At 40.8% G+C, this 71073-nt stretch overlaps 6 protein-coding genes across 11 annotated transcripts; 2 read left to right on the plus strand and 4 right to left on the minus strand.

The window, feature by feature from the left end:
- Positions 1–960: 960 nt before the first annotated feature.
- Positions 961–12863, plus strand: LOC141763251 (chloride intracellular channel protein 4). Of its 6 annotated transcripts, none has more exons than XM_074627812.1 (7): positions 961–3693; positions 3781–4305; positions 10569–10678; positions 10776–10901; positions 10983–11089; positions 11376–11557; positions 11778–12863. In XM_074627812.1, the coding sequence occupies exons 1-7, from the start codon at positions 1540–1542 to the stop codon at positions 11937–11939; spliced, it is 3366 nt and encodes a 1121-aa protein (XP_074483913.1). In that variant the 5' UTR covers positions 961–1539; the 3' UTR covers positions 11940–12863. The 6 variants fall into 6 exon arrangements, with proteins under 6 accessions (XP_074483913.1, XP_074483912.1, XP_074483914.1 ...); XM_074627811.1 differs by having other exon boundaries at positions 961–3654; positions 3694–4305; XM_074627813.1 differs by having other exon boundaries at positions 961–3543; positions 3631–4305.
- Positions 12864–16799: 3936 nt separating this feature from the next.
- Positions 16800–26147, minus strand: urp2 (urotensin II-related peptide). The gene is made up of 5 exons (XM_074627839.1): positions 24083–26147; positions 21063–21380; positions 19806–19840; positions 19244–19403; positions 16800–17257 (listed from the first exon to the last, which is right to left on the minus strand). Exons 1-5 carry the CDS (start codon positions 24180–24182, stop codon positions 17226–17228), a joined length of 645 nt encoding a protein of 214 aa, XP_074483940.1. The 5' UTR covers positions 24183–26147; the 3' UTR covers positions 16800–17225.
- A 2492-nt stretch (positions 26148–28639) lies between these two features.
- Positions 28640–40021, minus strand: LOC141763254 (protein NLRC3-like). Its single transcript, XM_074627821.1, has 5 exons — positions 38082–40021; positions 36054–36230; positions 33536–33709; positions 32705–32876; positions 28640–29823 (listed from the first exon to the last, which is right to left on the minus strand). The coding sequence occupies exons 1-5, from the start codon at positions 39953–39955 to the stop codon at positions 29710–29712; spliced, it is 2511 nt and encodes an 836-aa protein (XP_074483922.1). The 5' UTR covers positions 39956–40021; the 3' UTR covers positions 28640–29709.
- An 8173-nt stretch (positions 40022–48194) lies between these two features.
- On the plus strand, positions 48195–51604 carry LOC141763257 (ankyrin repeat domain-containing protein SOWAHC-like). The gene has a single exon (XM_074627823.1). It carries the CDS (start codon positions 48394–48396, stop codon positions 49708–49710), a length of 1317 nt encoding a protein of 438 aa, XP_074483924.1. The 5' UTR covers positions 48195–48393; the 3' UTR covers positions 49711–51604.
- A 1646-nt stretch (positions 51605–53250) lies between these two features.
- Positions 53251–66190, minus strand: dhrsx (dehydrogenase/reductase (SDR family) X-linked). The gene is made up of 7 exons (XM_074627828.1): positions 66056–66190; positions 58424–58531; positions 57846–57914; positions 55693–55794; positions 55388–55595; positions 54895–55102; positions 53251–54740 (listed from the first exon to the last, which is right to left on the minus strand). The coding sequence occupies exons 1-7, from the start codon at positions 66153–66155 to the stop codon at positions 54558–54560; spliced, it is 978 nt and encodes a 325-aa protein (XP_074483929.1). The 5' UTR covers positions 66156–66190; the 3' UTR covers positions 53251–54557.
- LOC141763255 (E3 SUMO-protein ligase ZBED1-like) lies at positions 58717–66193 on the minus strand. Its single transcript, XM_074627822.1, has 2 exons — positions 66056–66193; positions 58717–61554 (listed from the first exon to the last, which is right to left on the minus strand). Exon 2 carries the CDS (start codon positions 61517–61519, stop codon positions 59471–59473), a length of 2049 nt encoding a protein of 682 aa, XP_074483923.1. The 5' UTR covers positions 61520–61554; positions 66056–66193; the 3' UTR covers positions 58717–59470.
- Between the last annotated feature and the right edge of the window lie 4880 nt (positions 66194–71073).

Consider the following 71073-nt stretch of genomic DNA (forward strand, 5'->3'; position numbering starts at 1 on the left):
TCTTCTTCTTCTTCTTCTTCTTCTTGTGTTTAATGGCAGAAGTTTGCATTACTGCCCTCTTCTGAAGTTCACTAACTCCTACAGCAGAGCCTCCCAAACTGTGGAGGCCTGATGCTCCTAAACATTCACCTCCCCATCTCCTTTTATCACGGAGAGGTAGAGTACATACAGTACATAATAAACACTGACAAAGTGGATGGTGATTTATTCAATGTGGTTCCAGGAGGACATTCAGTGCTAGACTCATTCCACCACAGAGCGCCACAACGAGTCCTTCCTGCCTGTGGCCATCAAACTTTACAACTATGAGCAGCTAACGTTACTACCCCGTCATTTATTAAGCTATTATCCTCATGTGCACCACGGATTAAACTGTGCAACAATCCAACTGTGCAATACTCTGTCATTAATACTGCATTTATACTGTACATCGCAATAAATATTCTAATTGAAATTCTTATTTATACTCTTCTTGCATTTATATTTAACACACTTAATAGATAATCAGCTTTTTGTGTTAATTGAATTACACAGTGGCTATATATATCGTGTGATGTGTTCGATTTGTACATAATTCTTATATTTCTAATTTCTTATTCTCATTTTTATTATTTATTTATATTCCCTAAGTTGAACCATTTTCAACCGTGAAATGCTGATTTTGCTACATTTGGCAAGAAATGTCAACATGACATGTTCCATCACAGTTCACAGTCATGTTGAGTTTATAGCTTATAAAACGTGTGCAGTTTCTCTTTAATGCCTTGCAGAATGTTTACCTACCAGGGATCATTGTTCTGTTTAAGTAAATTCAACTCAAGTGGTGCTGGTCCCTGGGTGGCAGAGGGGTTTAAGCTCCAGGTCATGTGGAGATCAGCCTCCATTTAATCCTCTGGAGAGAGAGAGAGAGTCAGAGAGAGAGAGAGAGAGAGAGAGAGAGAGAGAGAGAGAGAGAGAGATTGTATTTATTGATGTCTAACTGGGCTTAAGGTGCAGTGCTAATTCGAGTACCATAGCCACAAGCAAAGAGTAAAAAGAGTGTGTACTTGCAAACCCTAAACCTGTGGAGGTAAAATATCAAAATCAGGATTTTCTTTCCTTTGCCTGGGAATTTGGAACTTCCTGGGAATCCTACAGGTCTTTTACGACCTTTAGCCAATCTCTGAACTACTCTGGAAACCTGGACTCATGCAGAAATCCTCCTTTGCATTGGAACTTGGAAGCTATCCCGGGATTTGAGTCCTCTTTTCGACCTTGGTAACAGTTTATTCCTACTCCTAGCCTCTTGTTTTGGATCATCAGAAACACTTGGTGAGATCCATTTTAAATATTTTCTGGAATACTGGGTTTACTTTACGATCTTTGGGACCTCGGCATCCTCGGCGACACACTGAGATTCACTCTGGGACCTCGTCGGAAACTGGACCTGTTCTGCATTCTGTTTCTGGAATACTGGGCTCAAACCACAAACTGATCCTGGACACTTGGGCACCAGTTCCTCCTCAGTAAGTGTCCCATCATTTCCTCAAACTTTCCCCAATGGCTCAGTCAGGCTCCTGCCCAAACCTAGACCTGTCTAATGGCGCCATTGTCCACAGCCCGATAGGTATTTGTTCAGATCTGGATACCCGGAGAGGAAGAGAGGATGAGGAGGGAGATGAGGAAGATGATGAGGTGGAACTAGCCGAGGAAGTAGGGGAGGAGGTTTTGATGATGGCCGAAGGCGAAGTAGAGAGCAGAGAGCAGAGTGAAAGGGAGGAAGTGAGGATTATCCAAGTGGCCCTGTTACCAAATGAAGTAATACGAAAGGGGGATGGGGGAGGTGAAAGACTGGAGGAAGACAGGGAGGCAGGAGCTGAAGTGGGGGATGAAGAGCACAAAATGATAAGTGAACGGACAAGAGAGAAAGAAGGGATTGAAAATCCACGTCTCTTTTCACTCTTAGTAGAGGTCGAGAAAGGTCAAGAGCAGATATCAGACGGCAATGAAGGAAAGGAAGAAGACGAGAAGGATGAAAATAAACAAGAAGCTGTGACAGAGGTAAGGGAGGATGACGGAGACACTGGGTTAGAAGGACAGCAGGTGTGGTCCACTACTGATGATGCAGAGCATGTTCAGGACTCAGAGTCAGGAGAGCAGCTGTTGACAGATGACACAGACAAAACAGAAGTTGGTACTCGACCCACTAACGGTGAGCTAACAGAAACAACGATAGATGTGACCCCTGTTACCATGGGGATAAAAGAACAAGTCAACAACCAAGATCCGTGCCAAACGTCAACTGTTAGCGACAGTATCACACCCTTTGATACAACTGGCACAAAGGAAGCGGTGGCCAATCGGACCGACCGATTAACCGGTGAGAAGAAAGACACTGATGAGAAGGACGACTTCGAATCTGAGAGCGTTAATAATAACATGACACGGCAACAAAAGGACTGCATAGAAGCAAAGGTTGAGGATGAGGAGGCCAATGAGTTCACTTCTGATGATGTTCTAGACACAAATCAGACGGTAGAGACGCCAGACTTTGTACCCTCTGAGAAGCAGTCACAGACAGAGGGAGGGGTTGAGGAAACAAGGATGGAAGGGATCAACAAGAGGGAGCAGGTCGGGGTTAATACTCAAACAGTGATGGATGGGAAAGGACAGAGCACGGAAGGGGACGGGAGGACGGGCGATAACGCCATTAGAGAGTCAATGGGGGAGGAAGAGCACAGAGGAAGAGTTGATCTAACGCAAGAAGAGAAGATTGAAAACCAGGCGATGGTAGATCTCCAAGAACCACTGCAGGACCAGGTAGAGGATGCACCTTTAGACGAGGTGGAGGATGCATCTTTAGATCAGGTAGAGGATGCACCATTAGACCAGGTAGAGGATGCACCATTAGACCAGGTAGAGGATGCACCTTTAGACCAGGTAGAGGATGCACCTTTAGACCAGGTAGAGGATGCACCTTTAGACCAGGTAGAGGATGCACCTTTAGACCAGGTAGAGGATGCACCTTTAGACCAGGTGGAGGAAGCCCTTGAACTGGAGGAGGGGGGTGAAGTTGAACCTGATAACTCTGGAGGGGGGGTCACATCAGATGAGAACGTGTCCACAACAGAAGAGCAGGAACGTCCTTCGCAGCTCCTCAAAGAAGGAGGGACAGATTGGGGAGAAAGACTGAGAGAACAGCTAAGAGAGCAGGCCCTGGTAGAAGACGAGAAGGGAGGAGGAGGAGCAGAAGAAGAAGAAGAAGAAGAAGAAGAAATGGAGGGAGGGGTGGAGATGATGGAAGAGCCTGTGACTGTTTTAGATGATGAGATTGAAGAGATAGAGGACAGTCCGAGGAGTGGACATGAAGAACAAAAGCCGGCCACCATCACAGCCTCTTCGGAAGACACCACGGTCCAGGCGAAGGATGGAGAGACAAAGGATGGAGAGAATCAAGAACTGCAAGGAGAGACGCTTGAACCTGGTAAGGAGAAGGACGAGAGACAGAAAGATGGAAAAGGAGAGTTAGAGAAGGACAAGAAACAGAAGGATGAGAAAGGAGAGGTAGAGTTGGATGAGAAACAGAAGGATGGAAAAGGAGAGGTAGAGAATGATGAAAAAGGAGAGGTAGAAAATGATGAAAGAGGAGAGGTAGAGAAGGATGAAAAAGGAGAAGTAGAGAAGGATAAGAAACAGAAGGATGAGAAAGGAGAGGTAGAGAAGGATGAGAAACAGGATGATGAAAAAGGAGAGTTAGAGAAGGATGAAAGAGGAGAGGTAGAGAAGGATGAGAAAGGAGAGGTAGAGATGGATGAAAGAGGAGAAGTAGAGAAGGATATAAATGGAAGAGTTAAAGGACTGAAGCAGGCGATGGAGAATGGGATCTTGTGCCCCGAGTCACAGCCTGTCAGGAAAGAGGAATGGGGGACAGCGACCAGAGTTCTGTCTTCCAGGAGAAAAGACAATGACTGGATTAAACCTGTCCAGCCAGAGGAGGAGAGAGCAGCAGAGATGAAACCCTGGAGGAACGAACTGAGGCCTGTGAAGAAAGAGGTGTGGTTGAAGAAGGAAACATCAGCAGAGGAGAAGGAGGACTGGATAAAGGAGCTGAAGTCAGTCATCAAACATGAATCTCTTCCTAAGAAGAGGGATGAGCAGGTGAAGAAGAAGAGAGTGGTGCTGATGGAGGACGGACACTCGTACATCCCCCAGCGGGAGGAGGTGATGGAAGAGAAGAGAGAGGAGGTGAAGTTGATCTCCCATCGGAGGATGGGGAACAGCACAACGCCCCAAGACCAGGACTACAAGATCTCACTCTATGCCAAGGTAAGGAAGACATACTGTACACGTATCATATGTCCACCCTGAGTCCATAACTCTTTGCTGACATGGTTCCGTGGTCAAGGTCAATGGTTGTAATGGTTCTAGAACCGTAAAATGACCTTATAGTCATACATGGGAACTCTACTCTGCAATTACTGTAAGAATTATACATTGCATATTAGTGTTTTTGTGACTGCTTTATGTTTTTCCGACACAAATATAAAAATTGTGCTTTTTAGTATGTTTTGTTTTCATATGATTTGCCGAAGTATTACAGTCAGTAACATATTTTAACATAAATCAACTTTATCCTTTCAAGTTATAGCCATAAACATCCATCCAGCAGACACATACATACCTACAGCATGTTGATTATAGCGCCATTATTACACGGCTGTGTTGAATACTCGACTCGGATTGGTCAATCACAGCGTTCTGCGGTCTGTAATTTCTGTATAACAGACCGTTGCTAAGTATAACAGACCGTTACTATGTATAGCAGACCGTTGCTACGTATAACAGGCCGTTGCTATGTATAACAGACCGTTGCTATGTATAACAGAGCGTTGCTATGTATAACAGGCCGTTGCTATGTATAACAGAGTGTTGCTATGTATAACAGACTGTTGCTATGTATAACAGACCGTTGCTATGTATAACAAACCGTCACTATGTATAACAGACTGTTGCTACGTATAGCAGACCGTTGCTAAGTATAACAGACCGTTGCTATGTATAAGGCCATTGCTACGTATAACAGACCGTTGCTATGTATAACAGACCGTTGTTATGTATAGCAGACCGTTGCTACGTATAGCAGACCGTTGTTATGTATAGCAGACCGTTGCTACATGTAGCAGACCGTTGCTATGTATAACAGACCGTTGCTACGTATAACAGACCGTTGCTATGTATAACAGACCGGGGCTATGTATAACAGACCGTTGCTACGTATAAGGCCGTTGCTACGTATAACAGACTGTTGCTATGTATAACAGACCGTTTCTATGTATAACAGACCGTTGCTATGTATAGCAGACCGTTGCTATGTATAGCAGACCGTTGCTACGTATAGCAGACCATTGCTACGTATAACAGACCGTTGCTACGTATAGCAGACCGTTGCTATGTATAACAGACCGTTGCTATGGGCGCAGCTCTGATGTCGGACTCTGGAGGACCGTCTTTGTGTCAAAATATTGATTTCTTCAGTAAGCAGCAGTGTAATAAGCAGGATAATGTACAGCTAGCGGGTCATTGTTGTGAAAGAATACCCGACTGTGCGTCGGGGTGCGGCATCGCCCTTACTTATTGTTGTGTTCTGGGGTTTTCTGGGTGAGAAAGAAATAAACCAGCACTCATGTTAGCTGGCCGACACGACTGAAAACATTGAAGACGTACCACTGATAAGGTGAGGAATACTATCATGTCTATGTACGTATAGGTAAGTACTGGTATGGGCTCAAATATACATTTAACTGCTATATATATCCAGGACTTGTCACAGATCTGTACTGTTTCAGAGGTGCTGTTGATGTCAGGTTGGTGGTGCCATTATGGAGATTGTGGATCATTTCTCATCACTCATGGGACTTTAAAGGAACTCCTAATTCATGCAGACAATAGATCCAACACTTAAATAGATGTTTTAGAGTGAGAGAGAGAGAGACACCCCATCTTGATCTGCTTACCTTATCTCATTAAGACAGTGATATCCTAAGCCACAGGGCATGGCAGCCTACGTCGCTCCATGCATGCGATTCTTAAGGGTGTGGACAAAATAATAGGAACACACATATTATATAATACAGCTTGTTAGGAATGTGAGCTTTGTGAAGCTTCTAATGTTAAACTTGAATCAACCCTGATGTGTGTGTGTGTGTGTGTGTGTGTGTGTGTGTGTCATCTCAAGCTGCACACACGCACACACACAGAGGTGAGATTTGCTCTCTGAGGTTCAGCAGCACATTCCTGACTGAGGTGAAAATAAAAGAGGCCAGCAGAGAGGTTTAACAGAAAAATGCACTAATATCTGAGAGCCGCTTCACACACACACACACACACACACACACACACACACACACACACACACACACATCCAGCTTGCTCTCCGTGGGAGCTCACATCCAAACAACGGCGTCCTTTGTCACAGACTCTGTTGGCAGCTCAGACGGAGGTAGATGGAAACATCATGGGGAGGTTCTCTGGACTCAGTAGGGACACAGTTTAGACCTGGCTTTAGAGACATGTCTACGGAGGTAGTTATTTCAAGATGACATGATAACAATACAGCAGACTGACTATGTACATGGTGTCATGTTTAGGAGCTGGTTGTAGGGCAACCAGAGCGTGAATAGCGGCGCTCTGCAGCCTGCGGGGTTAATCTCTACATTCTCACTCTGTAAGCTGATTAGCCTGCTGTTTGGTGCTGAGAGCTTGTTGGAAGCGACACCTACTAACCTCAGACTAAATACTGCAATGTTTAACAGGAGCAATGATACACAGGGCTGACATTCGTACGAATCACTGCTGACCTTTTGACCTGAGTTGTCCCGTCAGCCTCAGATTTGTTCATCTGATCTGGAAGGAAACTAGTGATTTCAATCGTCTTTCTTTCTTCCACTTGTTCCATAAATGTTTTTTGGCGAAGCGTATATGATGTAAGTTTATTCAGGAAAGACAACACGAGTGAAAGAGAATGCCGAAACATTTGACTGATGTTGACCCCGTCAGTCAGAGAGAGATGGAGCCCTAGAGCCAAGAGGACACTGACATGGACAATTAGACCAAGGTTAAACATAACACCTATAATATCAATCAATCAATCAATCAATCAATCAATCAATCAATCAATCAAGCGTTATTTATATAGCACCTTTCAAACAAGTCAAATGTAATTCAAAGTGATGTGTTAAAAATGGATTTAGAGACTAATGCACCGAAACAACTAAGATAAAAGTTCACTGAATAAGAAAGCAATAAGAGATGGGTATTTAAGATAATAAAAGATAACTCAAATAAATAAAAATAATAATAAAGATAAATAAATAAAAATTATGAAACTATTAAAAAAAAAGCAGATTGTATTAAAAATAATTAAACTTTGATAAAATAAAATTGAATAAAAGAGATAAGGATCAGCAATAAAATGCTGAGTAAAATAAACACTATAATGATGATAAATAAAATAAGTATAAACAATAAAACCATAAAATTATAAAACACAACATAAAAGCCAGACTAAATAGATGTTTTTTTAGTTTATGTTAAAAATATTTTCAGCTCCTCTCAGTTCCTCTGAACTAAAAGAGAAGAACCGAAAATCTGAGGGGCATTTCTGTAAGGTACTGTAGTCTGGTGCACGGCCATGAAGTGCCTTATTATAAACTAATACCAGAATCTTAAAATCAATACGAAAGACTTTAAAATAGGAGTAATGTGGTTGGTATATATAATATGTGCTGCACTCAGCAGCAGAATGTTGAATTAATTGTAGCTGATTTATTGAATTCTTTGGTGAGGAGTGGAGGTAAAGAGCTTCATTGGAACATTAGTGTGAAAATGAATCCAACTGAAGGTCTGCAAGTGTCAGCTTCATGTAAAGAATCCATATTAGATGTATTTATACATCATGTGATTGGATGTACTCATGGTGGAAATAAAAGTGAGAAAACAAAGAGACGTGTGAGATGCTGTGTGTGACAAACATCCCTCCGTCTGGGCTGCGACACACACACACACACACACACACACACACTGGAGACATTGTGAGCAGAGATTCCACGGCAACCCACTCTTACACTGCTCGCTGCCTCCCAACTTCACACAGCCACTGACCTCATGTCAGATTCTTATGTGTATTATGTAAATGAAAGGGACAGAGGGGCGTAAGGCTTGTAAGGCTGACGTCGCTGTAATGACGTTCGGGGGTTTCGTACAAACAGGACTTCCATCGCTGTTTGTTAAACCAAAATAAACGTTGACGAAAACGCTTGTTACGTAACTTTACGTGAGAAAGTCCTGCTAAGGCCAGTTGTTATTATTACTTCCGCCAAGGCAGAAGGCCTAGGAAGTAGGTTATGTTTTCACCGGCGTTGTTTTTTTGGTTTGTCCGTTTGGAGGATTACTCCAAAAGTCCACGATGAATTTGAATGAAATTTGGGAAGCGACGTACATGAAACCTGCCTTAGCGTAGGTCTGCACTCTCCGATTTTCAAGTTTATATATATTTTTGTTTCCTAAACCTAACCAATGATTTCCCAATAGTTTCAGAAAGGTCAACATAACCGTGGTTTGCAGAAACGTAGCGTGCCAACAGTTGAACCGAACCGCAACCACAACCCTTACCATAACCTCAACCGCTTCTTGTACCAACGACTTTTATTCTCCTACTGGGACCGTGTCAACATATTTTACCCCTACAATGTGATTAATACACACACACATACTTAATATTTGTTCTGACAAAGAGGGATTGTGTGGAGGAGACAGTGGCATACCAGAGAAAGCAGAAAAAAACAAGTCCAAGGATCGGCAGACAGACGTGGTGCTGGGTTGTGGAGATAACATGATGAACTATACATGGATTATACTATCTAGTTTTGTGTTTCTGGGTTAAGGAGACGGCTGCTTTTAGAGGAGTGTGAGCGTTCACACAACCTTTCTATTGTTCATCATGTCCTGGTGTGACACAGCAGTTAAAAAACTGGGCTTCCCTGCCATTGAGCTGTTTGTAAAGGTAAGTGAGATTATATTCACAAAGCACTGTCAGTGCCTTTCAATTGATTGGTCATACAGTACTTATGCATGGCAGCAACAGTATGGTTGGGAAATGGTTAAGGACTTAATGAACTCTCATGGTTGTGGTTACAGAAAGGTCGCGGTCCTTTTAGAGATGCATTTATCATTGTCGACTTACATTCATCAGGTGGACTAAAGCCGGCAGGTGTCTAACGCAGTGGTTCTCAAACTATGGTCCCACTGGTGCTCTCTCTAGTGGTACGCGGCGGAATCTCGGACTATCGATTCCTCTGTATTGATGCTTTCCCACAGTTACGCTGCACAATGACGCATACGCTGTATCATGTTTCAGTTTGTTTGGGACCGGAGACAACACAACAGCGTGGCGCTACTAAACCTGAGGGGATGCACCCTATTTTTCCCTGATAATGCGACACTGTGAACAACAAATCTGTGTTGAAATCAGCAGGATGAGAGTTAGTAACGTTAGCTGTTAGCAGCCGGTGGGCAGCACAGTCCTGCTTGGTTAAATACCGGAGATACAAACGTTAACGGAGGTGCCATTGAGTTATTATTATGAAACGTTCAAAGTCGGCTCAGGAAAAATGAACATTGGTTGAAGGTTAATTACAACGTTATCATGATGTGTTCAAATGTAATCTCGTAAAATGTAGTTTTTGGTGAGAAACTTCTGTTGTTAGAAGGAGATGTTAATCAATCAATACATCAATATAAAATAGATAATAGAAAGAATTATGACCTGTTTAACTCGTAATAATATTACTTTATTGTCTCGTAATATTACGACTTTTTTCTCTTGTTAAGTTATGACTATTCTCGTAATATTACAACTTTTTTTCCCGTAAAGTTATGACTTTATTCTCGTAATATTCTGACCTTATTCTGGAATTCCCAGATGTTTTTTCCCTCAGTGTGACCCTAATACGCCGTAGTACATTTGCTCTTTGGCCCTCACTGCATTAGACTATAAGCTGTGTTACCTTCATCACAATGCTCAAATGTTTTGCGGCTCCAGACAGATTTTAATTTATTTTTTTGCCTGAAATGGCTCTTTTGATAGTAAAGGTTGCTGACCCCTGCTTTAGCTGCTAAATAACTCCACTCTTTTGTCTGTGTGCTGTTTGGTGCTGAGCAGGTTATTAGTGCACCGCGGGTTTATCAGAGCTTTAATACAGCTGCCTGCTGCTGTAACTAAATGATGAAAGGCCAACTATGCAGAGTACGGCGGGGTACTTTTGACCTCTTATAGACGTGACACCAGTGCTGAAGACAAATACTCATTAAAGATCTTTTTTTGACAAAATAACATTCATGAATGCTCCACTTAGGAGTTTGCTCAGTTGTCATGGAGATGATTCAGTTGTCATCATGTGACCTAAGTGTGGAGCGCTGATAACAGGTATCCGGTATCAGACGTGAATGTCCCTTGTACACTGACCTTCAATGACCTTTGACCTGATCGTGCTGTGAGAGGTTTTGATGTCTGATGTCTCTCTTGTGTTTAGGCGGGAAGTGACGGGGAGAGCATCGGTAACTGTCCGTTCTCTCAGAGACTCTTTATGATCCTGTGGCTTAAAGGAGTCATCTTCAACGTCACCACTGTCGACCTCAAACGGTAAAACACACACACACACATAAATACACGTATCTTCATCCTTATTACAGTCTTTTTGAGTGTCTACACTATATGTTGTGTGTTTTGTGTTTGTCAGGAAGCCGGCTGACCTGCAGGACCTCGCTCCAGGAACCAACCCTCCTTTCATGACCTTCAATGGCGAGGTCAAGGTCGACGTCAACAAGATCGAGGAGTTCCTGGAGGAGAAACTGGTCCCGCCACGGTACAGAAACGCACATATTTTACACACATTGACTGAAGAAAGTCAGTTCAGTGGACTTCTCTAATGTGTCTTTGACATCAGCTACCCCAGACTGGCTCCCAGACATCCTGAAGCCAACACGGCGGGCATCGATGTGTTCGCCAAGTTCTCAGCTTACATCAAAAACCCGAGGAAGGACACCAACGACGGTAAGAGAGAGAGATGTGTGAGGGCTGGCTTCAAATCATTTCACTCTGGAAACGTGTTTTCCTTTCAACCAAAGTGGCGCATCGACCGACTGCTACTGGCAGCGTGGCTAAACCCACCGCACACAGTTAGGGTGTCTTCACAACCTAAACCCACCGCACACAGTTAGTGCGTCTTCACACCTAAACCCACCGAACACAGTTAGGGTGTCTTCACACTAGGAATGCACGTTCATATTTGTCCTTCATATCATCTGATCCATTCTGCTGTCTGTATCTCTATCGGCAGTCTTAGAGAAAGCCTTGCTCAAGTCTCTCCGGCGTCTCGATGACTTCCTGAGGACCCCGCTGCCTGAGGAGATCGATGCCGACGCCTCAGAAGACCTGCCCGAGTCCTCCAGGAGCTTTCTAGACGGGTCGGAGCTCACCCTGGCTGACTGCAACCTGCTGCCTAAACTACACATCCTTAAGGTCCACTCAGCCTGCTGCTCACACTGGATAGGGCAGGGGTCAGCAACCTGCGTCTCTTGAGCCCCTCTCCAGTGGCTTGTTTTGCCTCTTTTGATAGTAAAGGTTGCTGACCCCTGGGGTAGGGAAAAGAAGGATGGTTTTACCTGCGATAATGCTTAGATCACCACAACCAGTTCTCCCAACACCCTTCAACTCACTCACATTTCTTTCTGTTTTGCAGGTCGTAGCCAAGAAATACAGAGGCTTTGAGATTCCCGCGGAGATGACGGGGGTGTGGAGGTATTTAAACTGCGCCTATCAGAGGGAGGAGTTCACCAGCACATGCCCCGCGGAGAGGGAGATCCACTTCGCCTATCTGGACGTGGTGAAACAAATCAAATAGGAGGAAGAGGAAGGGGGGTGAATAAAGGAGATAATCTGTAGACGTGAACATATAGAATAAGAACTCCAGGTTATAGACTAGGCCTATTCATACTAAACCATCTATTAACTAAACATCTATAACCTGTTTATGTGTGTGTCTACAGAATGTGTGTGTGTGCTCTCACAGGTTGGGTTGCACCGTCATCCACTCTATCTTTATGCTTATCATTTTATAAATAATGACAACCCAGTAATTAGTGGTCACTTTTCAGATGATGGCAGGTCCAAGTTCACTACAAAGATGGCATGCTAGCTCTAGTTTCATATTGAGCGTAGGCTGCAGACATTTCTTCTCCTCTAGGTCCTGTTTCAGTCACTGGGATACGTTATGATATCTCGAATGCAAATCTACATTATTGTGGTCCCTGCATTAGCCCACTGAACACCTTTTTCTACAGCCTTATCTCAGCATTTCATTCACTTTAGAAGTCCCCCAATTGCATGCTATATAGTATATAATTCGAACTATATTTTGAATAGTTAGTGAACGGATCAGACCCGTTGATGTTCGTCTTTCACAGTCTGAAACAAGCAGACAGGTTGGAAACAAACCTGCAGGTGTTATTTGGAAGAGAAAGTGAAAGCAAGATCAGTAAAAATATTAACATTCGTCACGGTTTACCGATCCGAGCTTTAACTTTAACTTTAACTGTAATAAAGTGGAATGATCCCTGAAGTTTGGCCATTACAAAGTGAGAGAAACAGTGCAGGTGGAAGGTGTAAAATACATCATCTGGTTCCATGTCCTGTCTTAATGTTGATGATGAATCAGCGATCAGATCAAGATGAAGGGTTAATAGTGGGGCAGCTAAACTGAAATGTTCGTAACAACTGTGCATTTTTGCGATAAAAGCAACAAATTTGGCACGGGTGTAGATTTATATGTTATGAAAAGATATAGATATCTGGGCGCCGCCAATTTGGCATAAACCTACATCTGTGCCAAATTTGTTGCTTTTATCGCAAAATGCACAGTTGTTATGCTTAACCGCCCTGCTATAAAGGCCTAAGAGCCTTTTCTGCTTGTACATTGTGCTGAATGTGTTCTCTCTATATACTGATGCAATAAGACTATTTACTCCTATAGTGATTCTCTTTGACTTGTATATCTAATGCTACTGACTGGCTGAGTGTGGGCAGGCATCGGCGCTGGCTGGTTTAACTGGTGATGATGACTTTTTGATTTCAGAGTCTCCTCGCTCCTGTTGTCAGCATCAACAGTCCAACAGAGGCCAAACGTTGCATTCACGTCATACAAGAATCACCTTTATCAGTTAAAAACAGTGCCTCCTGCCAATGTAATGTAAACAAAATTATTTGAGTGTGACATAACAATGTTGTTAGGACAAAAATGCTCACTTTATTTCATTAAAATCATTTGTTTGATTGTTGGACAGAAGTGGTTTAGTACGTCTTGCAGCCATTCAGTGTTTGGCAGAGATGTGTGATGTGTTCCGGCCTTATATCCTCTCTGGGGACAATCTTTATTAAACTGATTTTATCACTACGTGGACCGTCTTCGATGTCTTTGTGTTTCTCTGATTATCACTTCATTGGTATTCTAGTCAGTGTGTTAATGCTGGGTTAAAGGGACTGTTTGTAACTTCTTATGCGTATAAATCATTGCGGGTCGGTGTCCCATGCGCGCTCGCGTGTGGTAAACAGTGTTGTAATATTATGAGAATAAAGTCTTAATATTACGAGAATAAAGTCATAACTTTACGAGAAAAAAAGTCTCAATATTACGAGAATAAAATCATAAGTTTACGAGAAAAAAAGTCAGAATATAACGACAATAAGGTCATAATTTTGCGAGAAAAAAAAGTTGTAATATTACGAGAATTAAGTCATAACTTTACGAGAAAAAAAGAAAATAACATGTAAAATTACTACTTTATTCTCATAGTATTATGACTTTATTCTCATTGAAATCTCAAATCTATTTTTTTTCCTCAATGTGGCTCTAATACTAATACTTTATCAATTATCTGTAACCATACACTATTTCAGTGGCACACCACAGACTCCGTACATTGGAAGCTATTTATTTGACGTCTTTGTGCTCTCTGTCCCAAAAGGTCGGAGAAAGGGCTTTTGCATATTCTGCACCCTCAGCCTGGAATTTGCTCCAAAATGACCTTAAAATCAAGGAGCTGGTATCATTAAACATTTCTAAATCTCAAATGAAGGTTTTAGAAGCAGACTCTATGGCATGCCAATGTTTTACATTCCCTTGTTGTACAGCTGACTCCCAGAAAAGTTCCTTTTTGTCCCCCCATTTGTCTTTAGATAGTTCTCTTTTAATGCAAATTTGAGTGCTTTTAGTGTTTGTGAACTGTATTTTTGTCTCTATTTGTCTCTGTCTGCAACTACTTGCTGCTGACCGTCTTGGCCAGGTCTCCCTTGGAAAAGAGGTTCTTAATCTCAATGGGACTAACCTGGTTAAATAAAGGTTAAATAATACTAATTTCAAAAAATGCTAAAGCCATTTGAAGACTCTTCGTTTCAAAGAATTCTAAATACGTGCAGGACTCGGTGTATTTAACACACACGAAAACCCTGGAGCATGTGCAGACGCACACACCCATCACCGGGGCGACCGTGATGGTGACCTCTGTGGAAACCTCTGAATGTAATGACTTTGTTGAGTTTGCACACCCAGACAGCAAACAAGCTCAGTTACCATGGAAACATCCGGAGGAGGAATGTCCTTCTGTTCTGAACTACTGTAATAACAACTGGGTAAAGTCACACTTCAAATAGTATAATTAGAGAGTTTTAGTATATTTAGTTCTATTCCTGGTTCATGTGTAGTCTGAAACTACTACAGCGACTGATGATGTGACCTGGAGGTCATTGTTCCAACACAACGTGCAGATCTTTATCTATCTGGTGTCAAATTATGTGAAAATAACACAAATTAGACACAATTTTCAATCCTTGAAAATGTTTGTTAAAATCACTCCTAGTATGGAGCTGAAGACGTGTTGCCAGAGTTGAAGAATTATCTCTCTACGGTGGCTCAGAAGTGCAAAACACAACATTTGACAAAAGCAATGAACAAAACATAAAACCGTCAGAAAAATGTAAAAACACATTTTTTCATTTCTATAGTTTTACAAAAAACAAATTAATAGTGAAACTTAAATTTGGTTTTGTCAGAAACAACAAACCACAACCAACATTTTACAAAACAAATGAACGCTCCCGCTCTCATACAACGAACAAGAAATAATGCTCATTGCATGATTCTTTATGACACCAGGCTGAACAGATCTCTTCAGGTGCAATAATAACCAGAGACCATCTTTACGCTAGTGATGGCGAGCTGAAGCTTCATGAAGCATTGAAGCTTTCCAGCAAAATGGTTCGGAGAAGGGTTAATTTCTCAAGGCTTCCTGTGCACACGAAACCACCTGGTGGCCAAAGAGTGTAAAACGGGCAGATATGATCTTAACTATCTGTGATATACTGTATTTTGCGCCAGTAAAGGCTGTTGGGAATGACTATAAACAATGAAAACAAATCTATTACCATGTAATCCATTTATATCTATAAAATATATATATATTTTCTAGTAAGTATATTATGAGTATATAACATACATGTATAATAAACTGTAATTGTTTTGTGAGTAATGCATCTTATGTGTGTAAACCAATCCTTTGGTCAATAATTGTAATTGTATTGTAGTGTAATATAATAATGGCAGGAGGGGTAATATTAGTGTTCACTTATGGAAAGTGGCATTGGTTCAACCAGTGAAGATCTGAACCACTTCCTGAACCGGTCACGCGGTATGGCTGGGCAGCGAGGCTTCGGACGCCATCGATGACGTCATTGGTCTGAAAACAACACCAAGCCTCGATACGCGCATTGGATTACTCAACACACCTTCCGAAGCCTCGGCACTGCACGTAACATCACTACTTTACGCCAAACGGTTGACCCGACAGAAATAAGAATGTAAACACCATGTGTGTGTTCCAAGTCGCATTAAGACTCCCCGGCTCACACAAAGCAAATGTAGAATATCATCGTGGACATGATTCAGCAGAGTGTGAGTCTGTCTGCATAATGAACGACTACAGAGAGAGTGAGATAAAAATAAAATAATCTTTATTGTCACTGTGTTTTTTTGTTTTTTTCCATTCTAGAAATGAATTTTATTTTAAAGTCGGCGCACACATACAACAACGAGGTGTGTCTGTCTTCTAAGGACAACGAAGGGGTTAACAGGGATGTTTGTTCATGCGCCCAGGCCACGAGCACACATCGTCTTCTGTGATCGGTCAGTCTTGTTAATTAATGAGTGAATGAAAAGGTCCGAGTCCAGGCTGGCGCCGGTGTGGGGGGGTTGGGGGTGGTATGGGGCTTCCTGATGTCACGGCAACAGTCTCCTGGCATGCAGAGGTCCGAGAAGAACCAGAGGAGAGGAGGGGAGACTGGATGGAGGGATGGAGGGATGGAGGGATAGATAGATGAAGGAATAAGAGCTTCTGAAGGCCTGCACTGATGCTGATGTTTTAGGTTGGACCTGCTAATAACAAATGATTTGAACTATTAAGATCTTTAAGTTTAACAGGTTAAATGTTCAGGCTACAGCCGACAGCTGGACTTATCATTCACTGTACGGTTTTAGAGATGTTGTTGTCTAATTCATACTGTACGGTCCGATCATCATCATAATATTCTTTGCTTGCTCGGTCTGGCTGTAACTTCATATATTTCCTGGAAAAAAACAACAACATTTGATTGTCACATGGATTAACCTCTACCAGGGGTCAGCAACCTGCAGCTCTTCAGCCCCTTCAGTATTAGGGCCACATTGAGGAAAAAATAAATAAATCTGAGATTATGAGAATAAAGTCATAATATTACGAGAATAAAGTCATAGGTTTATGAGTAAAAAAGTCGTTATATTATGAGAATTACGTCATAATATTATAAAGTAGTAATTTTACGAGTTAATTTCTTCTTTTCTCGTAAAGTTATGACTTTATTCTCGTAACATTACGACCTTTTTTCTTGTAAAGTAATGACTTTATTCTCATTGTACAAGATGTGCACAACAGAGCTTGGATCATATCATGATAATGACCAGAATCATTATGGGAGATTGTATATGAGGGGGTTGATGGATGGATGGATGGGAGAAGGTGATGGGTGGGGCGAGGAGGAAGAAAAGGTGGGAGAGTATGGAGGGAAACCAGCTGTGGAAAGGTCAACACTGGCTGAGAGACGATCAGTTCTGGGAGCAGTACTTCCAGAAACACACTGTTGGAGACAAAGAAGAAGAAGAAGAAGATTCCGTTACAAACAAGCGGTGACCTCCGGTGCTGAGCAGTGAAGCCAAGGGTTATATAACTCACCTGTTTAAGGCTTAAAGTTATGCATAATTAAGGGCGTGGCCACTTTGAGGGACAGGTGAGTGCCGTCAAAGCCTCTAGCTGTCCGCTAGGTGTCACCTCAGCTAATTCCAGTCTCGGATCTTAGCCTCTCTGCCGTGTTTGTGATGTTGGCGCCTTTTAGAGACAAATAATACGGCTCGCTGTGCGGTTAATTGTACGACGGGCATCCTGCTGGCGTTGGGCGATGGGCTCCCGCTGGAGGACCTTCGTTTCCAACGGGATATTGGGAACTGTAACGTCCATGAAACTTGTCTAAATCCTGGAATACGGATATTCAACCGTGACTCTTTTTCTATCTACCGATCTGACAGAACAGAGGACTCGTGTGCTTTATGGTGAATAACGTTCATGCACAAATTGAAGGATGTGACGGGATCACATTTCTCTGGAGTTGTACTATTATCTTGTACGATTTCATGTGACAAACTAGAAAATGCATTTCCTGCTGAAAATGCGTGGGAAATGCTGACAGCTGTAATTAATTGCAAAGCATTGCTGAAATTGCAGAAATGTGAAATGACTCGCCTTAAAATGGTAAAGCGCAAATGCATTGCACTGCACTGCTGAAAAACCTAGAAGTTGAAGCTGAACTGCATTAGCTAAAGAAGCTAAGAGCTGAAATACATTGCTAGAAAAGCTGGAAGCTAAACTGTAATACTGTCAAAAGTAGTAAATTAGAATTTTCCTGAATAGTTGGAAAGAAGAAAGGCTTTGTATGTACATCAGACAGATGAACTGCATTGCTAAACACAAAGAGAGAGCGAGAGATGGAGAGAGAGAGAGAGAGAGTAGTATTTGGGTGAAATAAACCTTTAAAACTATAAGTACTTTGACAGAAATAGTATTTTGACCGAATTAACCTTTAAAAACTATAAGTCGTTACACAGAAAGTGGTATTATGGTGGAAAGTAGCAGTAGTAGTAGTGGTAGATGTAGAGGCAGTAGGAACAGCAGCAGTAGTAGTAGTAGTAGTAGTTGTAGTAGTAATAGTAGTAGAGGCAGTAGGAACAGCAGCAGGAGCAGTAGTAATAGTAGCAGTAGTGGTAGCAGTAACATCACTAGTGGTAGTAGTAGCAGCAGTAACAGTGGTAGTATTAGTAGCAATAGCAGCAGCAACAGTAGTAGTATTAGTAGCAGCAGCAGCAACAGTAGTAGTATTAGTAACAGCAGCAGCAACAGTAGTAGTATTAGTAGCAACAGCAGCAACAGTAGTAGTATTAGTAGCAACAGCAGCAACAGTAGTAGTATTAGTAGCAACAGCAGCAACAGTAGTAGTATTAGTAGCAACAGCAGTAACAGTAGTAGTATTAGTAGCAACAGCAGCAACAGTAGTAGTATTAGTAGCAGCAGCAGTAACAGTAGTAGTATTAGTAGCAACAGCAGCAACAGTAGTAGTATTAGTAGCAGCAGCAGTAACAGTAGTAGTATTAGTAGCAGAAGGAGCAGCAGCTGTAGTAGTAGTAGTAGAAGCAGTAGGAACAGAAGCAGTAGTAGTATTAGTAGCAGCAGCAGCAACAGTAGTAGTATTAGTAGCAACAGCAGCAACAGTAGTAGTATTAGTAGCAGCAGCAGTAACAGTAGTAGTATTAGTAGCAGCAGCAGCAACAGTAGTAGTATTAGTAGTAGAGAATCAGCATTCCCACAATAAAGCTCCATTAATTGATTGATTTGAAGAAGACTCGTTTTTTTGGTGAATGAAGTCCTAATGCTAGTATTATTTTATGTATATGTTAGCACCGGTACCAACCGGCTACATCAGCTCACCACAGAGCGTTCTGATGAAGGCTCCGTCTATTCTGATGTGAAATTAAAGAAACTACAGTTAGGCGAAGATCCGGCCGTCGACTTTCACCTCTTTTGTTGGTCTTCTTGGTCTGCGGTGGGAGGGACTTCTTGAAGTTTCGACCGGTCAGACTGGGGACGTTAACGTCTGCACTCGCTCTGGACACGGTGCTGTCGACTGCTGTCGGGGCCGCGGTGGTGGACTTCACCCCTCCGTCAGCAGCAGGAGGCTTTAACCACAGCAGCAGAAGACAGGATGGAGAATGGAGACGGGATGAGGATTGACAACAAGAACCCTGAACTGCCTGCAACCTTCTAAACCCACAAAACATCCTGAGTCGATGTCCATTCTCCGACCCCTTGGACTCTTTTTGTTTTGTATTTATATGGTTGATTACATATTTTAGTCACCTTTTCCCCTCTCATGTCTTTCTTTGGAGGGGAAATGTGGTTGTTGCAGCAGCACAAGGACAGAAATACGTACAGATGCAGAGAAAGTAAAAAATAACTAATAAGAGGTACGTCAAATCTAAAATAAGAATAGAAGTAAAAATAAAAAGTATACAAGAATAAAAAGTTGCAGTGGGGCAAACGAGCTAGAGTAAAAGTATAAATATTTTACAGGAACTCACCACTTTATTTTTTCTTCCTGAATTTCTGCCATTTGCTGAAATGAAAAACAAAACAGTGTACTTCAGTGAAAATGTCCCTGATGAAGTGCAGGACAGTCTCAGTTTACGTGGAGACAAAAAGACAACCATGATCATGCCTTGATAAACCTGCCCAGTGCATGCACGGATACCTATCCCAGCATGATAGGCTGGTAGACCCCTGCTGTAGGGGTCTGCAACCTGCGGCTCCGGAGCCACAAGCGGCTCTTTAGCTCTCTCCAGTGGAGAAAATGTATCATTGTTGTAGGTCTATGGTACGACGGTACGACGGAGTATTAGGGCCACATTGAGGGAAAAAAAAATAATCTGAGATTTAGAGAATAAAGTCATAATATTATAAAGTAGTAATTTTCCGTGTTATTTTCTTTTTTTCTCATAAAGTTCTGACTTTATTCTCGTAATATTACGACTTCTTTTCTCGTAAAGTTATGACTTTATTCTCGTAATATTACGACTTTTTTTCTTGTAATATTATTACTTTATTCTCGTAATATTAACACTTTTTTTCTCGTAAAGTTATGACTTTATTCTCGTAATATTACGACTTTTTTTCCTCGTAAACTTATGACTTTATTCTGTAAATCTCAGATGTTTTTCCCCTCAATGTGGCCCTAATACTCCGTAGCACATTTGCTCTTTGGCCCTCACTGCATTAGACTTATATACTATATACTTAGACTATAAGCTAAGTTACCTTCATCACAATGCTCAAATGTTTTGCGGCTCCAGACATTTTTTTTTTTGCCTAAAAGGGCTCTTTTGATAGTAAAGGTTGCTGACCCCTGGGATAATAGAAATGTGGGAGTGGAGACGTGACATATTGTCTGCATCTTCTCAGTCAGCTAAAGTGCACATAGCAACTGTGGCCCTGTTCAGACCTGGCGTTAACATGAGTGATCGGATCCCAAATGGACAGCTCTAAGTACAAGTGTGAACCCACTCAAGACGCAATGGGATCCGATCGCTCAGACCACATTCAGAGGTGGTCTGGGCCACATATGGCCACATTCTTTTAGCAGTGTGTACGTCAATGTGTCCTGGGCACATTAAGGACCGCCTACTCTACTGGTGTCCCGCTGGGATCCGCGGGGTCTCTGCCGTACGCTTCAAAATACAACGGTGCCTCACTGGAGTCACTTTTGGACGTGTCAGGAACTCTTTCCTAGAGCTTCTAAATACCATTAGTAAGTCAACTTTACATGTACACAGTATCACTACCTCGTGGCATGATGGTGATCCGTGAGCTCAGTGTGCTGTTAAACGTCCTGTGCAGCTCCTCCAGCACCGAGATCATCTTCAGCATCTGGGCTCGTTTATCCGGACCGGCGGTCTCAGGGTCGGTCCTCAGCCGCCCCGCCCTGATGGCCGCGGTGATTGTCCTCGTGGTGGTTTTGTCAGTGATTCTTGTAGTTCCGTGCGCTCCGGCCGCTCTGGTACTCAGAAGCCAGTGTTTCAGGTACCGGCTTGGATTTAGTGCTGAAGACTTCTCCGGTACAGCTGATGCATGAGTGAGGCTGGGCAGCGGTTTCACAAAGCCTAGGGACAAGACAATTATAGGGGGGGGAGTTAATGGTGTTTGATGCCAGCACACAAGACTCTTTTCCTTTTATGATAAGTCATATCAGTTGTCCTGGAAAAGCTAAGCTACAGTATGATGGGTGTGCTGAACGATAGCCTATACCTTTCTTCACACCCTTATAGTTTTGATCATTTTAGTTGGGTCCTCTGCCTGTCCGAATCTATTTGAACCTTTTATTTTAAAAAGTGTTGCAACTGTCGCAATATGACATCATACTGCCGGTATGAATAGTTTTGATGCGATAAACAAATAAACTGCCCACCCCCCCGCTGTGTCTTAACTCAGATTAAAGTAGGTTTAGTATGAGAAAGCCGAGTTCAGGTCTTTAATTTGCTTTGATTCTCAGTCTCAGTCTTTTCTTTGTGTAGTATACGCACTTGCAAACACACACACACACACAGAATTGGTGGGATTCCACTGCTTCGCTGGTTGCTATGAGAGTTGCTACGGGACCTTCGATGTGACATAAAAGTTGTATGAATTGTGTTTATGTGTGTGCATAATGACGTCTGAGGTTTAGCAACAATGCAGCTCACACACACACACACACACACACACACTCACATCGTGTGGATGGTGTAGCTTTGTGAGCAGTACGGCCTTTATAGAGTACGGGGAGAGGGACGCAATTACGGACCAGGGGAATCTAAAAGTTAATCCCGCAAGCGATTGAAAGGGAAACAGCAAATGAGAACGGGCCTAAAAGGAAAGCTCCCTACACTAAAAGTAAAACAGCGCTGCCGAGCAGCTGACAAGAACATAAATGAAACAAAGGAAGCAGCGAAGGCCACACAGACCTAACCCACTCTAAGAGACTCCAGAGAAGAGAAGAAGCTAAATGGTGAGAGAATCCCACAGATAGGTTCACGTGGTACTTCTGAGGATTCACACACCCCCTATACAGATAGAGCAAAAACAGGACAGTACTCTCACTAGCTCTGACAAAGAGACAATGCATCTGAGCACTGAAACCAGGGGTAGATATAGGCTTCAACCAGCTGATCCTCATCAGGGACAATTAGGCTCCACAGCTGCCTCAGAGTAGAGATCATGAACCCAACCTGCCTGCTGAGTGGCCCTCACGAGCTCTATATGAAAAGTGTCTTTAGATAATTTCTGTTATGATCTGATTCTATATAAAAATAAAATTGAAATTGAATGAAAGGAATGTCAGGTCCAACAACCGGTTGGTGAAATAGTGACAAAATGTAATTTGATTCATGTAAAGACACAGATTTTCCTTTTTTTTACGACGATCAGCACGACTTTCAACGACGTATTTTTTTCCTATGAATGTCCAGCAACACGTGATGCAAACCCGTTTAGAAATAAAACTACTTAGCTTTAGGAAAAGATGGATGTTTGTGGCGTAACTTAGAGGTTATGTGACAAATAAATCAACTTTGACTCGTGGTTTCACACGGGACACAAACAGCGGTCTCCTGGGTGAAAATCTGGTATTTTTTAGACCCGCCCATCCACGACCTCCTCCCGACACGGCGTTCGCCGCTTGTGGATTACATACAAATTGATTCCGTGCTGACTGTCACAAAAACAAATTGTGTCTTTGTACACGAATCAATACATTTAATTTGGTGACTATTTCACGAGCTGCTGTGTGACTGGGCCGGTGAAGAGATTTCCTACGATACTATACTTGATAAGCTACTTCAAAAAGCTTGAACCAACATGAGCTTTCACACTTCCAAAAACCTTCCACGGGCTTGATAATAATGGGTTATGCTGGTCCGGTTCTGACCTTAAATATTAGTAAGATCAGGGGTCAGCAACCTTTACTATCAAAAGAGCAATTTTAGGCAAAAGAATAAAAAATAATCTGTCTGGAGCCGCAAAACATTTGAGCATTGTGATGAAGGTAACACAGCTTATAGTCTAAGTATATAGTATATAAGTCTAATACAGTGAGGGCCAAAGAGACAATGTACTATGGAGTATTAGGGCCACATTGAGGGAAAAAACATCTGAGATTTACAGAATAAAGTCTGAATATTACGAAAAAAGTCATAACTTTACGAGAAAAAAAGTTGTAATATAACGAGAATAAAGTCATAACATAACGAGAAAAAAAAGTCGGAATATTACGAGAATAAAGTCACAATTTAGCGAGAAAAAAAGTTGTAATATTACAAGAATAAAGTCATGACTTTGCGAGAAAAAGGAAAATAACACGTACTACTACTTTATAATATTATGACTTTATTCTCATAATACAGTATTACGACTTTATTCTCGAAATCTCAGATTGGTGATCATAAAAATGAAAATGTAAACAGAAAAGTTATTAATTTCCATTTTTAAAAATCCACAGGGAGCCGCAGGTTGCTGACCCCTGGTTTAGGTGATCACCCGATGATGTATTCTCAGGAAATGATCACCCTGTCTGGTCTGCCCAGCTCAGTATCCTAGAGGTCTGGTCATATTGGACGCCAACGTTCAGTGCCAATGCAGGACGTGGCGTCCGTTATGTAGTGAGGGTGGCAGATGGGCAACCATGATCTGTCCCTTACCTTAACGGGTTGCCGATCCTTAACCAAGGCTTAACTGTAGTGTGTTTGCCGTAACACGGACTTCCCCCAACTTTAACCATACCATAGCTCCCACGTGCAGCTACTTCCTGTCATCTCAACAGCTTCCTTACCTCTCTCAGCAGGTGCTGCCTCCAGTCCCGTCCCAAGAAGCATCATCATCATGACTACCTTCATCACGCTGATCAACACCGGCGCTGCACTGTTCAGCATGGCTGGCGTTACTGAGCACTTAAAGAGTAGCGAGTTATTTATGTAGCGCGGATCTATTATCGCAACTTTCTCTGGAAGTTCGGAAGGTTTTCTGACATACGGGTTCTCAAACTTTGTTGCTTCTTCTCGCGCTCAACTCATTCTCCCGAACCGTCCCACTTCCTGTTGTTCCTGTCGATGTGAATGCTGCCGAGGGCGTAGATATTCGCCGACGCGCTCGCTCTAGATATTCTGATGAGCTTTCTAAGCTACGTTTTTCAACCAGGCGATGGTATTCGTCTACTTCTCAACAACTTTACAGTTAAATATCTTCCTTTTTGTTTTTGGATCTGTATAACAAAGTCAGTTCATGTTCCACGGATGCGCCTCTTGAAGAAGGCTTGTCAAGCGTATATGTTCCTTTTTCCACTGCCGCCTTTATAAACCTGAGTTTGCCCCTGAATGACTGACCGACGCCACAGCGTCAACCAATGACTGGCCCGGAAGGCGCTCTAGCCCCCGCCTCTTCCGCCGTGATGGATCGGTGACATTTGGGCAGTTTGGCGGCGAGCTTTGTGTGTTCGGAGTCAAAGCTATCTTTTTTTGTGAATGTGTTGTGTGTGTGTGTTTAGGCTTGTGTTTAACGTGTGTGTGTGTGTGTGGCCCTGGCTGTATAAGCAGTGATAAGGTGGTTCTTAATATGTTTGCTCAGGGGCCACAGAGAGAAAAAGGCCCTCTGACGCATGAGGGCCTGGAGCCACACTGACTGCACACACACATACACACACACACACACACAGTCCTGGGGTCAGTTTGAACTTGGAAGAAAGGGCGTAAGATTGTAAAAAGAAGCGTGGGATGCACATCAAAGGGCACAGAAAGGCTGAAAAGTCGTGTCCAAATGACAGAAGACAAAGAGAGGGTTTTCTAATCCCTCAGACAGGAAGTGGACAGAGTGACGGAGGGACGCCACCTCGCCAATAACCACCACAAATACCCAAAACCCCCCCACCCGACACATGATGGAGGATGAAAGAAAGATGAATGAAGTTGGGAGGTAGGTACAGAGTGACAATGATATGAGGTGTGTGTGTGTGTCAGTTGCTGGGCGAAGAGAATTCAGCTTCAGAACATCCACTCCGCTCTCTGTCTGTGATAAAGAAGCACTTTCTTCTTTCTCATACATCTTCTCCGAGTCCGTCTCTCTCTCCTTTATACGTCCCGTATTCATCATTCCTCCCTCTATTCATCCTCTGCTTCTACGTACGAGGCAGCAGCGACGTATCCCTTCCAGAAAACAAACGATAACATCAGAATCTGCTGTAATGATTCATTTTTTAAACAACATTTTATTGCTGATTATATTATCTCTTTTGTTCTATTGTATTTGATTAAAATTGTATTATTTTAATACAATCTGCTTATTTTGTGTAGTTTCGTAATTTGTATTTATTTATTTGTATTGTTATTTCCTTTTATTTTATTATCTTAAATACCCATCTCTTATTGCTTTATTATTCAGTAAACTTTTATTTTTGTTCTTTTGGTGCATTAGTCTCTAAATCCATTTTTAACTCTCTATATTTTTTGTCAATCGTCTGTCCAGCACTTTGAATTTCATTTGACTTGTTTGAAAGGTGCAATATAACTTATCAAAAGTAAATGATTCAAGAAGAACAGGTCTGTCCATGCAGAGATGGTATCTAATTTGTATTTGATAGGGACGATGCAATTTAACATAGTTCCAATACAGGGCATGTAACTGATGTGCTGCACAGAGTTTATAGCTAATTTTCTCGTGTCCCTAGTTTGACTTTTACATGTAGAGAACAATTCAAATATACAACTATCTATATGAAGAAACCCCAATACACTTCGAATATGAAAATACAATAAAATACACATCATACATAGCCTACTCCAATACACCAATACACCTACACCACACTGTTGAGAATTTCCCAGTAAAATAACAGTAAAGAGCTGGCAGCAGGGTTGCCTTTATGTTACTGTAAAATTAACATTATTATACTGTCGCTGAAATTTACAGCTTTGTACCGTTAATGAAAAATACAGTTTGAGCTGGTTGTTTTTTATTAATTTCACAGTATTTTACAGTTAATTTACTGTTTAAAGACACATTATATAGCTGTTTTTCACCTTTCTTTTACATTATCTTACTGATTTGTTTTAATGCACTGTTTAGGTTGTATTTTTTACAACATCATTTTTTTGCCTAGGTGAATACACTTAGCAGGTTACAGACATAGGAATAGTCACACTAAATACAATTAAAGGCACTTGTTAGGAAAAAGGCTATAATAGACTTGTTGACACTTTTCCAAAAATGTCTGTCTCTAGCTGGCTACAAGCACAGAATGCAAACCAGAACAACATATGAGTGAAGAACAACAAAGCTAATTCACTGATTTTACAATCATGTACAATGTACAAGCCTCACATGAGCAGATCAGGTCCCAGAATTAAAAAAATACTGCATGAAACTGTTACTGATGATACTTTAGACAGTTGGTCAGCAGTAAAGTGCTGTTTTATAAGAATGCATTATAGTTCAGTTAAAAAACGGCCTATCAGTGTAATTTAACAGGTTTTCTTTTGTATTAACAGTAAAGCAATGTTTTTAGCAATAACAGGTTAATACTGTTGAAATCCTGCTGTAAATTAACAGATTTTGTTTACAGTGCAGTACAGCTTGGTAATTTACAGTAAAATGAGCTAAAAATGGATACAGCTCTGGTTTGCTTTTAGCCAGCACTTAACCTTTGCTGTGAAGGACTTTATATCTGGAATTAATTTGATTTCGGTTGGTAATGTGTTCCAGAGTTGACGGCCCTTTATGGAGAAAGCCGATTGTCCAAATGTAGTTCTAAGATGTGGTAATTTACAGCTGCTCCGAGTTACTCTACTGCTGTGTTGTCTTTGGATATATCTGGACAGAGGCTCTGGGGCTAGACCAGGGGTCAGCAACCTTTACTATGAAAAGAGACATTTTAGGCAAAAAAAAAATCTGTCTGGAGCTGCAAACATTTGAGCATTGTGATGAAAGTCGTAATATTACGAGAATAAAGTCATAACTTTACAAGAAATGTTCATAATATCACAACTTTTTTCTCATAAACCTATGACTTTATTCTCTAAATCTCAGATTTATTTTTTTTCCTCAATGTGGCCCTACAACAATGATAAATAAAAATGAAAATGTAAACAAAAAAACAGTTATTCATTTCCATTTTTAAAAATCAGCAGGGAGCCACTGGAGAGGAGCTGAAGAGACGCAGGCTGCTGACCCCTGGTCTAGACTATTAACACATTTAAAGACTAATTTGAGAAAACAAAAATGAGTAAAGCTCTCAAAGCTCAGTAGATTGTGTCATTTTAGTATGTGACAATGATGCCAGCGGACAGGCTTTTTGTCCACTATTTTCCCCATTAGGTCATTACTCTGGGTAAGTGGTTCCAACCTCTTACAAAGCTGTGTCTACCTGCAAACCTTTAGGGTGCATACTGTTCGTCTACAGGGTGTGAGCAGAATGTTTTATTTGAATAGAGGAAAATGATCCGGATATTCACAAGAAAAAAGATGAATGAAAATGTGTAAAAGTAGACAGTGTATCAGAAATGTTTCCTCCAAATGAGACATTTTCTGATATAATGCCATTAAATATGATATGATGCTACTTGTTAAGGTTTGGTTAGGTTAGGGTTCGGGAAAGATGAAGCCTGCATGGAGAGATACCATAAGAGGGAAATATGTCTTTTTGTAATGTGGGTGAATCTACCCTTTAAACATAACATCACCGAATGAGTACACCAGTAGCTCCCATATACTTAACGTTAAGCATTAAATGATATGGATTCAGCTCTGGGGATCATCTCATCTCTGCACACATTACATTCTATGTGATGTAATTCTATGTGTGACCTGCTTCCATCTCTCTGCTTCATCCAGAGAGTGAAAGCAAGTAAAGGTCAGCATGAGCAAACACAGAGCTTTCATTAGTCGCCCCGGTATGGTCAACATATCTGTGGTTGTTTCCCTTCCAACCAGCATTAATGTGCTGCTAGAGCAGCCTCCACTTCCCAGGTCCAGGTCAAACACTGATTTTGGGTGATAAGGCCCGACCCAGTCTGAGTTCCAGTTCAACCCAAATGTTGGACGGGCGAACTGGGGAAACTATTTCTTTAAGACCTGGCTTAAGTTGAACCAGGCAAGGGTCTAACTGTTGCCACAAGGTTGGGATTACTTTAAGGGACTCTGGTGCGTGGTCAGTAGGACACATTTTCTCTCAGCTGTTCTTTCCACCAGAAGACAGATAGCCCCTTTACACCCGGCAGATCAGATAGTGATCGACCACATGACACTAAATGCCAAAACGAGTTGAGGGCAAATCCTGATCCGATCGGCCGAACCTCCGGAGGTGGTCAGGGAAGCATAGTGACCACGTTGAACACAAGTGTGAATGCAACGGCGTTTTTAATCCACATACAACAACTACGTGGGTGAAAATACGTAATCGTCATTAGACAGTAAGCACGCTGAGCTACTAGCAACAAGGAAGCAAGATGGAGAATGGTCCTGGCTACAATGTCAACGAAATATGAAACTGGAACAAGCCAAGGACGACAAGAAAAATGACGAGGGGGCAGGGTAACTTTTTCGGAAACGAGGAGGATGTGATGTTGGGTTGTTTGAGTTGGACAGAACGATCACATCTACATCAGATCTAAATGTGGACACTGGAGATGCTTTTTACAGTTTTACAGCAGGGATGTGCTCCAGAGTCCAGTCCAGTTCCCTGATAGCTTCTACCTCCATTAAGTCCATTGTAGAAACAGTGAGCATTAAGGTGAACCACTAACCAAAATATCATTTCTCCAACACAAGCTACAGAACATGAACGGTGGTGATAACGGCATCTCAACATTGATTTCTGAGGGGAAAAGCTCCACAGGTTGACTTCATGTGTCTGTGTTGAGCCATGTAATGTGAAAACTAGCAGGGTGACACGTACATCTGTAATAAACTAAAAAAATATGATTTGTTTTGCAGCAAAAAAACAGATAGTCAGGATTTTTTTTGTTTTGTTTTACATCAAACATCACATACAAAAGACAATATCAAGGAGCTGACTTTCCACCAAAATCCAGACATAATCTGTTTGTAGTTAGTTGAGAAACTGAAGCCTCAGGTTTAGGTTTTATCTACTTCTTTCTGTTTGTTACAAGCAAATCTGTTATAATATGAAAAACGGCTGGCATTGGTATATATATTGTATATGGTATATATATATTTAGTAGTATGAGGAAATTAACTGCAGAACTCCATCGTTCCACAGGGTGGAGCTGCAACAGAAAGCAAAGCAGAAACATCTATGTAAATGTGTTAATCTACAGTTCTGTTGTCATAAACAGAACTGATCTGCAGAGGCACTTTGGGTTCAGAATATATGAATGAATGAAGACAAAGTGAAACCCAGGTCCAGGTGGAGGAGGTGGTTGAGTGTGGAGCAGAAGGAGTGGAGGAGTCTCAGTGTGTCTGCAGAGACTGTGCAGAAGGACAGAGTCCAGATACACTGATGATACTCTGTCCAGTCCAGAGGAACAAACAGGGATGATGGTGGTTAGAGATCACTACCTCCATCTGATGAGAGAAGAAGAAGACAACAGAAGTCATCCATCAGTGTTTACAGAGACTCCCTTCATCAGCTGTCAGTCAGCATCCAGTATAAAGAGCAGAAGGGACTTCAGTCTGTGTAGCGTAGCCAGCTTCCTTTCAGCTCTCATGTTAACGTATTGGAGTGAACACACTGAGCTCAGAGCTCACAGACCAGAGGCCTGTACTACGAAGCCAGTCCAACACACCCAGGGTATCTTCTCCTTATCTGGTTTAACTAACCCCTCAACCAAGATCCCGCTAAGCAGTCCTACGACAGCCGTTATCAACTCCGTAAGTCAACCCAGGGTTTCTCAGTCTGGCTATGAGTGCGTTCACATAGAAGGGGCGGGGTTTGTAGCACATGACCAATCACAGACATGGACCAGTCTACGGTCAGCAGAGCGGCATACTTTACAAACGCATATTAGAAAAGTTAAAAACATAATCCAGACTAAAATTAACACAGTTTAAACTGCCAGATGCAGGAAGGACAGCTGACAAAAAAATCACTGACTGTGAATGTGTAAATAAACAGACTTTTAATATCACGATAGATCTGACTAGAACTAATTACACGTGTGTTCCATTAAATCAATGTGTTGATTAGATGTGTTCTTATAGAATAGAACAGAAGATACTTTATTCATCTCCTGAAGGAATTATAATACTTTAGTCTTATTCTTTCAGCTCCAACCCCGGCGGTGTGAAACAGACTTGGGAGAAGGTAAATAATAAATCTATAAACATAATTCACAGCGGTAAGCAGGCTAACTTTCACATCTTCTAATCACCCACAGCATACATAAAAGTATTGGTAGCAAACTAACCAAGGCAACACATTCAGTCTGAGGGACTGTAGGAGCACGACTCTGACGTGTCTCACAGCAACATACGGCTCAAGAAGCTGATTCAGATGAGTCACTATATGAATATCATATATGAATATATGATAAGAGATCATGTACTGATTTTGTGTTATTGTGGTTATATAAATGTCATTTATGTCCGTTTCACACCGCTGGGTTTGCAGCTGAGAGAAGAAGGCTACATTAGTGTCATACAGGTCATAACAATACATGTGATCACATTAACTCAGCAGAGTACACAAAGTAGTTCTAGTCAGATCTCTGGTGCTCTAGACGGGGCAGTGATATTACAAGTCTGTTCATTTACACATTCACACAGTCGGTGACCTTTCTGCATGTGTCAGTTTAAACTGTGTTGCTTTTAGCCTGGATTATGTGTTCAAATTCTTTGTCTCTGTGTAATATTATCTTATGATCCACACAGTGGAAATAAACTGCTGAGAGTCCTGAGAGCATCATTACTGCAGAAACAGAGAGCTTTTCACTGCTCACTTTAATGATGGATTTACTGCTGCTAGGTTGGTTTCAGTCACATTTCAATGTTTCATCTACTTTTAAATATTACATGACAAATATGTAAATATTAGGGCTGTCAATCCAATAAATTATTTAGTCGCGATTGATCGCATGATTGTCCATAGTTAATCGTGATTAATCTCAAATTAATCACACATTTTATATCTGTTCAAAATGTACCTTAAAGGGAGTTTGTCAAGTATTTAATACTCTTATCAACATGGGAGTGGGCAAATATGCTGCTTTATGCAAATAAATGTATATATTTATTATTGGAAATCAATTAAGAACACAAATCAATGACAGATATTGTCCAGAAACCCTCACAGGTACTGCATTTAGCATAACAAAATATGCTCAAATCATAACATGGCAAACTGCAGCCCAACAGGCAACAACAGCTGTCAGTGTGTCAGTGTGCTGACTTGACTATGACTTGCCCCAAACTGCATGTGATTATCATAAAGTGGGCATGTCTGTAAAGGGGAGACTCGTGGGTACCCATAGAACCCATTTTCCTTCACATATCTGGAGGTCAGAGGTCAAGGGACCCCTTTCAAGATGCCCATGACAGTTTTTCCTTGCCAAACTTTAGAGTAAGTTTGGAGCGTTATTTAACCTTCTTCACTACAAGCTAGTTTGACATGATTGGTACCGATGGATTCATCAGGTTTTTCTAGTTTCATCTGATACCAGTATCTTCACTCTAGCTTTAGAACTGAGAACGCTACAACCTAAAAATGACAAGTTGTGTTAATGCGTTAAAGTAATTGGTGGCGTTAAAACGAACTAGCGTTAACTTGTTATTATTGCGTTAACTTTGACAGCCCGACTAAATATGGAGTCTTTTTGGACAAGGAGATCAAACAGAGCGTTTCAGACAGAGGGTGTAAAGAGGTGCTGCAGCACAGCCGCTAGAAGAAAAGTAAAGTGTTTTTTGAACATTAAAGCATGTAAACATGTTTTGGTGAAAAAAAAAAATACAAGTATGCACCTGAACATCAGCCTGTTAGGTCCTCTTTAAAGGGTCCTACATGTTCATACACAGACTGAACAGTAAAACCTCAGCTGTGATTACTGGACTTCAGCAGAGGTGCTGGTCTTTATAAAGACCACATGGTTACTAAATGTAACCATGGTTCTATGATGGTTCTATCTCTCAATGAGAGAACACACACTTTCTGATCAGATTTGATGGTACGACAGTTTGATGGATGAGGACCACTGTCTCTATACATGATGTGATGCTGTCAGCTGTAATCCAGCTTTATTTCCTGGAGACATGAACACAAGAACAACATCTTCTTCACATCGACTCAAACACATGATCACAACAAGCTTCTGGCTGATCTGATTGGTTAACTGTTCTCTCTCTCTCTCTCTCTCTCTGTGTGTCACCGTTCTCCTCTCACAGCTTAACGGAGGAAACACATCACAACAATACTGCTGAAACCAGCATGGACCAACTCCGACCCTCTACTGACCTCAGTCTTCAGTCTACAGTGTGGACTCTCCACAAGATCAGACAGCTGCTTCACATCCGAATCCTTCAGGTTGTTGTGTCTCAGATCCAGCTCTCTCAGATGGGAGGGGTTGGACTTCAGAGCTGAGGCCAGAGAAGCACAGCTGGTCTCTGACAAACTGCAGCTCATCAATCTGAATAAAGAATAAATGATGAAGATAAAATCACTTTATAATCCAATCAGATGTGTTCAGGTTTTAAATGTGTAGCTCAACATCACTATGTCCTAATCAATAATCTTTTCCCTAAAATGAGTAGAGTGACTTTGTCATTGTGTTATTGTGGATCATCATAATGTCAGCCTTCTACAGACATCATCCAGCTGTCACCACAACATTCATACATCTATTCATGTCAACACACATCAATAACATGCTGCTGATCTCTGTTCATCTTTGTGTGCTGAAGGATCAATATCAATGATCAGACATTATTTGTGGAACATGTTGAAACAAAACGAAAGCAGAGAAATATTTCTACTTCATGAAGTAAACTTGATCAATTTCAAACCAATATTAGTTGAGAGGATCTTCTGTATCCAGATGTGACCATTTACCAACAATGATAAACATTCATTTACTTTAACAACTAACAGCGGACATTTTCTACACTTTCTTTAAGAAACACAAGTCTTTTGTGACTGCAGACTAGATTTAATTCAAGAAACGTGAAAATATGAAGAAAAGGACATTAACAACTTTATGGATGTAAGTTATGTTTGTACATAAATCAGGTTCAATTGTTAATTTAACATATAAGATCTCTAATAGTAACAGAGAGTCAGTGAACTGACCTCAGAGTCTCCAGTCTACAGTGTGGACTCTCCAGAAAACCACACAGGACCTTCACTCCTGAATCCTTCAGCTTGTTGTTACTCAGATCCAGCTCTCTCAGATGGGAGGGGTTGGACTTCAGAGCTGAGATCAGAGAAGCACAGCTGATCTCTGACAACCTGCAGTCACTCAATCTGAATAAAGAATAAATGATAAAGATAAAAATCACTTTATAATCCAGTCAGATGTGTTCAGGTTTTAAATGTGTAGCTCAACATCACTATGTCCTAATCAATGATCTTTTCCCTAAAATGAGTAGAGTGACTTTGTCATTGTGTTATTGTGGATCATCATAATGTCAGCCTTCTACAGACATCATCCAAATGTCACCACAACATTCATACACCTATTCATGTCAACACACGTCAATAACATGCTGCTGATCTCTGTCAAGTCTGGAATTAGAGGATCAATATCAAATCAGACTTGTTGGACTTCATTACTTCATTTATTACATGGCCTTCTTCTCACTGTATCTGCTAGCCTAGCAGGTTTATGTCATTTACAGGAAAGGTCCACATTTGTTCAAGTGTGTCTGTAAACAACAGCCACATGTCATATGTACATTAAAAGAGTTATTGGTGGCAGTAATCATTCCTCCTGTGAAGTGGTACCTTCATATCACAACTACACTGTAAGAAATGACTTCACAAGTTCAAGTGAAACTAATATGAAGATTCAGCAGTCTGAGTCCGACAAATCAAAGTTAGACTGTTTAGTACCAAATTCCCTCTTTGAGTTACTATTCCTCCTGCAGCTCAACAAGGAAACTGTCAAACACAACATACTGACCCGATACATACTAAGGCTGGGCAATATATCCATATTATATCGATATCTTGATATGAGACGAGATATCGTCTTTGATTTTGGATATCCTAATATCTAGGGTTGTCAAAGTTAATCGTTTTAATACCACTATTTTCGTTAAAGCATCAACGCAATCGATCTTCCGGAGGTTGTAGCGGCTCAGTTTTATAGCTAGAGTGAAGATACTGGTATCATAGGAAACTATAAAACCTGAAGAATCCATCGGTACCAACCATGTCAAACTAGCTCGTCGGGAAGGAGGTTAAATAACGCTACAATCTTGCGCTAAATTTTGGCAAGGAAAAACTGTCATGGCCATCTTCAAAGGGGTCCCTTGACCTCTGACCTCCAGATATGTGAATGTAAATGGGTTCTATGGGTACCCACGAGTCTCCCCTTTACCTTTACAGACATGCCCACTTTATGATAATCACATGCAGTTTAGGGCAAGTCATCACACTGACACACTGACAGCTGTTGTTGCCTGTTGGGCTACAGTTTGCCATGTTATGATTTGAGCATATTTTTTATGCTAAATGCAGTACCTGTGAGGGTTTCTGGACAATATCTGTCATTGTTTTGTGTTGTTAATTAATTTCTAATAATAAATATATACATATATTTAAATCTCCCTTTAAGGTACATTTTGAACAGATAAAAAATGTGTGAATAATTTGTGATTTAATCATGATTAAATATTTTAATGGATTGACAGCCCTAGTAATATCGTGTTGTGTTGTAAGTGTTGTCTCTTCCTGGTTTTAAAGGCTACATTACAGTAAAGTGATGTCATTTTCTGAACTTACCAGACTGTTGTAGCTGTTCTATTATTGGTCATTTACACAAAAAAATATTGTGATATTTGATTTTCTCCAAGTCACGCAGCCCTAATACATCTAACTCAGACTGCTGAAGCCTCCGATTAGTTTAAGATCAACTTTACAGGTCATTTTACACACAAGACTGTGGATTTAGTCCTCATCTCGTAACACTCAGGTTATACGGGGGTTGCTTCACAGACAGAAGGAATGATGACAGACATCAATAACTCTTTGAATGTTCATATGAACATGTGAGTATTGTATTCAGATAGACTTGAAAAAATATGAACCTGCAAAGAGGTTTCAGATGCAGAATATTTATTTGGTTTTTGCTTCAAATAATTAGACAATGCTGACATGAAAACAGATCACAGTTAGATCTGCTGTCAAAAAGAACGTGGGAATAACTTAGAACCATAGAGACCCCTGATTAGATGGTGTCGTTCATAATCATCACTTATGTGCCTTTAAGTTGGTGCAATACGTGTTTGTTGAAGAGTGCTGCACCTTTAGACATGTTCAAATAGAGTGCTACAGGAATGAGTCCTAAAACCCAGAAATGAGTTAGCATTTAAGCACTTCCTGTTCCCTCGTCTTGAAGTCAATGGGTTTTTAGTTAGATGGCTGAAATAAGGTCTGTAGTTAAAGGTCCAGTGTGTAGGATCTGGCGGTATCTAGTGGTGAGGTGAGGAGATTACAACCAACTGAAGCCTCTCCTGTGTGCCAAGCGTGTTGGAGAGCTACGGTGGCCGACGTGAAAACGTTAAAGTCCCTCTCTAGAGGCATCTGGAGCAGAGCCAATGTGTAGAGAGTGTGTACAAACATAAGCTACAGTCAGTTAACTGACCTCAGAGTCTCCAGTCTACAGTTTGGACTCTCCAGTCCAGCAGACAGCAGCTTCACTCCTGAATCCGGCATGTCGTGGTTGTCACTCAGGTCCAGCTCTCTCAGATGGGAGGGGTTGGACTTCAGAGCTGAGGCCACAACTTCACACTGAGTATCTGAGAGTACACATCTAGAAAGTCTGTGATGAAACAAATTACAAAATATGTTATTATGAAAGAGGTTAGTTTATAATTACCTCATGCATTTGATGACGAAACAGTTTGATATATACTTCTTTGATTAACATTTACTCCTCACATCAGTGGTTCAGCTAATCTTATCTCACTGGTTGACATGAAACAATAATTCTCATCACTCTCTCTCAAACCTGCAGACTTTTAATCTTTGTTTTTCTTTAATCTTGCAGATGAAGAGAGAGAACATGTAGTTACATTGAGGCTTTCATAATGTCCAGTCTGTCAGTGTGATCTGATCCCAGGTCTGTCTACACGAAGTTAGCATGAGGCCTTCTTGATTAGAAAAGCATTTTTAAAACTCAGTGAATAAGTAATAATAATACAGTTGATAAAGTTGACCTCTCTTTGCTAGCTACATGCTGCTGTCAGGTGGCGGCCAAACGGTAGAGATATGAAACAAATCGCATAATAATATTTGACCTGTACATAATTAAACATTCATATAACTAGACATTTTGATGACTGCATGGCGTTTTGTCATTAACACTCTTTTCTGAGCATCAAACGTATTCAGCTCACAAACACAATTAAAGAACCAATAAGGTTGCATATTTTCAACATAATGACATCAGAAAGTTGATATCAGTGTATCAGCATTAAAAACATAACATTGATCTTTGGTTTGTATAAGATCTCTTAAAAAGTCTGAATTCTACCATTCTGCTGTTATATATTCATCAGACCGCTGTTATTGGTGGAAGCTGTGTATTTCCTGTTACTACTCTTCTCTACAGCAACAAGAGAGAGAAACACCAGAGTTTCCTTCTGTGAGTAACAGAATAAAAGGAAAGACTTCAAAACAAGATGATGGAACACAACTTGAATTCATTAGCAATAAAATGCACCATTGCTCGATTCAACACACTCAGGGGTTTTACAACGACAAGCTTTGTCTCGTATGACCAGTAGTTTACGGTGGCTAATGCTAGAGTCGGGTCGATTTTCAGTTTTGCCGGTCCGGTCCGGTGTACGAGCTTAAACCGGTTTGATTTTATGCTAACGACACGTTCTGGCAAATTAAAAAGTAGCCGACATCAACAACCTGTGCCGACAGAGTCACAGTGCTAAATCCAGCCTGTATTGCATTACTAATAAGCAATATGACAACGCGATTAACGTAATATTATGATATTATGTTGGTTTATAAACAAGAAGAGGTTTGTTTACTAGGAAGTTCATGTGTTTTTTGGGGTGATGAGACGAGACAGGGCAGAGCTGGTCTCAAAGAAAACTAAAGCTGCAGCAACATGGCAACAGTTTGGATTTGAAGCCAACGAAAGAGATGAGCCCAAAAAACACACAAGTAAGTTGTAATGTGGTGCAAGGCCTATTGAAAGCAAACCCCAGCACCAGGACTCTGATCCCAGGACCGCCCCGACTCCCCGCCGGATCAGCAAACGTTCTGTTGCTGTCGTTACACCGGTTAGACCCAGCACTCCACCAGACAGCTGATCGTTTGTTCTTTTCATTTGTTTTACCAGGTTCACATGTCGTCTCCATCACCCCAAAAGATAAATAAGAAAAAACTGTGAAATGTAACAATTATTAGAAATAAATAGAATAAGTGTTCATTAACTTGACAGCTAGAAACACAAACTACTGAAACATTTTGTAACTCAACATTTCAAACAGCTCAAGAACATCTGTGACAAAATACAACTGACAATTATGTAATAAACAGGTGGAACACTTATAAGAATATTATATTTGAAGAATAATTTATAGTGTGTATATTTGAAGAACTAAACTACTTATCTATACTGATCTATAAAGTTAATCACATCTGGACTTACAGAGCTTTTCTGCAGTTCCTCACAGCTGGAATCAGTATCCATCGTCCTATCACTGATGTCTTGTACTTGTTCAGGTCCAACTCATCCAGAACCTCCTCTGACATCTGCAGCATGTAGGCCAGAGCTGAGCAGTGGATAAAAGAGAGTACCTTCTCTGATCTGTTCTCTGACTTCAGGAACTCTTGGATCTCCTGATGTACCGAGTGGTCGTTCATCTCCGTCAGACAGTGGAAGATGTTGATGCTTCTGTCAGGAGAGGTTTTGGCATCAACCATGTTCATCGCCTTCAGGTTGTTGATGGCTCTCTGGATGCTTCCTGAACTGTCCTTTGTCCAACCCAGCAGACCTCCTAAGAGTCTCTGGTTGGACTTCAGAGAGAGGCCATGAAGGAAGCGAACAAACAGGTCCAGGTGGCCATTTTTACTCCTCAGGGATTTCTCCATGGCTCTCCTCAGGAAGTCATCCAGAGTTGAATGAACATATTTTTTTCCGAAGAAGGTCTTCAGTACCTTTGTTTTCCTGTGTGTGTAACTGTGGAACATGTAGACTGCAGCCAGAAACTCCTGAATGCTCAGGTGAACAAAGCAGTAGACTGTTTTCTGGAAGATCACATACTCTCTTTTGAAGATCTCTGTACAAACTCCTGAGTACACTGAGGCCTCCGTGACATCCAGACCACACCGCTCCAGGTCTTCTTGGTAGAACATGATGTTTCCTTTCGCCAGATGTTCAAACGCCAGCCTCCCCAGCTTCAGAAGAACTTTCCTGTCAGCCTTTGTCCGCTCCTGTGGGCTCGTGTCATGTCCCTCACCGTACTTCTGCTTCTTCCTCTTTGTCTGAACCAACAGGAAGTGTGAGTACATGTCAGTCAGGGTCTTGGGCAGCTCTCCTCTCTGGTCTGTAGTCAACATGTGGTCCAGAACTGTAGCAGTGATCCAGCAGAAGACTGGGATTAGACACATGATGTGGAGGCTCCTGGATGTCTTGATGTGGGAGATGATTCTGCTGGACAGCTCTTCATCACTGACTCTCCTCCTGAAGTACTCCTCCTTCTGGGCGTCAGTGAAGCCTCGTACTTCTGTTACCCTGTCAACACATGCAGGAGGAATCTGATTGGCTGCTGCAGGTCGGGAAGTTATCCAGACGAGAGCTGAGGGAAGCAGATTCCCCTCAATGAGGTTTGTCAACAGCACGTCGACTGATGACTTCTGGGTGACATCAGACACAACCTCGTTGTTGTGGAAATCCAGTGAAAGTCTGCTTTCATCCAGGCCGTCAAAGATGAACAGAACTTTACAGACAGCAAGCTTCTCTGCTGTGACCTTCTGTAATGTTGGATGGAAAACATGGAGCAGCATGAGAAGACTGTACTGCTCATCTCTGATCAAGTTCAGCTCCCTGAACGAAAGCAGAACCACCAGACTGACATCTTGGTTCTCCAAGCCCTCTGCCCAGTCCAGAGTGAACTTCTGCACTGAGAAGGTTTTTCCAATGCCAGCGACGCCGTTCGTCAGAACGACTCTGATGTGTCCCCGTTGGTCAGGTAAGGCTTTAAAGATGTCCTGGCACTTGATTGGAGTGTCATGGAGGCTCTTCTTCTTGGAAGCTGTCTCAAGCTGCCTCACCTCATGTTGGGTATTAACCTCTTCACTCTGTCCCTCTGTGATGTAGAGCTCAGTGTAGATCCTGTTGAGGAGGGTTCCACTTCCTGTTTCATCAGTTCCTTCAGTCACACATTCACATCTCCTCCTAAGACTGATCTTATGTTCATCTACAACCTCCTGCAGACCTCTATCTGCTGAAAGAGAGAGACAAGTTTGAGACAAAACAAAGAAACTTATTATTTTCATTGTCAATATGAAAATGATCAACATAACAACCTATAAAGAAGTAAAGGTTATAAAGTCATCATCCCTTCTTGAAGTCAAAAATAACATCAAAGTGATTCTTACACTTATTTTTAATAGTTTTCAACATGTCGCTCTGCAGGACCAGACGTGTGTTTGTAAGTTAGAGAAGGAGACTGTAGCAGGAAAGCTAATGTGGGCTGTTGTTCAAAGTCTTTGGCTCCTGTTCAGTTCAATTCAATTCAATTCATTTTTATATAGCGTCAAATCATAACAGAAGTTATCTTAATATAGAGCAGGTCTAGACCGTACTCTATAATTTAGAGACCCTACAAAAGCATGAGCATGCATTGTTATGCGACAATGGCAAGGAAAAACTCCCCTTTCGTCAGTGTGACTGTCTGTCTGTGATAGAACAGTGATGTTGTTGCTTCACATAGAGTTTAACAGTTCTCCATCTTCATCTATGCAGATGGAAAACAAACATCATTCTGATTGGTTAATGCAAAGACGGAGTGCTATCATAAAAATATAAATGTATTCCTTTTGGGTTCAGATTTTCTCTCAAAGGAGAACAAAGGAAGTGATGCAGAGCAGATATGTATGATGGAGAAGATCTTAAACGTTGTCACAACAATAGTCAGTGTATTAAGACAACAAGTCCTGTTTCCAGACATGAAGACATCAGCAGACACATCTACAGTCTTACTTTGTACAGTGCTGGTCTGACTGGCTGTCTGCAGTCGAGGTCTTGTTCTGGATCTGGACACCAGCTCGTCCACAGAAGCATGACTCTTCTTCTCTCTGTGGAGACATTACTTTAGAACTAAAATGATATGTATGATGGAGAAGATCTTAAATGGATTACTCCGTTCCAGTGGACAGCACCTGCATAAACTATAACTTCTGGAAAACTAAAGTCGCAAAGGTCTGACACAGTTTCCCTGTCTTAGAAGTCTTTATTATTAACACATAAAATACATTCAGGAAGTGACAGCATGTTTATTTATACTGCAAATGTTGAATGCATATCACCACTGACAGGCAGTTACTGTTTACAGTGATGATGCTGCCACCTTGTGGTTTCCTGGCGTGCCCTCTCAATATGAGCGTGCATGAGCAAGTTGCAGTATTTTTTCCATCATGATATACAGCCTCCAGAATAATATCAATGTTTTAAAAATGTCCTCTTTAATACAAACTCATCATTTTCTGCAGCTACTTCACAGTAAAGGTCCTCCATTAAAGAGAGCTGATTATGTCCTTTACTGTTTCACAGTCACTTTGGGCAGCTTAGCTTGAGTTAGTTAGGTTTGAACTGAGGTTAGAAGTGGTCTAAATATTGAGGTAGCCCAGCGGTTTGAGACACACATCATGTAACACTGATGTCCTGGTGTTCCTTTTTTAATGTCAATATGTTTTCTGCCACTTTCTACTGTCAACTATCAAATGAAGGCATGAATTCAAATATTCTAAAAAACAGAAGTGGTACAAATCTACATTCGACCATTTCATGAACTTTGTTGTGTCAGTAGATAGTTTTACACCAGAGATGTTTGTCCTTATAGAATAGTATAAATAGTCCAAAGCTTTCAACTGAAAGCTCTGAATCAATAGTAAGTGGACCTTTGAGCAGATTTTTCTTTCAGCAGATTTTACATATGTAGTGAAAGAACAAACTCAAACCATCAACACATATAATCCAGGTGAGCAAATAGTTTCTACAAATGCTTTTTCACCACATGTTGCACAGTTATGATGTGCACTGATTCAAAATGACACCCAGTAGGTCATAACAGCTGATTTTAGGAGAAGTCAAATAAACAAAACATTTTGAGGACAAATATGAGAAAATTAATTTCACATTTGAAGCACATTCTTCCAGATTTCAAATAATCGCAGATCTTTAGACCATTTCACAGCTGTAAAAGTAAACATTCCAGATGTGTCCTTGTTTATTTCCTGTTGCAGTGGATCTGAATGACATCAGCTGACAGGAAGTAAACATGGACCCTAAGCTGTCTAGAAATGAGATTCTGTTGAACCGGCCTCTACAGCGACTTATATGAATATTTTCTTGAAGTGTAAATTGTGAAATGGAGGTTCTCAGGTGTTTTGTTACAGAAATACAATCAGTAGTTTGTGGCTATAAAACCCAGACTAAGATCCATCTTAGTTTGAAACAGTATCTGCACTAATAGTTCTGCATCAGGAATATAAATCTGTTAGCAGAACATTTAGTCTTCATCCTCAATGCATCATCATCCATCAGGTCAGCTTACAGTAGAAACAGTCTCTTACTTTGTGTCTGAGGGTCCAGGTTCATTACTGAAGTTCAGAGGAGTAATCATGGACCAGTCACTCTTCATAGACAGACAGCTGGGTACTGGAGACTCTGCTCTCTGTCTGGACTGAACTCTGCAAACACCAAGATGATTTTATTCACATCACATGAGTCCTTGATAAATTCTGTGATGACAAAGACATTTCAGTAGCTCTAAATACACAAAACTACTGTTACTGTCAATAATGTGGTTTAAAAGTTTGTATTAGTCCTCTTAGATTACAGCTGTTCTGGGTGACTGACAGCTGTCAAAGATACGAAGAGGAAGAATGCACAGATTCATTCTCTTTGTGTCACCAACAGTGTGTTAAACTTCACTTAGTAAATACATTTTAGTATAAATTTAATATACAAACACACAATCAACTAAATCATGGCATTGGCATGGCATCACTTTGTTTTATATCATTCTGTATCTTCCCAGTGTTGTTCCTGATGGATTCAAATCTGAACTCCACCTAAATATGTTTTAGCATCAAAATGCTGTTTTCCCTTCTAAAGACTTTCTCCCTCGTGACCGGACGTAGGTTTCTACACGATGACACTGCTACATGTACAGTATCTATACATCCTTATAGTCAGTGTATTAATACTGTAACTTAGATGATGACACTGCTACATGTACAGTATATATACATCCTTATAGTCAGTGTATTAATACTGTATCTTTGATGGCTGTCGGCGTGCTCCCAGTTAGGAGAAGCGGACAGGAGTACCAGCAGGAAGCTAAGTGATGTACTGCTGTGGACGCCACGTTAGTTCAGATCAGAAAGTCACACAATAACACAAACTAACTAACTGATGGATGCAGCAGTAGACCAGCTACTCCTGTGTTCTGAGAGGGAAATTACTGGTTTTGTGAATAGAGTCTGGTGGCTCTGAAGACAGTGATATAACGGCTTCAGTTCCCGTCAGAAAGGGCTGTCTGATGGCGAGGTAAAGCAGAGAAAATATTCTAAATATAGTGTACACCTAAACGAATATTTCTTTTTTTTTTTTAGGCGGCTAAAATACGATTTTCTGCTGCTCCCGTCCACCGCCACTTTATCTCGCCATCAGACGGCCCTTTCTGACGGGGAACTGACACCGTTATATCGCTCTCTACAAAGCCACCAGACTCCATTCACAAAACCAGTAATTTTACTTCCCAGAACACGGGAGTATACGTACAACCCCACTTCAAAGAAGCTGTCATAACAGCGGATTTAAGGAGAAGTCAAACCAACACAGTATTTTGAAGACAAATGTGAGAAAATGAATTACACATTTGAAGCACATTCTTTCAGATTTTGAATAGTTGTAAATCTTTACAGCGACTTCAATGTTCGGGCAGAAATATGAATATTTTCTTGTTTGTGGCTCTAAAACCCAGACTAAGATCCATCTTAGTTTGAAACAGTATCTGCACTAATAGTTCTGCATCAGGAATATAAATCTTTTAGCAGAACATTTAGTCTTCATCCTCAATGGATGATCATCCATCAGGTCAGCTTACAGTAAAAACAGTCTCTTACTTTGTGTCTGAGGGTCGAGGGTCGTTACTGAAGTTCAGTTGATCCCTTATGGACCAGTCACTCTTCATAGACAGACAGCTGGGTACTGGAGACTCTGCTCTCTGTCTGGACTGAACTCTGCAAACATCAGTATGAGTTTATTCACATCACATGAATCCTGGATAAATTCTCTTTTTTAGGTCATTAAAGTAGCTCTAAACAAACAAACTACTGCTACTGTCAACAATAATGAGGTTTAAAGCTTTGTAGACGTTTTCTTAGATAAGTTTACATCTTTTCTAGGTGACTGACAGCTGTCACAGATACGAGGAAGAGTTTATTTGAGGAAGTCTGTTAAATTGTAGTTGGCAATAGAAATTTGAATATACAAACACAAAATCAACACAAAAAATGGTATTGTCAGAGGTAACTTAAATGAGTCCTATAAATGAGTTAGTAGCAGCTCTCTTACTTTGACTCTGAGGGTCCAGGTTCACAACTGAAGAATGGAGGATCATCTTTAGACCGGTCACTCTTCATAGACAGACAGCCAGAGACTAGAGACTCTGCTCTGTCCTCCTCTTCCTCCACACAGTCAATCATCTTCTGATCTGAAGTCAGTATGCGAGGTAAAACAGGAACACTGACTGTGAACATGTAAAGCACACAGGCAAGACTGAGAGAACAGGAAGTAACACACAACCTCTCGCACGCACGCACAGACACACACAGACACACACAGACAGAGACAGACACAGACAGACCTCCACCTGGTCACTTCTCTTTAACTCTCTGCTTGTTTTCTTGTCTTACAGCAGGTTTAATGAGGATTATTCAGCCAATCACGACTTTGTGTTCTCAGATGAATCAAACTGTTGAGTTCATTCTAACATTTCTCTCCTCTACAGTCCACAGGGAGGAAACTGACTCAGACACTTTGACAGTAAAATAATAAAATGTTGGATTAACACTCACCCTGCTTCAGTCTTCAGTTGTCGCCCCTCTGTGCCGTTAACACAAAATCAAGTCTGGAATAACTAACTGAACTCTTCCCTGTTCTCATGAGCCTGGATCACCTGGATCAGTGTGGCTCCTCCCCTCTCCATTTACAGGAAATCTTTGACCTTTGACCATTTCTGTTGCACAATAAAAACATTTGAGTTGCAAGTCTTAAGTTATATTTGTATTCTTCCACTATTTCATGTTTCAGCTTTTTTTATTTTTACAAAAAGAGAAAAGACATAAGTAATATCCAGCAACCTGGATTTCGAAATATAATCCCAAATTCTCTACTAGTCAAATGTTTAAGTTTCAAGTTTATTGAATTTCACATGTCAGTATTTCAGAATTAGTAGAAGCTTATCGTTAATGAGTAACTTTAACAATAACGTATTTTTATTGTCGTGTCACACTATCAAGTTTCAGATTGACGAAAGAAACAGTCATGCAGTATAAAGTTCAAATGTTTATGTCTCATTCAAAAAGTAACTATGTTTGGGAAAACTGGCTGATAACAGTATCCTCGAGTGTTTCCACCTGCAGCTCCTCTTCCTCCACATCTGAGCTGCTGACAAGAAGACACAGTTTAAACACCTAAAATTAATTCAGTAAAACATTTTAAAAAGAATTGTGCAAATCCTGAAAAAACTTGCCACTAGTGTAAAATATTAATATTACAACCTGTACTGATCACAGTCTGTACATATATGTAGTCCTGTCACAGAGGAAAAAGAACGGACACACATTAGATTTAACATTTGTTCAATGTGATTTTCTTGATAAACCAGTTTCTACTGTCTGTATTCACATAATTGTGTGACTGATATGAGGTCAACTATTTACACCATGAAGCAAAGAAACCCACTGCATTAAAAACACCTCACTGATATTCATTATTAACATTATACAGGACAACCTGACATTTATTGATCAGAGTCAAACTGTTACAACTAAATATACCATTAAAGTTGAACACAGACTGAGCTGTCTCACCTTAAACAAGCTGATTACTTTAAACAAGGAATATCATAAGGATTTATGAAGTAAACCATTAATGTAATATCATATGAATGACAGCTAAAATTATCCTTTTTTTAAAGGGACTATTTGTAACTTTCAGAAATGCTTCTTAACAGCGACACCTGTGGCTGTGAAATCAACGAAAGTCAGCGTCGGGCTCGCGCTTGCTTGCTCTAAATATACCTGAACGAGCATCGCTCAAAACAGTGAGGCGACACACGTCAGCTAAAAGCACAATATCACTCTATATTTCAGCTGCTTGGCAGTAATGTTAGCTGACCAGACGAAGGTCTCTCCATGAACATGATTTAGATCTGATCCTAGTGTTGGCTTTTCCTGCCTAAGTGCAGGCTGAAGCAGCGGAGCTCTGCAGCATGTCTCCTCTGCTCTCTCCGCCCGCAGCCGGGGAGAGCAGAGGAGACACCAGCACCCGGTCGGTAACGAGAGGGTAACGTAACTCTCTGAAGAGCTCCGTCACTTCACAAGACACGGGAAACCTCTGTTGGTCTGGAGGAGCTGCAGCAGTTATTTCTGCACAAACATCCCCTGTGCATTCACTAGGTATTCTCAGAGCTAAACTAACTCTTCTGCAGTGTGGAGTGAGCGCGCGTTCACGTCTAGAGGTGGAGCGAGACAGCGAGGAGGCTCCAGCCACACGCGAGCGCGCATATGCGAACGCGCATGTGTGACGACCCGCTACATTTATACGCTTAAAAAGTTACAAATAGTCCCTTTAAAAAAAAATTACCTCATGTTAGTTACAAACCAAGTTTGGGATTATTAATAAAAACGTATTGTGTTGACAACTGTGCAGTGTTGGAGGAAGTATTCAGATCCTAAATAAATGTACTAATACCACACTGTAAAAATACTCTGTTACAAGTAACAAGTAAAAGTCTTGCATTGAAAATGTTACTTATGTAAAAGTATGTAAGTATAATCAGGAAAATGTACTTTACGTATTAAAAGAAAGAAAATGTCCCCTGTGACTATAATACTATGACATATTATATCATTAGATAGATTTAGATATAATAAAATAATTAAAAGGGAAATAGTCACATTTGTGAAGCTGGAACCATGAAATGATTTTGCTTAAAAAATGACAATCAAAAATAGTTGACTATTAATTTCAGTCAATCGATTAATAAGTTAATCGACTAATAGTTTCAGCTGTACATTTTCATATGTTTGTAAAGTAGCTAGTAACTAAAGCTGTCAGATAAATGTAGAGTTTAAATGTAGATAAATGGAGTAAAAAGTACAAAAGTACAAACAGGCTTCATGGAGGCTATAAATGTATTAAATGTGAAACTACAGAGGGTCAATTCAACAACACATCCAAAATACACTTATATCAGCAGGAAACCACTTCTTTCCATTCATTCATCCAACGCCTCATTTATCATCAATGACTTATTATGTTGGCCTGAATCTGACCCTTTCTGCCTACAGTAGACTTTGATTTTCTCACTCCAATAATAAGAAGAATGAACAAGCAGAATCAGAGCTGATCAAATTTGACCCAACTTAATGTTGACTCCCTATTATGTTCTATTATCAGTGGTGGAATGTAACTAAGTACATTTACTCAAGTACAATTTTTCAGATACGTGTATGTACTTGTAGTATTTCCATTTTCTGCTACTTTCTACTTCTCCTCCACTACATCTCAGAGGGGAATATTGTACTTTTTACACCACTACAATTATCTGACAGCTTTAGTTTTAGTTACAGATTTAGTTCATGAAAACAAAATCTAATAATTAACTAATGAATGCTGATGTATTATTGTAGATTAAACTACCAGCAGTATATAATAATGAGTATGAGACAATATGAGGAAAATAAAGTTTTTTTTTAACATTACAGCATGTAAACATGTTCTATTAGAAACACAAAATACAAGTATGAACCTGAAAATGAGCACGATATGGGACCTTAAAGGTTAATAAACCTCATTTTGGTGAATATCTACCTCATTTTTTATTTGAAAAAAGCAGAAATCATGAATTATTTTGACTATAGGTAACTAAAAGTTTAGTTAGACTATTGATTTGAAACCATTTAAATGTTTTTTTTAAATGGCACTACATAATGACACCTGTGGTCCTCCAAAAACTGACCCGGGAGGACTACAGATGCTATAAATTAGAATAAAACACCCAGAATTCAACCAAAGAAGTGGTCATTAATTGTTTTTACAAAGACCATAGTATAGGGAACCACCAATGTTATTTTGGGGCAATGAGATGAAAGAAATCCATATTTGTGAATTTTATAAACGGGTCAAATTTGACCCGAGAACAACAGGAAGTTTAAAGCAACACGAATTACGTTTTTAATGGTTTCAACCATTCAACCCCCCTCTACAGACTAAATGGTACGGTCCGGTTGCTAGGAGGCGGAGAACGCCTGAAGGATCTAGAAATAGAGCGCAGAGAACAGCTCTACCTCACTGTCCTCCTCAATAACAGGTCTACTTTATTCACTTCTGGAGCGGAGGACAGCTCGGTGGATGTGTCGGTACGGCACGGAACGACCGGGAGAGAGTTTAACACGTTGCTTTGCTTCTCTACCGGTTATTAACACTGTAGAAGCTGCGCGCTATGGCCGCAGAGTGCTCCCAGGAGGCCATCCGGGACTTTGGTGATGACGTAGGAGGTGATATGCTACCTGGCTCGGGTTGCGGAAGTGACAGCCAGGTGAGAGTTGTGAGCTCTGCTGCCGTTTCACCGGACAGAACCGGGGACAGCACGGTGGTGGTTTGTGACAACACAGGTGAGGAGGACGCGGACCAGGTGCGCCCAGGTGAGATGGGAAACAGAGCGAGCTTTAAAAGAGACAAGAGGGAGTCCAGGAAGGAGCGTGACATACCTGAGATTATTCTGATAGGAGCTTCGCCTCTCCCTGCGGAGGGATCCATGTTCACCCTGCCTGGGCCTGCACAGACTAGTCCTACAGAGGAAGCAGAGCAGGTGGAGATCAGGAAGGTTGTCCTCAGACACCCGGATGAAGTGGACACACACAGTTTGTCTGGGAGCGAAGGCAGCCCCAAAGGCAGCCGGAAGCACTTCATCCAGGTGATGATGAGCACCTCCCCGCAGGTGAGGCGGAGCTTGGTGCTTCGCCGCTCCGTCCACCTGGCTTCGCCCACCGGAAACGACGGCGATTCCGTCTCCCTGGACGAGGACAGGACCCCGTTGGCGCTGGACCCGCTGGAGCACGAGTGGATGATGTGCGCCTCGGACGGCGAGTGGGGCGGCCTGTGCCAGCTGCTGGCCGCCGAGCCCGGCCTGGTCCTGAAGAAGGACTTCGTCACCGGGTTCACCTGCCTGCACTGGGCGGCCAAGCAGGGCAAGCCGGAGCTCATCGCGCGGGTCGTCGACTTCGCCAAGCGGCACGACGTCCCCGTCAGCGTGGACGTGCGCTCCAACACGGGCTACACGCCGCTGCACGTCGCCGCCATGCACGGCCACATGGAGGTGGTGAAGCTGCTGGTGGGGGCGTACGGCGCGGACGTGGAGGTCAGAGATCACAGCGGGAGGAAGGCCTGCCAGTACCTCACCAACAACGTCAGCGTGGACATCCAGGACATCATAGGAGCGTACGAAAGCTCTGACACCCACAACGAAGACAGCAGGGATGGAGGTCGCTGGAGGTTCTCCAAGGTCCTCCAGTCCAACCTGAAGCCCCTCAGGCTCCTCGTCCCCAACGACTGGGACTCTGTGGACGGGGAGGTCCAACCCAGATACAAAGTCCTCAGGAGGAAGTCTTCGCTCAGCAGGATGAAGCCCAAGCTGCAGAGGCTCCGCCTGAGAACGTCGCAGATTGTCCACAGCACGACGTTCCGCGACACCGAGGAACCGGAGGGCTCCGGGACAGGGTCCTTCAAGTCCAGGCCCAAGACCCATTTCTTTGGCTGAGAGGACAGGAAGGGTGGACGGGGATGTCTACAGAATGATTGCAGAAATGTGACACTGAAAGACTGGGCTAGAGAGCGAGGAGCGGGGGGGTTAATATATCTGGGCTGATGTTTTTATTGCAGGTGGAAGCTGATCTCTAAATGTGATCTTATTATGCCATATAATCAGTGAGTTGATAGGCGGGAACAAATCTGACAATCAAATTGTCCCATTTAGACTCAACCTGAGTCTAAAGGTCTTCTTCTTAGCAAACAGGTGTTGTCCCATAGTGTATTATATACTTGGGTCCACAGCAGAGCTGTCCAGGCAGCCTCAGGTTTCATCTGATATCTGTCTCTGCTAGTAGGACTAGTCAACAGGCGTGAACTCTAATCCATAACAGCCTTCATAATGTAAAGGATACGGCTGTTGGCTGCACCATCTGACACAGATACACATTGTATTAATGTTAATCAGACTGCAGGTCAGCTGACACTAAAAGCCTCTTGACCTGAGTCTGTAATCTGCAGGCCGGTGGCATTAAGAGACACTTAACTACTGGTCTGCATGGGCTACATTTACTTTCATCATCCGTCCAGAGGAAATATATAAAGCATGCCTTGTTTAACCTGAGCTCTTTGGGTAAAGTATGACCTCAGTGCTCCCTCTCTACATTTAACCCCCGCTGGATGTGCTGAAGCCATCTGGAGAGGGCTAAATCCTCTCAGCACTGAAGTTTACAGAACGGGCATGTAGAAGAATGTACTATAGTTTAAGACAGGGGTCAGCAACCTTTACTATGAAAAGAGCCATTTTAGGCAAAAATTATTATTTTATTATTATACTATTATATATATTATTATTTATTATTTATTTATTATTATTATATATATATATTATATTATTAATTATTATAATATTACAAGAAAAAAAGTCATATTACGAGAATAAAGTCATAACTTTACAAGAAAAAATCCTAATATTACGAGAATAAAGTCATAACTTCACGAGAAAAAAGTTGTAATATTACGAGAATAAAGTCATAACTTAACGCCAAAAAAAGTCGCAATATTACGAGAATAAAGTCATATTACAAGAAAAAAAGAAAGTAACACTTAAAATTACTACTTTATAATATTACGACTTTATTTCTCGAAATCCCGGATTTTTTTTCTTTTCCTTAATGTGGCCTTAATACTCCGTCGTACCGTCGTGCCATAGACCTATAACAATGATATAGGAATTGAAAATGTAAACATAAAAACAGTTATTCATTTCCATTTTTAAAAATCCACAGGGAGCCACTGGAGAGGAGCTACAGAGGTTGCTGACCCCTGGTTTAGGAGGTGTTTAATACTTAATAATGTATTTAGTATGAGATGGTGGATGGAACCAGACTGAATGACATCAATAAAGGTTTAGTTTAACACACACCGATTTAATCCACAACATGTCACATCTCGACTCCAAACTGTACGAGCTCTGCGTGTCGATCTGTGAGGTGGAGGCTCTTGACTACAGGCCATGTGTATGTGTGTCATAGTGATGGTTTATAAGGACACTCTTTTTTTAACATGGCTCCAGTGTCTCCATCTCTCTGTCATTATGCTAACCAGCCGTCTGCTGTGCGACCACAGTTGAAACCTCTCTGTGTTTAGCAGTATTTATAAACCACTGTCTTTTAGTCATACATTGTTTTCACTGAGGATGTGATCTCTGGTAGGATGCTTGTTACTGTCGTCTCCAGCAGAAGCTGATTGAGAAATTGGCAGGGACCATAACAAGCGTGTCCACTAATGAAATGTCCCACTCCGTCCGCATCTTGGTCACAATTCTATCATTCAATATCATATATAAATGGTATCAATCAGGCTGTGATTTCCATTTTATAACTTTGAGGGTTATACCGATATTGTTTACCTGTGTTTTAGCTGGCCTCACTGCCAGGTAGTTCTGGTCCCTGAACCAGAACCTGGTCTTTGTCCTCTCAGGTATGAGAGCCCTGACTGACTGCTGCTTACAGGAAATGTCCTCCAGGTTCTGCTCCAACAGAAACAGACCGGCTGCATCTTAATGTAACAAAGTTATAAATGAACAAATACAGCGGGACACTTTTCTACAGTATTTTTATATATCTCTGTAAATCATTTACTGTATATTCTTTTCTTTTTTACTACAATGGCACCTTTAATCTTTTTTATTACATCTTTGCACATTTGAACAAAAGCAGCTCTTGCACATTATAAACTTTTACTATTTCCTTTGGTTACTTGTACTGGGTTATTGGGCCAGTTTAATGATGTTCTTACTCTTTTACTTTGAATAAATAATACATTGAAGATGTTTACAGGACTGTGTCTGATTTTAAAATATGAATGATTCTTCAGCTGTCTGTTGTAGAAAAGCAAATGTATGACGGAGTATTAGGGCCACATTGAGGGAAAAAACATCTGAGATTTCCAGAATAAAGTCAGAATATTACCAGAAAAAAGTCATAACATTACGAGAACAAAGTTGTAACTTTACGAGAAAAAATTACGTAAATATTACGAGAATAAAGTCATAACTTTAAGAGAAAAAATTCAAGTATTACAAGAATAAAGTCATAACTTAATGAGAAAAAAGTCGTAATATTACGAGAATAAAGTCATAACTTTACGAGAAAAAAAGTCATATTACGATTTTATTTTCTAAATCTCAGATTTTTTTTTTTCCCTCAATGTGGCCCTAATACTCCGTCGAACCGTCGTACCATAGACCTACAACAATGATAAATAAAAATGAAAATGTAACCAAAAAATCCACATCGAGCCACTGAAAAGCAGCAGGTTGCAGACCCCTGGACTAAAGGAACATGCAGTTGAAAGCTCCAGAAAAGGCCAGTAAGTGAACCCAGAGTCAGTATTGGTTTGTCAAACTAACGTTCCTTGAATCAAGACTGAAATCTCACGGCTAACAAAATAAATGGTTTAGGTTTCCACCACTACATTGTCGCCGGTATGTGGTCACAGACTCCTCCAGCCGTGTGTGACGGCCCTTTTAAAATCAGGCTTTCCACCAGAACCAGAACCTGGCTCCTGTTCAGCTACGAGGAGGTCTGGGTCCGGGTCTGGGCTCTGTAACTGGAGGTTGGGAGTTCACCCACTAGATAGCACTATAACAGAGGAGACATCCTGAGCTTTGAGGGGGGACTAGTATGGGACAGCGTGGTGAGAAGGGCCTGATCACCACTAAGTCCCTTTTCATGTAGGAAGTTGCTCCTCAGACCCAAATGAACAGGTCCCTCCTGTAGTAGGGGTGTTCTAGAGGGGTTCTGACCCACAATGGGCCGACCTCGGGCCCGAGGGCGGCATGAAGCGGCACAAAGCAAAGACGAAAGAGGACGAAGAAGGAAGGAAAAACAGAAATTGAAACATCATAAATAGATCAATTAATAAATGTATAAAACAGTGAGGAAAAAAATCTAAAATAAGTAAAATAAAAAATATTCACAGATAAAAAAATAAAGTAATGACATATAAATTAAATATAACAAAATAAAAATAAAGTAATACGAGGCAATTTATTTATTAGTGTTTATTAACATATTGTTAATAAGTGGGACATCTTTCTTAATCTGTATATCATAATAATAATAATAAATGCAACCTATCACATGACTATACATGAATACACGCTGGAAAAAGGCATACCTCACAGTGATCATGGTAAACATTTCAATGCAATATGATCAGTTTGATTGAAATACAGTTTACAAATGCATACAGCACATTTTACAGGTATTAAAGACACTAGTGTCTTATATCGACTCTTATTTTATACTAATAGTATTTTTCAATTTGAATCAAACGTTACTCAAACGGGAGGAAATAGTGCATTTGTTGGGGACTATTTTCAGTGGCGGATTAATCCACATTAGTATCAGTAGTACAGCAGCATGGTGGATGTGGATTCATCATCGTTGGTTCTATTCTCTTCATGGAATTAATGAGATGAATGAGTAGGACCTATAATAGTACCTATAGTATGATAGTACCTACAGTATGCAACCACAGGCTCCAGCTGTTTTAACATCTGCACTCTTAGCAAACATGTTGGATTATCACCTGAAGCGTGAGGGGGCTCTTTGATTTCTAGCATATTAAATAATATTATATTACTGTAAATGCAGATTCATAATATGAATGTAAAAATTAATTTTCATCAAGGCTAAAAAATGGGAAATCTGCCCTAAAAGTGAATCCACCGAGTTAGCCCAATGAAGTGCTAGTTATTATTTTTTCAACAATTAGATCTGGTACAGTCAGTATTGAAATCTTTTTGGCTGAGAAAAAAAGTATATATATATATTTATAAGGCATTTATGAATCTCATGTGCTCCGACTGTCTGTCATTATTTAACACAGCTCAGCTGCGTGATATTAACATATTAAAGACTTGGTTGCATTTGGCACATTACTCGACTGATGTTGGAGAAAAACTAAACATCTAGTGGCAGAAACGGAAGTATTTCTCCGTGTAATAATACACACGTCTATGTCCAATACTACACAGTACAGCGTGCTACACTAGCGGAGGTAGTGGATAAAGTCTGAGCATTAACGCTAGCCATATGGGCACGACGTGTCTTTGTTTATTTGATGTCAGAAGTGTTATTTGTCAGTGGAACAGCTGTGTAGTTATACTTAAAATAAATACGTTTGTTACGTTATTTAAGTAACAGACGTCAAATAAAATGAGCGAATGTTGACTTGGTTTCACACGGGTCACGCTGTAGCTGTTAAGGCACTAGTGTCAGCAGGTGTGGACGGTCTGTGGCTGTAGATGTTTAGCTGTTGGTTCAGTGGTTCAGCTCCAGGTACCGGTGGTCAGGCCTCCTGAAGGCCCACGAGCTCACAGCTCTTCTTCCACAGCTGGGCCTGTAGCTCGGAGTCATAGGAGCTGTCGGAGGACTGCCTCTTGTGGCTGTTGTACAGGTAACAGGCCCCCACGCCCTCCATCTCTGAGGCAGCAGCAGCATAGACGGATATGGACGCTCCCTCTGCTGGAGTCTGAGAGGGACACGAGCAAAGAATGAGTGAAGGTCCTCACTTTTCTATACGGGCTGAAGAGACGCAGGTTGCTGACCCCTGTCCTAACCTCACCACCTGTTCATGAGGAGCAGGATAGATATATACAGATGTAGATGAGACAGTAAGGATGTACCCTGAACAGTATCTTGGCCACAGGCTTCTTCATCGCCTGAGCGAGGCTCCACAGGTTGTCGTAGAGCGCCGTGTCCACCATGCCGGGGTCTACGGCGTTGACGATCACAGGGAAGCCGCCGGCCGTCAGCTGCTCCTGCAGGTAGTAGGTGAAGAGGACCAGAGCCAGTTTGCTTTGGGCGTAGGCCCCGTGGGAGCTGTAGCAGATCCTAGAGACGGGGACGGGGAGAGGGGACGCTGTCAGCACTAACACTGGGTTACGGTTCAGAGTGTGTGAACAGGATATAGATGCAGAGATGTTGCCTTTACAGGGACTATCAGGGGAGAACACATCGGAATCTTGTGTGTGTGTGTTGGCAGAGTAAAGCAGAGTAATGGTAATAACATATTCACTTTCCTGTTCAGTTCCAAAGCTTAAACACGTAAACCAGCATTGGCAATCCCTCGATCATACCTACGGTAACGTACGGTTTATAAAAAGTCACCAGTGTTACCTCCTGTTCAAGTCATCCATGTGTATCTCTCCGGCGTAGTGCGTAGCAGAGGACATGTTGATGATCCTGGAGCAGCCGCCCCGTCGTCCCGACGTCTTCAGCGTGTCCAGCAGCAGGTTGGTCAGAAGGAAGTGGCCCAGGTAGTTGAGCACAAAGTGGAACTCGAAGCCCTCCTCCGTCTGTCTCTCAGGAACCATCATGGTTCCAGCTACACCACAGAATGACAGGTAGACAGGTATATATATTATAGCGAATGCAGTGTGATAAAATGAGTGATCTTTGACTGTGATGTCTCTGCAGCCTACCGTTGTTCACCAGGACATGGAGGGGGAGGCGGCGCTCTTTGAATGCCTGAACAAACTGTCGCACTGATTTCAGGGAGGTCAGGTCTATGAAGACAAACTCAGCTGTGGACAGAAAAGAGATGAACAGAAATATGATTTAATATCAGCACTGTAGCATCTTCAATGTGATATCTATGTGATATTGTCATGCAGCATAAAAAACAACGGTAATAAACAGTAGCGGAAAGTATCAGGAACTGGAAAAGATTGTGAAAGAAACTGAGTTTATTCTGAAGAAAGAGCCACACGGACCTGATGGGGGAACTGACTCTTTAGAGGAGGAGATGACTTTTATTATCCTAAAGTTATGATTTTATTCTCGTAATATTACAGCTTTTTTTTATCCTAAAGTTATGATTTTATTCTCGAAATATTACAACTTTTTTTCTCGTTAAGTTATGACTTTATCCTCTTATTACGTTTAAAAAAAAAAAAAATGTATTCAATATTTAGTTTCTTCTTCTCTCCGCTCACATTAATCTGGTGACCCTATGGAGGGGCCCGAGCCATAGGTTGGGAACCACTGGACTAAACTAGCTGTATATAAAGTAGTTAAAGTAGCTCCACCTGGATCAGCTACAGCAGTAACATGCTGCACTAACATTGATGCATCAGTATTAACAATATAGTAATACGTATATTTTTGTCGGTAATACTTCTGTATGTTTATTAAAGTAAAATTTTGAATGCAGCACTTTTACTTGTAATGGAATATTTTTATGTTTTTCTATTAAATACAGTATTTTAGAATCTATTTACATTTTTTAATATATATATATATTTTAGTCCTCAGGGGAAGGGTTAGAAGTACAAAAGAGAACAAATGATTTCAACCATTCAAAACCTTGAATTTCCTGGAGTTATTTCACATTACACGTTCATTTATAATCAACCACGCAAAAGACATATTTTCATCTAGTGTCCCATAAGTTAGAGGTGTTTAATTCACTCTCAAGTGTGCAATTTAAACTAAAAGTTGAACTACAGTTTGTTTTACATTCTTTTTAATATTGTATTTGTTTGTTTCTTTTGCATTTTGGTTTTTAAATACTGAGGTACTTTACTTGAGTATTTTCAGTTCCATGTTTTCATTATTGACCACAGAAATAGTAGTCTGCACCACCGCGTACTTAGGATTTTTGTCAAACTTGACTCAACTCCATGTATTTGAAAGACATGCAATATACTTTGCAGACTAACTTTAAATAGAAAACACGAGTTTCTAAATTATTGCATTATTGTTCAAATGAGATTAAACTTGACACGCTACAACATTTAAATTCTGCTGACATGTTAGTGCACCAGTAGCAGTAATCCAATACTATATATATATGTAATTATTATAATAATTTATAAATATATATACATGTACATAATTTACACATATATTTATTATATTTTATAAATAATAATCTATATATAATTATTATTTATAAATTGAAATAATTTATATTTGAGTATTATTATAATGTATAAATTATAATTATTAAATATATACAAATATGTTTTTAATATAAAATTATAATACATATATATATATATACACACACACATTCAGATATAACTATCTACTTATTTTTTTCTATGTGCTGTTTTTTCCCCTTTTTTTTTTTTACATTTAATGAATGAATGAATGAATTTATTTATTGAAGGTTTCTACCTTACTACCATGAATTATATTATTGTGGTACTTATTACCTTTCATTTTAACTAATTAATTCAATTATTTTTATTTTATTTTTTCTGTAACTTTACCTCTCGAGGTGGGAGGAAGGCTGGACCTGTCTCTGTGTGGGAGTGGGAAGCGATGTGTATGTGTGTATATACCGTATGAATGCGCATATTAAATGTTAAATGTAAGATATCATTTTTTTGCATTATGACTCTGGTGTTATGTTTTGTTATATTTGTTATGCTATGTTCGAAAAAAAAGTAATAAAAAAGAATTTTCCCCCCTTAAAAAAGAGAAAACTGTCTCAGTCTGAAGAACTGCAGGCTCCACTTTGAGCACCACTTCACATTTTACACCAGACTGTTTTATAAGAGCTGCTGCTTTGGTTAAAATGACAGATGTGACCAAAGATAGACAGACAGATGATGATGATGATGATTACCTTTCCCCTCGCAGCCTTCTTCCTGAATCCTCCTGACGGCTGCTCTGCCCTCCTCTCTCTCGTTCCCAGCTGGAGGTGATGGAGATCACAGACACTTGGTGGGCTGATGTCCAGCAGTTTATCTACTTCAACTCAACCAGACTGGCTAACAGCTCAGCTTTCATCAGTCATTCTATCTCAAAGTTATTAACTGATCCTCCAGAGGCGACTGCTGGATCTTTCACACTCGTACAGGTCTTTTTAAAATAATCCACACAATGTGCACCAACTATCATGTAAACATTATAAATACATAACATAATGGAGTTCTATGTGATCCAGATCTCACACTCTCTCTCTGCAGTCCAGCTTTCATTTGCAGGTTTCCTCCTCTTCATATTAGACACCACAACATTTGAACGTACAGTAGGGCTGCACCATTATGGCCAAATCACGATTATTTATCACAATTACTCATTGATTTTAGCGACAACATTTTTATTACTGCACTTTCACATTAAAAATGGCAACATTGCAAATGAGAGGTGGACTGCAGAGATGTATCAACCCGTGTCATGTGATTGGACAGTATAGCCTACCTATGACAACATGCATGCCAAGGCTTGCCAGGTGTCTCGCTGTCTCATAACCCATTCCTCTGGTACCCCCAGTCACAATGGCAACCCTTCCATTCTGCTTGGGTAAGACTGTGTGGGAGGAGAGAGGGACCACATGAGAAATCAGTATCATTAATGACAGGTAAATGTAGTTACATAAACTATGTGGACTAAATGATCAATCAATGAATACAATTAATTAATAATTGTGATTGTATTCATAAAAATGCATCAATACAAATGGGAAGTTTGGACATCAACCAGTCAGGCAAATGTTGAAAACAAAATCTTTACTTTCATACATGCACAGCAAGACATTTTTATCATCCACAGTTAATGACCTTAAACAGGAGGTACTTACAACATCCATCCCACGTTATTAAAAAGTTTCATGATTTTGCAGTAGCAAAATAAGAAAAGTTATTTGTATAGTTGATTTATAGGCTTTAATACACTCCCTCCATCAAGTTTTTTCTTAGAGTGAGATTAGAAGATTGATTCCAATCTCCACAGACAAGAGGTTGATGATCTTCTCATCTCACTCTGAAAGAATGCAAATAAGCATTTCCCCCCCCCAAAATATTACAATAAATCTTTTAAAATGACTGGGTGAGACATAGCTAGGTCAAACTTTTCATACAGATTATAGGCTAAAACTCAAAGAAAGGTTATCAGCGGTTATTACCATTTTCCTACTACTGACCGATACACCTCCATAATAGTTTTAAAGGGCCAGTGTGTAACATATCGGGGATCTATTAGCAGAAATGGAATCTAATATTCATAACTATATTTTCATTAGTGTATAATGACCTGAAACTAATAATCATTGTGTTGTCATTAGCATAGAATGAGCCCTTCGTTTCTACATGGATGGCCTCTTGAGTGAAGCCAACGGAGTTACCACAGTTTTGCACTCTGCGCTTCATGTTACCGCAGTCTTGAAAAGGGAGGAGTGAGCGGAGGGGTATTCAGTTCTACACACTGTACATGTAGGCCACACAGCATGCAGTCATCAACATCACACAGTCATTCAAGTGGCTGGCCCAGATTGCAGTTTCCCTTCCAAACACTGTCCAAATCATCTTCACAGGGTTCAGGCTCATAGTAGCTCCGTGAGTTCTCATACAAGAAGACCTGCTGATCTACTAAAGCTGGAGCTATGCGGTTCCTTTTCCCACACAGAACTGTCCCAGAGGAGCTTAACATCCTGTGACAAGGTACACTCGTGGCGGGAACACACCAGTACTTCTGGAGCACCTTGGGGAGGGTGGGGAACAAGGGTGCATGACTCGACCACCACAGTAAAGGGTCTTCATTCAGACCTAGGACTCTTTGTGATTTGTAGTTGCTCAACTCCTCTACCACCTGTGCATGCAGCTCCTCCTGGCTCTGGTCTGTATCAGACTGACAGAATATGGCAGCCAAAGGGTTGTCTTGGGTTGCACTGCTGGCAGATTCTCTTTGAGGTGTCTGCTTCTTGCAAGGTGGTTCGTCAGATACCAAGGTGAAATCATCTAGGCATGGTGGCTCCGCCATCTGCTTCTCAAGGATTGCTTTTGCCTCCTCTATGATGTTACTCTCAACTTTGGAGCGCTCCTGTGTGGACAGGAAAGGCAACTTCTTGTATCGAGGGTCCAAAAACGTGGCAATGTTGAGGAATGTTGAAATTTCTTGCGATAGCTGTGTATTCTGTGAGTAAGTGCTTGATAGGACCTTTGAGATGATCTCTTTGGTCATGCTGATCTCTTTGAGGTCCCCTTCCTTGATCTTGAGGGTGGTGTTCAACAGCATATGAAGCACGGGCCTAACCATGCTGATGGTTGGGTACTTGCAAGAGGTGATCATGTTTGCCACAACTTTAAAAGGCTGGAGGACTTCAATCAAGCCCTCTAACAAGGCCCAGACAGGGCCATCGAAGCTGAAATGATGACTGCTGGGACTCTCCAGAAGTGTTGCAGTTACAGCAACCTGTTGCTCTTTCAGTCTTTGTAACATTGCCAATGTGGCCAACCAAGACCTCCCCCTGTCTGTGATGAGTGCACACTGAGCGAGGCCATGCTGCTTCTGTTTTTCCCTCAGCAGATACACCGCCGGTTCTCTGAAATGATCAACAAGTTTGCGGCAACATCCCAAAAAGCTGTCGACTCGCGGCATCTGGAAGGCTTCATCCATTGCACGATTGACGGTATGTCCAAGGCAAGGCATTTCCACTGACAGGTCCAGGAGTGAGCACGCTTTCACAATGTCCACTGAACCGCTTGTGGTGGCACCGCTGACTTTATGAGTTATCCCCCACTCAACAAATGCTTCATACATCGCTCTGGTGATGTTCTCGGACGTGTTGTCCTCTTGTACTTCAAACGTTTTAAGACACTTGTTGGTCATAGAGAAGCCAGTAGTACTGTTGTAATTAACTGAATGCACAGCAAGTGAAATGTATGTCCTATTCTGGGTTTGGCTTTGCCAAAGGTCTGTAGTAACGCCACAGTTCATAACCCCAGCAAGCTCACTAAAGACCATGTCCCGGGCACGGCAGTACATCTGAGGAAGCATTTTAACCACCAGGTCGCTTTTGCTCGGTGGGGAGTACCCAGGATCGATGGTGTTCATTAAGGTCTTGAAAGTAGGCTCTTCAACTAAAGATACAGGGTATAACCCCTCACAGATGAAGTTGATGACAGCTATCGTCAGATCATTGTGTCGTCTGTTTTCATAGTATAAACTCTGCCTTAAGTTTGTGTCCTGGGAGTGTTGCTGAACATGTACACCTGAAGGCTCGGTCTTTATCCTGGAGAACGCCGTGGCAAACGCCTCGCGCATCTGATCCGTGTTGCTCTTCACAAACTCACTGAATTCTACGGGGTGGTTCTTTTCAAGGTGGTACGAAAGATTGGACGTGTTTCCAGAGTAAGCGATTTGACTCATACATACGCGACAGTATATCCGTTTCCAGTGCAATATGCAGCCATCTGCATCTGTGTCAAAGCCAAAGTACTTCCAGACTTTGCTTTTTGCCCGTGGGTGTGCGACCAGATTGAGACCGGAGCATGAAGGTCCTGAACTTTTACCCTCCATTGGTTCCTTTGGTAAGCTATCCACTTACTGAGCACCTAACAAGAATAGTGAAATACACATTTGAGCATGTTGATCAAAACATTATAGCCATTTGTGAAACTACACTGGGATAGGATTCAGCTATGCTTACATGTACACAAGAAACTATCACAGTGAAAAGAAGTCAGTTTGCAGTATTCTGATCTACAAAAACAGTTTATGAACACTCAGTTTCCAGTTTGTTAGGTATTGTAAGGGGCGTTGGTTGAATTGTATGGTCATTTTGGCAGGTACTGTTGAATTATACTGTGTTATACTGACAACGTTTCAAATATTTTGCCCATTATATGATCCAAAATGATCATATAGTTGAATCAACTCCTCTCTAAAATGGTTTGAACAAAAACTGAACAAGATAACCTTCATGAAGGGAGGATTTATTGCTGTGTTAGACCGCTCTAGCTTTAGTCAGGTGTACCTAATAAACTGGCAACTAAGCGTAAACAAATGGTCTTTTAATTAGATCCGTCTCTCTGCCACAATTTCTAACCAAGACTGGCATATTTCAAGTGTATTATAAGTTGTGTTAGTTTATTGTAAGTAAGTGGTAATACAACATGTTACAAGATCAATTCAGACAGGATGGAGGCAAACAACATTTCTATTATACTGTTCTATATTACCTTATTTTCTATATACTACTCTACTTTCTATTACTCAGAATGCAATATCACACTGAGGACGGAAGAAAAACTGAGCCTGAGTAGGTTCGGCGCAGTTTGAACTTTAAGGTTGGGGGGGTTCATAAAAAAAAATCTAGAGGTAATGTGATGTGTACAACGCAGAGAGGTGTACTGTATTGGGATGTCTGTAGCCTACATATTACAAGCGTAGGTGACAAAATCAGTTTGATTGCATTGTTTTCTATTCGAATGTCCGACTCCTAACTGGCCGCGAGCGACGAGGCGCCGCTTTGAGCTGAACTTTTGTTTGAAAGCGCCGCGACGGACGAGGAACGGCTGAGTGGTAAAGTTGAAATGAGGAGTTATATGATACGATACATCCTCATTTCACTATAAACACCTAAATAAGGTGACAGCTGGGAGATCACCAGGAAATAAAAGCTCACTTTTGCCTTGTTCTTTATTTCATGGGCTATTTTACTATGACACACTTATATATATATATTTTTTAAAAAGCATTCGAATACTGATTTGGATGTCAATTACCATGGCAACTAGGGATGCACCAAAACCGATACCAGTATCGGGTCCGATACTGTGCTCATGTACTCGTACTCGCAAAGCGGCTCCGATACAACGGCACCGATACCACTTTGCGGCAGCGTGACGTTACCCTCTCGTCAGCGTCTTTCGGGTCCTCACCTCCCCGACGGTACGGGCGAGACGGGCTGAGGTGGGATCTCGACCCTGCGCACTGCTGGCCCTCCCTTCCATTGCGCCACAGGGTTTTGCTTGCACCCTCTGACTCGCAGCGTGCGTTAGACTCCTTGATCCGTGTTTCAAAACGGGTCGGGTGGGTTGCCGACAACGCCGCAGACCCCTGGCGCCTTTTACGTGGGCCGCGGCACGACGCGGTTGGGGCGCACTGAGGACAGTCCGCCCTGGACAACAGTCGCACTGGGAGCAGGGAGCCCCATCACGGTGCGGCGAGGTCTGGGCGGGGAGCGCTGTAAAGCTGTGGCCGTGAGCCACCTTCGCCCCAAGCCTTTCCAAGCTGACCTAGAGCCGGTTGCGGCGCACCGCCTTGTATGCGGGACTCCCCAGCCTGCCGTGTGTCGCTCACACCCTCCAGCTGGCTGTTAACGAGGGTCTTTTGGCACAGAGAAGTACTCGTATCGGTACTCGGTATCAGCGAGTACCCAAATGTAAGTACTTGTACTCAGTCTGAAAAAAAGTGGTATCGGTGCATCCCTAATGGCAACAGTAGTAGTCAGCCCTACTAAAACTATAAAAAAGAAAGAAAGAGCCAGAGCCAGGCTGCAAAACTGGAATTTTTGAATCAGAAATCACGAGCCAGTCAGGCGTTATCTTTTAGTCCCGGTGCGGGATATTCCACATGAATAACAAGAATTTGGGAAATCCTCTTATTACAGCCTGCATTCTTTGTGAGATTAAGAGTGTGTAAACCTCAAGTCCAAACCCACATTTCACACTGACTGAGACACAGTCGTCCCTTTGTCTTAAAGTGGAGCACATTACCGGAGTCTCACTCTACTATCACATGCTTTCACGCACATTTTCATTTCGGGTTTATGGCTTTAAATTGAGATGAATTTAGATGAAATACAATATCACTTCAGTGTGAGTGTGCATTAAGAGCATTAATACAAGATAGCAGCTGTGAATGTGTTCTTTGTTTTACAGTGTTCTGCTGCTTTCAACATCCGTCTGAGCAGTGTATGTTTGCATACAAGCGCTACTATATCGATATCAGTAGTATTAGTAGTACATTATTAAATGTACTTAAGATCAACTTTTTTCTTCATTGCAAATTGGATTAGAAACCCTTTTTGAATGCCCAATGTCATAAGATGTCATCAGATCAGTCATAAGATGTCATCAGAGCAGGCGAGGCAAAGTTCAATCATCACTGAAATTAACCTTTTTCCACTGTGGCAGGTCACTGATCATTTCTACCGGCCACTCAATTTTTTTGTCGGCCACTTCTCAAATCTAGGTAGAACGCTTTAAAATTGTGAACACTGAGTCAGTGGTACCAGACCGTAGAATTATGCAATATATATCATGTAACCCTAATCCATGACTATATTTAGTAGCACTTCATTTTACAGGTCAGCAAATTTCATGGTAATTAGGTGATAATTAGCAAGTAACCTATTCGAAATTTCTGTGGAATTACTGGCAAATTACCCAAATATTTACCTCAGAATGAATTGAAAATTACTTTATTATAAACATTATTTAATAATTATGTGCTAAAATAGCATATAATGGTTAAAATGGGGCCCGTAGGATTGAGAAGCGGCTGCTCTTCATCGGAGGTTGAAAACCAAAACTAATAGAAGAAACCGTGATCACCGTTATGACTTATTGTCTCCACTAATGTAACCTGGTAGCTGATGTCATGACTCAGGGAGGTTTTTAAAGAAATTTCAAAGAAGTTATTATGCTAATTATTATATATTTACCAGCAGACATGGAAATAAAGCATATCAATTAACTTTGTATTCTTTTCCTGGAAATGTATTAAATAAATTACCAGCTATTGAGAAATAGCGGAATATAATTATTAAATAATGTTTATAATAAAGTAATTTTAGATACATTTTGAGGTAAATATTCGGGGTAATTTGGCAGAAATTTCAAAGATATTTCAAATAGGTTACTTGCTAATTATCACCTTATTACCATGCAATTTGTGGACCTGTAAAATTAATTGTTAACCTATATTTAATTTAGACTTTAGAATTGCTTTTTAAAAATAATATTTCTTAATATAAGGAAAACCTTTTCTGCCATGGTGGCAGGTGACCTGAAATTTACCCTGTTATCTTGCAGGTGGCAGGTGCTAATTTCATTCCCTGCTTCTATCATAATGTTCTAAGCTGTTACAATCCATTTTAAATAATTATTTCATGTTTATTTCTGATTTATGACTAGATCAACTTGACACACAGTGCTGAGCTGCATCTCAAATTAACCTCCAGCTTCCCAGCTTTCAGATGATGTACACCACTTCTATGTGACATCTACTGCTGACCTGCCATCTCCTCTTAAAGGACCCATATTATGCTCATTTTCAGGTTCCTACTTGTATTTTGTGTTTCTACTAGAACATGTTTGCATGCTTTAATGTTAAAAAAAAACACAGTGTTTTTCTCATACTGTCTGTCTGAATATACCTGTATTTACCCTCTGCCTGAAACGCTCTGTTTTGGCGCATTTCAACGGAGTGGCAACGGAATTGCGTTGCTAGGAAACAGCTTGGGTCCATGTTTACATCCTGTCAGCTGATGTCAATCACATACACTGCAACAGGAAATAAACTGGGACACATTTAGAATGTTTAAAACCGTGTAATGGTCTAAATATTGTGTATTTGTGACATTACAAATGGACAGAAATCCTGACGGCTTGTTTCAAACGCACAGTTTCTGAATACGGGCTGTGTGTATTTCCCTGTGGATTGAGTGTTTCGATACTTTCACAGTATTTATATAGGACTTAAAGCTGCTTTATAATAAAAAAAAAACATGCAAATCTCACTTTTTTATAATATGGGACCTTTAAATTCCCCCTAAAGAAGACTTAGACTAGACTGGCTCTATTGTGGGTCTCAGAGGGTTAATACAAATCTCAAACTTCATCACATTTATGCCGAATTGACCAGAAGACACCACTATTGAACAATCTCAGCTTAGGCTCCATCAACTTTGTTCATTTGTAGATGAAATAAGAGAATATATCTTTAAACTGTCACTTTTCTAACGCAGTCCGGCGCGGAAACAAGAACACAGATTAATTAGTATTAAGCAGAGTAGAGGACAGTTTAGTGAACAGAAGCTGAGCTCACCTGGTAGAGTAAAAGATGTGTTGAACATCTGGTAGATGAGGACTCGGATCCCGCAGTAGTAGAGCCGGAGGAGAGGCACCAGCACCGACTGCAGCCACATGTCTTTGTTTCCGGAACCGAGCAGCTTCCTTTCCGAGTGCGTCACTTCAATGAGTCCGGCTGGTGCGCCCTGCATGGAGGGGTTTATCTCTCCATGGTTCCGCCTCCGAGCAAATTATGTCACAGGATGCAAAAAAACAAAACTGATTAACTGTTAAGACAAAGGAGCCTTTTCAGTTCATCCCTACAACATTTATGAATGCATTAGATTGTAACTTACTGTACTCTGAATAATTGATGTGTTGGAGGGGGAAACTTTTGGGAAAATCCACTTTAAACTAATGTATTCTATCACAAGCTAAGCAGTCATATCAAAAAAAGATTGTGGGATATATAAAATGTTACTTTGCCCAAATACAAATTTATATTGCTTTTTTCAATGTCATTGTGAGGTAAATATAAGGATATTTTACCCAAATACAAATTTATATTGCTTTTTTCAACGTCATTGTGAGGTAAATTTAGGGATAGTTTACCCGCAATTTTAAAAAATGAATGGGAATGAATAACTGTTTTTTTGTTTACATTTTCATTTTTATTTACCATTGTTGTAGGTCTATGGTACGACGATACAACGGAGTATTGGGGCCACATTGAGGAAAAAAAATAAAGAGAGAATAAAGTCATAATATTACGAGAAAAAGTTGTAATATTAGGAGAATAAAGTCATACTTTTCAGAGAATAAAGTCATAATACTATAAAATAGTAATTTTACATGTTATTTTCTTTTTTTCTCGTAAAGTTATGACTTTATTCTCGCAATATTACGACTTCTTTGCTCGTAATATTATGACTTTATTCTCGTAATATTATGACTTTATTCTGTAAATCTCAGATGTTTTTTCCCTCAATGTGGCCCTAATACTCCGTAGTACATTTGCACTTTGGCCCTCACTGCATTAGACTTATATACTATATACTTAGACTATAAACTGTGTTACCTTCATCACAAGGCTCAAATGTTTTGCGGCTCCAGACAGATTTCTTTTCGTTTGTTGTTGCCTAACATGGCTCTTTTGATAGTAAAGGTTGCCGACCCCTGCTCTAGTCCAATAATAGTCTCTGAGTAACTGAGAGAAGTGTTGCAACCGTCCCCAGTCTCCCTTAATATAGGATCTCCTGGAGAAAATGAAAGAAAATAGGCTAAAGAAAGGCAGAGCATGGGGAGTTGTTGGGAGCAGTTTCATATTACTGGCTCTTAATATTTCTTGAGACTTATTGTGCTGAGCAAAAAGATCTTTCTATTCAGCCCAGTCGCCAGGAAAAATTGTTGTCATTGTATACGTTTCTGCAAACCATGGATACGTTGAATCTACACCGATCAGCCATAACATTAAGACCACCTGCCTATTATTGAGTAGGTCCCCCTTTTGCCGCCAAAACAGCCCTGACCCGCCGAGGCATGGACTCCACTAGACCTCTGAAGGTCTGCTGTGGTATCTGGCACCAAGCCGTCAGTTGCAGATCCTTTAAGTCCTGTATAAGTTGCGAGGTGGGGCCTCTGTGGATTGGACTTGTTCGTCCGGCACATCCCACAGATGCTCCATCGGATTGAGATCTGGAGAATTTGGAGGCCGAGTTGACACCTCCAACTCGTTGCCGTCCACATGATGTAAAAGAAAATTCATCAGACCGGGCCACCTTCTTCCATTGCTCCGTGGTCCAGTTCTGATGCCCATTGTAGGCGCTTTTGGCGCTTTTGGCTCCAAGTTTTGGAGTCACATGATATCAAGTGAGCACGGTATGCAGCCTCAAAATCACAGGCTGACATACTGTTAAATCATTAATGTAAGGGCACTTTTCATTCAAGCTCATTAACAAAACAACAGCATCATTCTAGCAGCTTATCAGACACCCTCGGGTCAAATGATGATTTGGTTATTCTGACATTCTGACTAGTTAACAGCAAATGTTTCTCCCCCATGGTCACAGACTGTCTCACCAAACTAGAGTCTGTTTTCTCCTGTTATACACATGGATAACTACATTTTGAGGTCCAAACCTACCCCACCTCACTCCGAAAATTGTTCTACCCTTCTTTTAATTATCAGAATTTTCCATATTTCACTGGTTAATTATGTTTTCTGTAAATTGCAACACAAAGGTCAACCGCCTGCTAAATTCTGAATCAATTCAGTTCCAAAGATTCTATCAGACGTCCTGCAGACATGGGAAGTATAACCCGTGCTTTAATAAGTACTGAACTGAATTATACAAATAAAATAAGTGATTTAAATAAGGTTAGTGGATGGGCATTGATTGAGGTGAATATCAATATTGTAAAATGTTGCCCCAACTCTGCTGGGATATTGTGAAGATATTTTATTTTCATTTTATTATATTCTAATAAAATATGACCATTTTTAAATGAAATAAAATAAATAAATGGAGATTTTGATTGTGAAATATGTGAAATGCATCAGACACCCGAGGATAGTTTCATGATATTCTGATATTAAAGGAAACACGAGATGTAATTTCACAATAACCCAGAGAAAAGTGAGGGCGTCTCCTCCAGGACTCATTCTAACCAACCACTAATTGTTCTGTTTGTTTTTAACTAATCTGTTTCTGTCAGGTTCAATAACAATATTTTTTTCGCAATACACCTTTTGTAAGAGCCCCTTGAGACGGTCACACCCTGTCAGTCTACTGTTTAAAGGTAGCTGGAGTCAGGGCTGCAGCTCATCTACTCTTCTCTACTCTACTCTACAGTATACTGAGCTGAGCTGCAGTCAAGATGATGTCTGGTCTGAGAGTCGCTTTCCTTTTACTCCTGGTCACTGGAACAACAGTACAAGGTAAGATATATCTTTACACTACTATCATGTTATGTTGCTTGTTATAGGTCAGGGGTCAGCAATCTTTACTATCAGAAGAGCCAAAATCTGTCTGGAGCTGCAAAACATTTGAGCATTGTGATGAAGGTAACACAGCTTATAGTCTAAGTATATAGTATATAAGTCTAATGCAGTGAGGGCCAAAGAGCAAATGTACTACGGAGTATTAGGGCCACACTGAGGGGAAAAACATCTGAGATTTACAGAATAAAGTCAGAATATTATGAGAAAAAAGTCGTAACATTATGAGAATAAAGTCAGAACTTTACGGGAAAAAAGTTATAATATTACGAGAATAAAGTCATAACTTTATGAGAAAGAAAGTCGTAATATTAAGAGAATAATGTCATAACTTTATGAGAAAAAATTGTAATATTACGAGAATAAAGTCATAACTTTACGGGAAAGAAAGTCGTAATATTAAGAGAATAAAGTCATAACTTTACGAGAAAAAAGTTGTAATATTACGAGAATAAAGTCATAACTTTATCAGAAAGAAAGTCGTAGTATTACGAGAATAAAGTCATAACTTTACGAGACAAAAAGTCATAATATTATGAGAATAAAGTCATAACTTTACGAGACAAAAAGTCATAATATTACGAGAATAAAGTCATAACTTTACGAGAAAAAAAGAAAATAACACACAAAATTACTACTTTAGAATATTATGACTTTATTCTCGTAATATTATGACTTTATTCTCTAAATCTCACATTTATTTTTTTCCCTCAATGTGGCCCTAATACTCCGTCGTCGTCGTATCGTCGTACCATAGACCTACAACAATGATAAATAAAAATTAAAAAGTAAACAAAAAACAGTTATTCATTTCCATTTTTAAAGATCCACAGGGAGCCACTGGAGAGGGGCTAAATAGCTGCAAGTTGCTGACCCCTGGTTTAGACTAATAGCCTCATGGTTATAGTATGGATTTACCTTTTTAAGGTAATGCCTGAGAGGCTTTAGAAAGTAAATCAGCTTTTATTGTCACACAGTGAAATTTACTCTCTGCATTTAACCCATAGTATTAGGAGCAGTGGGCAGCTACTATATACTGTAGCTGAGCAATTTGGGGGTCTGGTGCCTTGCTCACGGGCACCGCTCCAGCTACCAATCCATAGTCTGTACTAGGTCAGCCATTAGTGGTCTTCATTTCTCAACATCGCCCACTGCAGCTTTGGGTTTCCCAACATCTTGGTTAAGAGGTGTTGGCATACCGGCTGCTCTGTTGGGAAACAACCTGTTGGTGTCCAAAGAGTCCTAGAAAACGACAGATGTAGACTGTGTGACTCACTGCAGCATCCTAACACTGAACTCATGGTAGTGTCAGGGTTTGGTTGTGCAGGTGCACACCACAGTGAACACAGTTTATACCAGTCAGGACTTGTCACTCCATCTGTTGCTATATTGATGATAACCTGATGTTGAAATGTCTTCCAGGATCTGACCTGTCTGATGCCCGCAATGACAACGGTGAGTGACCTGTATATGTATATATATATATATATATATATATGTAATATTACAACTTTTTTTCTCATTAAGTTATGACTTTATTCTTGTAATATTACAACTTTTTTTTCTTGTAAAGTTATGACTTTATTCTTGTAATATTACGACTTTTTTCTTGTAAAGTTATAACTTTATTCTCGTAATATTACAACTTTTTTTTCTTGTAAAGTTATAACTTTATTCTCGTAATATCACGACTTTTTTCTCCTAAAGTTATTACATTATAAATAAAAGAAGTGTTATTATACTTGATGTTTCTGCACTAACAGATCCTGGTCCTGCAGCAGCTGCTCTCCGGCTGAAGCGTTGGAGTGGTGAGTGTGTAAAGGCTTCAGATGCCATCAGTTGCATCTTTTCTATTACAGTATATGCATGGGTAATAGATATATTATATATTAAAGGTCCCATATCGTGCTCATTTTCAGGTTCATACTTGTATTTTGTGTTTCTACTACAACATGTTTACATGCTGTAATGTTAAAAAAAACTTTATTTTCCTCATACTGTCAGCCTGAATATGCCTGTATTCACCCTCTGTCTGAAACACTCCTTTTTAGTGCATT

The sequence above is a fragment of the Sebastes fasciatus genome, chromosome 24, assembly GCF_043250625.1.
Source record: "Sebastes fasciatus isolate fSebFas1 chromosome 24, fSebFas1.pri, whole genome shotgun sequence".
NCBI lineage: Eukaryota > Metazoa > Chordata > Actinopteri > Perciformes > Sebastidae > Sebastes > Sebastes fasciatus.

Excerpts from the sequence above, each read along its gene's own strand:
- dhrsx (XM_074627828.1), bottom strand. The coding sequence starts at position 66,155 with ATGTGGCTGCAGTCGGTGCTGGTGCCTCTCCTCCGGCTCTACTACTGC. Across the intron at positions 58,532-66,055 it reads CACATCTTTTACTCTACCAG|TCTTACCCAAGCAGAATGGA; the intron begins GTGAGCTCAGCT and ends CCTCCCACACAG. Across the intron at positions 54,741-54,894 it reads TGGCCAAGATACTGTTCAGG|ACTCCAGCAGAGGGAGCGTC; the intron begins GTACATCCTTAC and ends TGTCCCTCTCAG.
- LOC141763255 (XM_074627822.1), bottom strand. The coding sequence starts at position 61,519 with ATGGAGGGTAAAAGTTCAGGACCTTCATGCTCCGGTCTCAATCTGGTC.
- LOC141763251 (XM_074627810.1), top strand. The coding sequence starts at position 1,540 with ATGGCTCAGTCAGGCTCCTGCCCAAACCTAGACCTGTCTAATGGCGCC. Across the intron at positions 10,679-10,775 it reads ACCACTGTCGACCTCAAACG|GAAGCCGGCTGACCTGCAGG; the intron begins GTAAAACACACA and ends TGTGTTTGTCAG. Across the intron at positions 11,090-11,375 it reads GAGGAAGGACACCAACGACG|TCTTAGAGAAAGCCTTGCTC; the intron begins GTAAGAGAGAGA and ends CTCTATCGGCAG.
- LOC141763257 (XM_074627823.1), top strand. The coding sequence starts at position 48,394 with ATGGCCGCAGAGTGCTCCCAGGAGGCCATCCGGGACTTTGGTGATGAC.
- urp2 (XM_074627839.1), bottom strand. The coding sequence starts at position 24,182 with ATGCTGAACAGTGCAGCGCCGGTGTTGATCAGCGTGATGAAGGTAGTC. Across the intron at positions 19,841-21,062 it reads GATCACCATCATGCCACGAG|CAAATGGCAGAAATTCAGGA; the intron begins GTAGTGATACTG and ends TTTTCATTTCAG. Across the intron at positions 19,404-19,805 it reads CAGGAAGAAAAAATAAAGTG|CCTCCTGCTGCTGACGGAGG; the intron begins GTGAGTTCCTGT and ends CTGTGGTTAAAG.
- LOC141763254 (XM_074627821.1), bottom strand. The coding sequence starts at position 39,955 with ATGTTGATCATTTTCATATTGACAATGAAAATAATAAGTTTCTTTGTT. Across the intron at positions 36,231-38,081 it reads AGGAACTGCAGAAAAGCTCT|ACTTTCTAGATGTGTACTCT; the intron begins GTAAGTCCAGAT and ends GTTTCATCACAG. Across the intron at positions 29,824-32,704 it reads ACTGTAGACTGAAGACTGAG|ATGGAGGTAGTGATCTCTAA; the intron begins GTCAGTAGAGGG and ends TTCTCTCATCAG.